We start from the raw sequence: 72,089 nt of genomic DNA, 5'->3' as shown, positions 1-72,089 counted from the left end.
ATTCATATAATAGTTTGAGAGCAGTGGACTGTTGCTGACTCATTTTACATGAATAACAAAGCTAAAAAACATAAAGGTGGGATTGAACAGAAGTTTGTGTGTCTTTCCAAGTTTGCTCCCCCATTTTAAAACATAACCAGGCGCCCATGATGAGGAGCATAGATCTTTCTTATCCTATGTTTTGAAGAAAAATATGTGTGATATCTGGAGTGTAGGCTATATCAAAAATGCTACCCAATAAACACAAATTAGCAAAAAGTAAAAGTGTTGGTTCATAAGGCCAGAGAGAGGTTGAGTGGGTCAATTGACCACAAATAATGCATTTTCCCCCCCAGAAATTTTTTTTAACTTAAGCCACAAGGTACCCTTCTGTTGCTCGAGCAGTTTTGTATTTCTTCTTTCATAAATTGGCCTCATCTGTATTTCTCAAACATTCCTATTTGAAATGTGGTTTTCATCAAGTGTCACGGTAGTTGTTGTCTTCACAGGTTAGCCGGAGACATTTGCTTTTGAAAGATAAACTGATGTGAGATTATAAACACAAATAAGGTATCAAATGTTTTTAGCAATGCTAGTGGCATGGCTCTAGGGAAGACAATGTTAAGACAAGATAGAATAAGATATACTTTATTGTCCCTGAGGCAGCATATAGAGAAATACCCAAAACACAAAACACAGTAGTTACACAATATCCATGTGTACAGACACATACAAAATACACTATTGTACCCATAGTACATAGAGTTTACACTATTCCTAAAATAACAGAACAGAATGACCAGTGGTCATTAAAGTGGCAGAGCATATTTAAAAGGTAAAAGATAAAAACACGTAAATTATGAATTAGATTAAATTAAATCTTAAAATAAATCAAACATGTCAAATAGTATTGTACTCACTAGATAGATTAAAAATCACACAGGTTCTTTGTTCTGCAGTCTTATGCAGGTAGGGACAAAAGAAAGTTTGAGATGGTTGATTTGCATTTAGTCTGCAAAACCGACTGTCCTGGCTCTCCCTCTCTCTCTTCTGCCAGGACACAGACCTCTATTTCTCTGGCTGAGCCTGGTCCTCCTCCAGTCCATCCTATCTCTGTTATAATTAACAAAAGACCACCAAAACACATCAAACACTGTCAGATCGCTCTTAATACAAACAATGTGACTCAGATCTCCATCAAGAGTTCACTCTCAGTCAAGGCTTTCACTCCAGCAGTGTTTGTGTTGTGTAACATAAGCTCTCGATTAAAGACTTTTATTCTTAACAATCTAATTTTATCTCACAATCTGGATTTCTTACTTTTAACTGCGACCTGGCTTAAACCTGGAGACTGCTGCCCTCTGATAGAGCTCTGTCCTCCCAATTACCAGACTCCAAATCTCCCTAGGCTCACAGGTCATGGTGGGGGTATTGCAGTCATTTTTAAGAATAATTGTAATCAGATTACATGGGGTACCTCCAATACCTGTGAATCACTTTCCTTTAAAATTGATTGTGAAATTCCAGTATGTTGCTTGATTGTCTACTGACCACCCAAAACTTAATGCTTTTTTATATGAACTCTCTCAATTGTTTTCTTTGATGGTTCTCAAATATGAACAATGACAAACTCTCAAATTCTCTTGCAACCAACTTGTAAATATTACCAGCTCTTTCAACGTTGTTCAACATGTGTCTGGATCTATGCATGACCATGGTCACACTCTTGCCCTGCCTTTGAACTCTTTCTACATTTGATTTTGTCTTTGATCACAAAGGCATTGTCTTTGACACTATGCCTCAGTCTTCTGCTCAACTGCAGAGGTGTTGCAGTACACTCTCGCCTGCTCAATGCCCACTCTGCAGCTACTTTTTCATCCTGTTTTTCTGATTCTTGTACCCCCCGCCCCCCAGAGTTAACGTTTTCTTCAGCTAACTCTTCACCCTAGATTAATGACAACATTTGTCATCTGAAAAGGAAAGTGAGATGGAGTGTAGTTGGAAGAAATCCAAACTAAAGGTCAATTTCCTCTGTCTGAAGGAATTGCTGTCCATGCTCAACCAAAACACCAAAAAGGCCAGAGCTGCCTACTTTGCAGGCCTAATTAGTGACAACAAACACAATCCTAGGTTCCTGTTTAAAACCGTTGACCAGCTTGTAAATCCTGCCTATCCCACTGTATCTCTCTCCTCCCCGGTAGACCGTGAAAATGTTTTGTCTTTTGTTGACAAAATCAATAACATTCGATCTAATTTTAACAATGCTACTGTTTCCTCTGATTCATCAGTTTACTGTCCTACTCTCGTCTGATTTCTCCCCTATATCTCTGCACAAACTCACTGACAATGTATCTCATAAGCGCCTGTCCTCTTGCCCCTTATGTGTAATCCCCCCAAAATGCTTAAAGAGGTCCTGCCCACCCTGGGTCCTTGCCTACTCTCCATTATTATTCTCTCTCTCACCTCTGGCTGTGTTCCTGATGGTTTTAAGATGGCGAGCGTCCAACTTATTTTAAAAAAACTTGCCCTTGATCCAACCCAACCAAATAATTACAGACCCATTTCAAATTCATCTCCAAAATTCTTGAAAAAATTGTTGCACAGCAACTCCTTGAGGCCATTGAAGGACAATATTTTCAATAAATTCCAGCTAAGAGTGACAAATGACTTCCTCATGCAGGCTGACAATGGCAAACGTTCTATCCTTGTCCTGCTTAACAGCTGCTTTTGATACTCACTCACTCCATCTCATTGAATATCTAAATAAGTGGGTGGGTATCTCAGGCTCTGCTCTCAATTGGCTCTCATCCTATCTGTCAAACAGGGAGTTTTAGGTTGTCATAGACAACTTTGTGTTTTCAACTGCCTCTATACTCTGTCTCGCAGGGTTAATCCTTGGTCCCATCCTTTTCTTACTTTACGTTACCACTAGGCAATCTGGCTAGCCAGTTCAATTGCATCTCTCACCAATGCTACGCTGATGACACACGGCTATATTTTTCAGTTAAGCCAAATGATATGGGTAATATTGGTTCCCTCCATGACTTCCTATTAAGGAATGGATGTCACTCAATTTCCTTCAGCTTAATTCAGACAAAACCGAGGTTCTTCTTATTGGTCCTAATAAGTTTGTCTCTGAAGTGAAACCCTGTATTTGCCCTCGGGCCTCCGATCTTAAACCCTCCTCAAGAAATCAACAAACCAACTGTATATCCCACATCACATCAATCCTCATCCCTTCATTGGCTCCCTGTAAAGTATAGAATAGATTTCAAGATACTGCTTATCACTTACCAGGCCCTACATGGTCTTGCCCTTTCATAGATTCCTGAACTTTTACATCCTTACTCCACCTCTAGGCCACTCAGATCATCCAACCAAGGTCTCTTACTTATAACCTCCTCCCTCCATACATCCAAGGGTGATTGTGCTTTTGCCTTTAGGGCCCCATCCCTCTGGAATAGTCTTCCCTCCTCTGATAGATCAGCTGAGTCTGTAAATGGCTTTAAAAATTTCTCAAAACTCTACCGACTTGCCTTTCCTGCAAAGGGGCTGTAATTTATTTTTCTGTATATAACTGAGTATGTATATTGTTTGTTTTTGTATCCATATCCTGTAAAGCACTATGTAATGTTGTTTTTAAAATGTGCTATATGAATAAAATCTTTCTTCCTTGCTTACTTACTTACTTACTATACACAGTGTGCACCATTCAGTGGACCTACCACTGAAGTTAAATTCCATATTTGGACATGTGCAAATAACAGCATTGTAATGAATAATAAATCTCTCTATCTAGTCATCATCATTAGATGTTTTTTCTCCATTTTAATAAAGCAATTACTTTATGTCAGCACAATTACTATACTAATATAATTCTCATGGCTTGCTTGGCAAACGTCCTATTTAATTTGCAGTTTTAGACTCTGAGGAGAGAGCAGGAAAATGAGCATTCAGCAAGTGGGAATGAATTCATCCAGTTTTAAAGAAAAAGCTGTCCTGCTTACTCTAAATTTGTCATGCACATGTAATGATTAGATCTGAGTAGCAGATCTCTGCATGTGATATTGATTAGTTTTGTATTTGAATGCTATTTGCTTAGAAAGCTAGCAGTAAGACTAGACTTTATTACATGCACAAGAATATCAGCTACTAATGTATTTGCCTCTAGGTGGTCATTTTAGTCACTAGTTTATTGCTGATTTTCTAACTTCCTCAGAGTGGCACAAGCACCCAGGCGCTGAAAATTCCTCTGACCTTTTAAACTCAATGCACAGTCATGTTGCAGTAATGATAAACTGGATCCTGCTCAGTGATACTGAAGTGAACTCTTTTGAGAAATACTTATGGAAAGTTGTAATGGTCTCCAAGGCCGTTGTGCTCTAAGGTCAGTAGGACAACCCTGGACCTCTATTAAAAAGCTAAATGACCTTGAATTATACATAACAGCCAGTTAATTACCATAAATATTTCTGAAAGTAATTATCTCCGGACAGCTCAAGATGGAATTTTGGTTTTTAAAATGGTCTTCTGTCAAATGCCCTGTTCGTTATTTCTCAATTTGAAAATTACTAGAGTGTAAACATGAAATGAAAATTGACAACATCCGTCATCCAGCCATTATGAAATAACTCGTGACATCTATCTTCATGATTCAAACATCACACACAGGCTCTGATGTGTGTCTCCCATGTGAAAGCATGTTAGAGGAAAGGGAGACAAATGAAAACAGCTATATGGAGTTAAAAATTGAGAACAATATGATGTATGCATATACTGTATACCCTACAAATGGCACTGACTAGCTGAGCATAACACATAAATCAGTGTGATAGCACCTCAGTTTCCTTTAATTTGCAGGAAAGTTCAAGTGTTTATTTTTATACTGTCTCTTTCATTTCATTCACCACAAACAAAACTAGCATGTGTAAGCTATGTAGCCTCACCTACAATAAGAAAAGAGTAAAGAGTAATTTTGTAAAGATAAGGTTGACCAAATGATAGTTAAGGCCCCTTTACACTGTGCGATTTTGGGCTGTCTGAGAAAAAGGTTGAGGTTTTCGATTTAAACATTTTTTAGCACTGACGACTATGCCGTTGTTAAACTATCGAGTCTTGATTTGTAAAGATCAACAGCTTATACCACTTATCCTGTAGAGGGTCACGGGGGACCTGGAGCCTATTCTAACAGGCAAAATTCCAACAGTGTCAGAAAAAACACAGATTGTGACTTTTTATTGGTGTATCACACAATGTGACATGCAATAAACTTACACAATTGTGATCATTGTCACACAGTCTAAAGGCGCCTTTCAAGAAGTCGGAGTGAGGAAATTATTATCTTAGCTTAGCATAAAGACTGGAAGCAGGGGGAAGTAGGATATCACTGCTCCCGGCTAAGAAATAGTCCAGAAATGCTAGCTAAGATAACCATCTCCTGGCTCTAGCTTTATGTTTAGCCTGCAGACATGTGTGTGGTATTGATCTTCTCATCTAACTCTCAGCAAGAAAGGCAATTCATAAGTGTATTTCACAAATTGTCAAACTATTCCTTAAAAGGTTTAAAGCCTTAATTTAAAGACATCAGTGGAAGCTTCCTCTCTGATGGCTGTTAAAAAGAAAGTGAGCAGGACAGAAGCATGAAAGTTGGCCAGGGTTTTGGCATTACAGCAATGCACAAACACATTAGCACAAGAGACATAAACCAACTACTGTATATCAAAACTAGTTGTTATTGAGGCAGTTTGCCACAGGTAATTGTAGCAGAGGGTAGCATTCCTGCTGAGGTGAGCTTTATTCAAATCAAGGACGTCTACAGCTGGAAGTGAGGATGAAACAAAACAAGGCCTGGAGGGCATTCAAGGTCGAATTTTATATGTTTCATGTTTAGGTTGATATGGGTTTTGAGTAAAGTCAAATGTTTCTATCTTATATTCATACTCATATTTTGGGATTGACCAAAATATTCACTTTTGAATATATTACAGCAGAGCAGAGTGTAATGAGTGCTGTTTGTACACACAGGTAAACAAAATAATTTACCTATGCCAATTTCATAGCAATGACTAACACCTGTTAGCAAAGCAATGTTTAATGCAGACCAAAGATGGCATCTGTCTTCCTGTACTTTTATTCGTTTTTTTCATTTTAATTTGTGATTGTGTGACATTTATTTCATGGTTTACATTCCTCTTCAGATTCCACAATAACACTGAATCACTATGGAGCCAAAGCAAAACTGTATCATCGCCTTGGTTTATTTATTGCTTTTCTCCTAAATCGTGCTGCCGAATTGGCAGAGATAGAGAGAAACTTTCTAAACCTGCATATTCTAAGACGTAGCTTGCACCATCTATTGTCAGATAAATAAAATTAATGCATTTGATTCACTGTGACAGAATGAAATGCGCACCAGGAGGAGGGATTAAGCTGATCCCCACCAACAACAAAATGTAATGATCACAGGCATGGAAATCAAATACAGAGCAGAAATCCCTTTTTTCCCAGAGGCGAATCACACATACACACACACACACACACACACACACACACACACACACACACACACACACACACACACACACACACACACACACACACCACAAAGTACTGGCTTATTGGTTATAACTATTATGGACCACAATACACCTGAAGCTAGATTTGCTGTACTCAAAAGAGGCCATTTTGCTGCTGCCTGCTGGTCGTCTTTGCCGTTACAGCTCATCCTCCCCCAGTCGCAGTAGCCTTAATAACCTCTTACATGCTATATAACGGCTCCTCCCCTGAGAGATGGCTGCCAGTTCGATTCATGTGTGGGGGAGAGGGGAAAGGCCACAGAACGTGTTCAGGGCAGAGATGCACATATGAGCACAGCACATCTTTTTTACAGGGGATATTGTAGTTATTGTCACTATCTATGCACCCATGTATCTATCTCTCTTTTGCACTCATGTAACCAATTCAATGTAACACACATACAGCAATCTAATTACTAAATGATTGTTATTGTAAGCCACTCTCATTTTTAGATACAGTGACTTGAACGTAATGATATAGAGATGCGATACTCAAACTAATGCATGTACTTCACCACTACTTCACCACTACTTCTGACTTCAAAGAGAGCAGCTTCACACCCCCCTGCAACCTCTCAATAATGGACCAGGGCCCCTTAAGTGATCTCTAATGGAAGCTCTTAGGGGAGGAGGCACTCATTCATTTTCCATATTTCATCCTGCCATACCACCGCTGCTGCAAATGGGTCAAAGAAAATGCCACGGCACACAGGCTTTTGACTCTCCAGGGAATTGCCATGGCCAGAGAGGATGAGGCCGCTGATAATCCAGATTATATTGGGATTTTTTTTTTTTTACCCCCCTCTTCTTAATCTGTATTAATCCAAAACAAGCAGTGTGTGGCGTAAGAACATGCCAGGGCATATGTGATAGTGTTGACAAATATAGTTTACGCATCATGCCCAGACAGGCTGAGAAAATCTGAATACTTTGACATTTGGAAATATGTTTCAATCATACCTCATGTTCATTCATGGCCAGTCACACTGCCAACTTGAATCCATTCATCTGGGTGACTCAAAAAGCGCTCTACAATTTGTGTATTATGCAAATGCTTTCCTTGCAACCACTGCTGTAATTTCTGATGAAATTAATCAACACTGTTAGGGTGTAGTTAAAAGGAACTCATTGAGAATTATGACACACTGGAATGAGGGATGGAGGGGAGAAAAAAAAAAAAAAAAGAGCAAGCCTCGCTAATTAGCCACCTGCAAACAGGCTCACTGATCATCGCGCTATCGTTCGCACAATGTTGTGACTTGTTTTCGCCATTAAGCGGTGAGGAGAACATGCCTCAAACCTAATGCTTCATAATAGACAAAACCGCAGTGGCTGTTAGGCCAACATGAATGCCGTCGCCAATGTCACTGGAATACAAAATATCAGAAAGTGAGACAGAAAGCGCATCAAATATTGATGTGCTTTACAACAACATCTGCTGTGTGCCGTTTATGAAATATTCAAGGATACACACAGAGAGAGAGGGAGATACATGGTGGTTTGTCATGGTCTGGGTGCTCCATATTTTACAGTATATGTGCTGAGCTGTGGAACAGAGCATGAACACAGAGCTACTGGAGTAGGAGAAGAGGAGGAAGTGGGTAAGGTGGGGGGGAGGGGGGGGACGACATGGAAAATCCTCTTATGACACACTTAACGCCTGGTGTAAGTGTAGAGCAGCAACAGAAACATTAACAGTAAACTCTCAAAGGTAATTTAGCCTGAAAGTGTTGGCATTTCATCTTGCATGTTTATGTGGAGTTTGCTAATGACAGCACTATGGAAAAAAACACTATTGTGCTACAGCCTGCCAATTCTTCTATCTATCTATCTATCTATCTATCTATCTATCTATCTATCTATCTATCTATCTATCATCCATCCGTCTATCCATCCATCCATCCATCCAGCTATCTAGCTATCTAGCTAGCTATCCTCCACTCCCTCCCCACCTCTCTCATTCTGTCTTCTCTCTCCTCCCTTCCCCTCCTCCTGAGCGTGTTCTGGGACCCGGTAATTCAAAGACCAAGCGGCACCTCATATCTGCGATCAGTCGGGTTTAACCAAACTCCCTTAGCCTGTCGACACATCCCAAGTTCAAAGAAGACAAAAGGAAGAGTGACTGTGGGAAGAGTCAGCCCCCCCCTCCCCTTCTGCTCCCATAAATCTTTTAATCATGACACTGAAACAGAAACTATTTTTTCCTTTCTATCTCCCTTGATATGCCGGTATTTTCTGTTCTCCTTCTCTTTCTTCTCTTGTATTAAACATCCCCCCTGCTCTCTCTGCTTCCCTCTCCTCACGGCCGTCTTACCAAATAGCCGATCCTTCTTCTTCTCTCCCTCTCCATTTGACAGCACTCTTCCCTTCCCATCTCTTCCCCTCCCCCCTCGTTGTCTGCCTACTGTAGAGCCTTAATGAGTACACTGGCAAGGCCTGTAAATTATTCAATAACTGGGAGAAGAATCTCAGATTCCCCCCCCCCCCCCGCCCTCCCACCCTCCCCTGTTGTTCTGAAAATAGACTTTCTTATGTTGGGAGTGAATCATTCACAGCTATTAGAAATTGAGATGCTCATTGTTCCATCCTGATGGAGTGCTGAGTGCCGGATTTGACACTATATTGTGAAATATTGGCACAATTATGATCCTATTACTTTGCATTCGCCGACATCACTACGCAGTATATTGTGATTGTGAAAATGTGTTTTGGCATTAGGTATACTTTATATTACTATGATATATTATAAGCAAAGAGTATTCCCCAAAATTTATAATCAGTGGAGAATGAATTGATCATACAGTGACATAGTAAAATTGGGATTACACTATACCCAGTTTGAGCCTCTCATGCATTACATTTGAGTCACAGAGCTAAGCATCCAATTTTCCAAAAAAATATATGTCTGCTCATCTTTGAAAAAAACATACTGCTGTTCTGAAGGTATTTCTAGAAACCTCAATGACTCTTCTGACAATCTGGATGAAAAAATGTTACACAATAAAAAAAAAAGATTTTTAACCCGTTTCTCTAGTTGTGCTTCTTTTTCGAATCCAAACAAAGATGGTAGCCAGATATGACATATGTCCTTGCTCAGTTTGTAAAACATTTTATTATGTTGGTATATAATGGTGTTACATGTTATAGCATTGATATTTTGCTTGTATTTTATAAAGAATAGCAAGGACATACACTGGAAAATTACTTTCAGCTACCTGGATAGGAAATATGGTTGCAACTTATAAAATCTTTTTCTTTTAATTGTGCAAAACAACTGGAATATTTTTTTCATCCAGATGGTTTGAAGAGTCTTTGAGGATTCTGTAAATACCTTCAGAACAGCAGTAAGTAAACAGCCTTCTGCACTTTTCAAAAGATTGCCAAGTATATATTTTTTTTTCTGAAAATGAGATGCTTAACTCTGTGACTTGAATGTAATGGTAATACATGAGAGGCACAAACTGGGGCAAGGATTACACTATCATCATCATCATCGTCACTGTGGTGAAAAAAAAATCTCAATGAAAACCATGAAATGAAGACATGCTGCTAACTGGCTGGTTCACAAAAATCCAATTTTGGTTTAAGTTCAGCACAAGCATGCAATTCTAGGTGACAGTGGTGATGCCTCACTATGTTTTTATCCTCACATGAACACCAATAACAGCAACAGGAAGAAACAAAACTGTCTTAATGATTAAAATAAGTGTTTATAAATGAAAATGACCCCTTTTCAGATATCTTTGCAACGTTAAAAACAGTTTTTTGAGAAAAAATGTGAGACAGAAGCTCCGTTAAAAGGTCTGTAAAATAAGATGGGCTAAAGCTATTGATTGCTTTAAAAGTAATCGATAAAGTCCTCTAAACTCTAAAAGCCAGTGTAAGGCAGTGAAAGTGGGAGATATATGATCCCATCATTTAGTTATAAATAAAAGCCTATTGGAGCTGCTGCAAAGGCTGTGAAGAGCTTCATGGTAAAAGAATATGGTATGGATGCAGTAAACATATGAATGGCCTTTTCCAAGTCAAAAAAATCACCTCTGTAATTATATATAAAGAAAATAATGTTTTAATCAAGGTGCAATTGAAGAACACGTACTATAGTTAGCACTGTCCTGTAATAAACATGTGGAATTGATTTATGCCTCATTGCTACCTGTCAATCACCATATCTCTCATTTTAAAAGCTTGATTAAGGAGTCCATTAGACACTGTATAGGACTGTAGTGTACACACGAGCTATAACACGAGTTAATTTTTTAAAAGCATTAATACTCTGCTTCTAGCTCAATTTATGCAATTTTAAGGTTTTCAGACAAATTTGTCATATACAGTAAAACACAGTTCTGGACTTCTTCTGCATATGTAAATATTAATATTCATACCTTTTACTGCTTAAAGGACTACTACAGTCAAAACTGATCATTTTTACATAATTTACTTAGCCCAGCCTAAAATAGCTGATGCAAAAGATCCCAATGGAGAATGGAGACCCCAAAAGATGCTTCTTATACAATGAAACATCTGTAAAAATATAAAAAAGAATTGATTACAACTACACATTTAAGCTTTTCTGGAGGAGGAAAAATAACAGTGGCTTACATTTGGTTTTAAGGATGTTTGCTTAAAAATAGCAGCGTACAGTACTTGAAAAAACATTTATTATAACAAGCCACAGTGGAGGCCTTTGACTCTCTTATCAGTGAACTTGACTCCGTTGTGTCCTACACACTGGCAGTTTTTGGCAAATACAATCGTATTTAACAAACATAGTGAATTACATTTACATGTAAACTCTTCCACTGTGCAGCACATGTACACCAGTCAGGGTCTAAATGCACCTGCAGTTTGGGCACAGGTAATTGGCCTCTTTGGAGCTGCCCTGTCTCATTTGGCTCTCAAAATAACACAAAATTCTAATTTTCAGACCTCTTTTGTGGCTGCCCAATTTTGCTAATTGGGATTTAGCCCACAGTCACATGATCTCCCCATTGTAGCAGGCAGCTTGTCTAAAGTATATTTATCTATCACACTGCTCTAGACCTGCAAGCCTGTTACCTTCTCATTTCTCTGCAGTTTGATGGACAAAAGAACTTGCAATTAATAGTAAAATGGAAATTGTCTGTTGTCTTTCTTGATGAGTTTAAACTCATTACTAGTGATTCTGGAGGCAGACTCAATAAAACTGGCAGTAATCTGTTTTTCTTAGTCAAGATCTATATATGCTAGGCCCCTAGATCATGTGTTTATCTACTTGATGACTGTATTTTAAACCACATTTAATGAAGGTTAAGATTTCAGTCCTGGCGTCCGTTTCACAAAAGCAATTTGCTCGCACCGTTCACAAAAGTGGTGGCAAGGACGTTTAAAAAATGATTTTCACACACAAATTGCAGAGACATTTCTGAGGCCTACAGGGTTTTTTTGAGGGGTTGCATTTGGTAAGTTTAATGTGTCAAAATCAATAGGAGAGGACATTATCTCATGTTGGAAATCGCAGCTTGCGTGTTGTAACTTCGGTGAAACAGGCCGCTGGTTAATTATTAAGGTGGGCTCCAACAGGAAGTCAATTCCCATAGACCCCCATGTTAAGATGCTCAACTTTACAGCAGAAATAGACATGTTTACAGCCTGGTACACAAAACGGCTTTGGTCTCTATAGCTAATTTCCCTGTTCATGACAACTGTACATGAATTTTTATATAACTCACCCATTTAAATTTTATTAAGGCTTAAAGTTATCCATAATTAAGGGCATGGCTGCTTCGAGTGCTGCCATAGCGACAACATTGGTTAGGTAACATAACCATGGCATAACTCCAGATTCACAGAGTATAGGCTAAAAGAGTCTTTCTCAGTGTTTGGTTGTACTAAAAGACCCTCTGAGGAGTCGGATGTTCAGTCTTTTTCTGGCATTCGCATTATTAAAGTTAACCATAGACTGTAAATGCACTGTGCTAACCAAGATAGCAGCTAGCAGCTAGGCAGCTAGCTAGTGTTAGGGTCAGCTCCACCCTCTTGTCTAAATATGGTCACTTCTGGCTCCAAAAATCCAAGATGGCAACGGTCAAAATGCAAATTCGAGGCTTAAAAACGGGAGTCCACAAACAAATGGGTGATGTCATGGTAGCTACATCCATTATTTTTTACAATCTATGGTAACAGCAAGTGCGCATGTAATACTACACGTCTCAGCAAGCACTCTTCAAGCAGCGACCTTTTCAGAACAGAAGTGCAGCTGGTGTATCTGGTAAAAGTGCAGCCTGACAACCTGACTGTTTTAATATAGAAGACAGTCAGTAATTGGCCTTTTTCCATCAAGCTGTGAACAAAGTGTGATTTCATGCTGCAACCAGCAAGACACCGTGGTAGTCAAAAAATGCTGAAAATGACTGTTGTCTTGTTTTGTAGAAGCTTTTCTGATGAACAGCCATGGTCCGTGACAAATACATTGTGTTTCCTGTGACAGCTTGACAATAAAAAGCCACCCCCTGCTTCTTCAGTTGAATGCTTTTAATGTGAAGCAGGGGCAGTAGGAAATTCAGAGGTTCAGTTTGCATTTGAGTGAGACTGAAATCAATGAGGTAGAATGAAAAATAGTAATGCTGCGTTACATACATGCGTGTGAAGGCAGTTTGAATTCAGCGTGGGAATGGCGGACCCCACCACTAACAATGAAAACTACTATATAGAAAGGAAATACTGAATATAAATACACTGAATGGCTATCGCAGAAAAATACAACCATAAATAGCTTAAAAAATTAGGTTTGATTTCACAAAGTAATTTGACTTCAAGTTCAACTTTAACTTGACTGAGTTTTACTTTTTGTGCGGTGAAAGACACTGTCATCTTCTAATGGAAGTCTGGTGAAAAACTCCAGTTATATAAAGCAAATTGTCACACTGCTATGAAAAAGAAATGCCTCCCAGAAATCACAATACTAACGATCCCCAAGGGACTTGACATTTGTATGGGCTCAGCATTATCATCTGAACCATCCTCTAGTCATTGTGCATACACACACACACACTAACACACACACACACACACACACACACACAAACCTCCCCCGGAACCAAACACTCCATCATATGAGGTGTCAGAAGACGATCAAGAGATGATGAAACAGCTTCATGTGTTGTATAAGACACTGTGCTTTTGATCAGATCCCCAACCCCCACCTCACCTCCTCTTTCTCTCCTCCTGCTTCTCTCCTATTTCCCAGCTGATGTGGGGAGGAAATGTGCCTCCCTGAAAATGAAACAGAACAAACAAATGAGATTGGGTGTGTTGACCTCACTTTGTAATCCCCCCATGAAATATGACTTCTGATGCAGGCATGGTGTTAAAGTGGATACTCTCCGTGCACACTGAATAGTCTGTCTCCCGGCGGCGTTTGGTGTGTGAAAAAGAACATATTTGGTTGCACGAGAGGAAAGACAGATAATTCATTATTCATGATTCTGGGATAAAATGTATGACCTGATTAATTAGTGAATACCATGAGAGCGCAGAGGGGAGAAGATGAAGACGGAGAAGTCGTGGGAGGGAGCAGTGTGTGATAACAAAGACGATGGATGATCCTTGGATGTTTGCAGATGGAGGAAGGTGGCAATATGTTTTTTTCACTTTCTGTTTCATTTTAGATGCATATTTGTGAGCTGACATGAGCATCACCAGTACAGTGCATCAACACATGCTGAGGAAACGTTACCCACACCCATATACTGTAAGCACCATGATATGTATGTCTATTTTTCTACCTTCTTTAAATTATTCTCCATATTCATCGCTGGAAACCAAAGGAGCCAATAGTCTGCTTTGACTCATCTGGACCATCGTGTGTCATGGTGGATGACGTGTTTGAGTTCTCAAATAAGATGCAGAGAGGTTAGTCATTGTTAATACGGCAAACATAGCTCCTTTCTGAGAAAAGATCAAGTCATTCTTTTTTAATTTATAACAAATCAGTTTACTGGGTAATCAGCCACAATTAGGTTTCATCGCAGTTGCATTGATCTGGAATAGTTACTGTCTCAACCGGGGTTATGCTGGGCAGGTATTGCTCATGATTAAGCTATGGAGAAAGTTTAAGGTTAGATATGTATGTAGTTTAAAGTGTCAGTTCACCCAAATTACAAAAAAAAAACATTCCTCAGTAAATTAGCACAAATAAAAGACAAGCCTCCCCTTTTTTCCAACACCTGTTTTCAGAAAAACACCCGGAGATACCAAAGAGAACATATTCCTCATCCTTGAAACTTTCTCTCTCATTAAAGTGAAACATAGTTCAATTAAAGGGTAAATCCCACATTTGTCCAAGTTTCCAAGTACAGGAATTTTCCATATCTGTTTATTACACACTCACACAGCCTCCTGGAGCAGTCAGCATAATATTCTGATGGGTAACATTTTGCAGACTGTCTTTGAGCTCCTCATCATGACGTTCTGTTGCACTGGTAATTCTTGGCTGCTTGATATATAATTCAATCCCTGATAGATCATTTGGTCCCTGATTTGTGTCTGCAGGAGAACCATTAAGAAACATTTTGAAGCTGTTTTCACTTCTTATAAATGTATTTCCTCAGTGACAGCAAAAACACAAATCATCAGAAAAAATCCCACAGGTTATCCTAAACTAACTTCAAAGGACAAACTATAAATGGACATGATGAAATTTTCTAGCTTAGCGACATTGAGGCTATAACAACCCATAATGCAATTTTCTCTTTCTCATTCAAAGATTATTCAAAGAACATCTCGTCATCTTATATTCAGTCAATTTGGTAGTTCCAGAGAAAACTGTTCACAATGAGGTCTGTGGATTAGCTACAGTAATGACAGCAGTGCTTCTGGACAGACATGTTGCTATAGATGTTTTTTTAACATTGTGAGCGCCACACATAAAATTCCACTCACCTCTGCTATTTGGGAGGAGGTAGAAATGTCTCTATGTTACAAATTTATGATATCAGGATAAACCCTTTGAAATGTATCATCTTGTTTTCAAGAGGTTATCTCAAAACCTGGGCGATTAAAACTAAAACTGTCTGAATGGTGAGATACTGCTAGAGGTACAGAAAGTGAGAAAATATGTTTTACTGTAATTTTGGGTCAGACCCTTTAAAGGGCTTGAAAACTGTGTGTGTCAACCAGCGTCTTACTATGAGTGATGGGATCCCAGATCAAAGTTGAGAGTTGTGGGCTCATTAGCTCATATTTCCACTGTCAATCAAATCCAATCAAACCACACCCACATAGTCCTGATGAAGTAGATAAGTTCAGTTTTTGACTATTTATGAATTATTCCTAATAAATAATACCAAAGGATGTTTTTTTAAAAAAAAGAAAACTTTGACTCTAGTTTTTGCATATTTTGTCATGAATTTTTAATGTGTTGGGAAAAAGTTTAAAACAAGTTCAGGAGCTTTAATAAATAATACCTAGTGTGGGTTTTTTTTTAATTGTGATTGTTGCTTTTTAAGTTATGAATATTAACTGTTATACAGAAATATTTAATATCTGAAGCCAAGTTTTCAGGGTTTCTTTAAGGTTAGGCAACATGGGGAATTAATGTAATCAGTGGAGGGTTCTTACAAAGATAAAAGTATCTGCTTCATAAGATTCACAATCTAATTCAATGGTGCTTTGCTGCATCCACCCACTTTGATCAGCTTCACTCTCCCCACTGCAACAAATCTGACGTTTACCACTTTTCTGCCTTTGATTGATATGACTGTAAAACTGAGTGCATCCACAGCTTTACTCTGCTCTGAGCCACAGTCCCCCAGATGAGAAGACAATCAGTATAACCGGCCATATTCAGGACTCTGTGTAAAGAGACAGACACGTCCCATTTCCGGAGAGAAAACATGACCTTGTCTCACCATCATTCTCTGTTTGTCAGCTGCTTTGTGTATATATCATGCTGCTCCAGGTCCCTGGCTCAGAAATCCATACCCTGATGCCTCAGCTGACAGCAATATGACTCCACTGAGAGTAAAAGACTGGTGAGGTTTGATTTCTGTCATTCTGAACATTTGCCAGTTTGTTGTAGAATCTCAAAACATTTTTTGTTTTTTCAGTAAGCAGGGCAAAGATAGTTGGAAAATGAAACTCTAAACTTGTATTTGCATCTGCTGCTGCTTCAAAATTTGAACAATCGCCCCATACTATCATGTGAGAAATCTCATAATAAATGGGCAATTTAGATTATCCACAGCTCTTTGTTACGAATTTGCATACTGGAGCAAAGCTGGCGTCTATTAATGGGGAGATGAAATGTGGATTCCAGGATTTCTGTGTTGCTGATAAAAGAGGACGAAATGAAAGGAAATGAGAGAAAGAGCGGAAATTATGATTGTTCTACTTTGCATAAGCCTGAATGTAGCAAAAAAAAATAAATGTCTTTTGTGCTCATTCTGATTTTTTAGCCTTTGAATGGTTCTCAAAAGACAAAACAGATGCTACAAGAATAATGCATGAATAACTGTGGAGTCAACAAAGTCACTGAGTTTGAAACTTTTTAAACAGTTTCCACTGTTTTGCAGGTATATCGGATGTGGTCTGATGTGATCTATGGAAGAAACCTGATTCGATTAAATGCAGTCGCTGCTTTATAACACTTTTTTGTGAATGCTCAAAGTATATTGCCATTGGTTTAAAGCCTGATCTAGATGAGGCCATAAAAAGGTGCTGCCAATTTCCCGTCTGGGGTCGTTGGAGGTTTCAGTGGAGGCCTTGGCTCCAAGCTATGCAGTACATTAATACGCTTCATTCTTTGAGATGAAGACCAGTTTCTGGCCCCAGTTCCCTACAGTGCACAAGAAAAGGGCAAATTCAGATCACTGATTGCAGGTGTTGGATTGAAAATGGGAATTTTTTAAACAAACACAGAGCTATAAAATATAGCAAATAACACTCATGGTTTGGTGCTCATGAAACCCATCACTCTTCTACAATTAAATTTGTGCACTATAGTAGTCATGGAGAGTGGGAACTAATCGAAAAGCAGCCAATAGTACATCCCGTCAGCTCATTTCCTGCGTGAGTCCTCTGGGGGTTGTCTCAGTTTTCACACATCAGTCTACAGCTCTTCACGCTCTTTAATGCTTCTCTTTCTGTCCAGTGTTACCGTGGAGCTGAGTTGTGGTTAATACTGAGAAAAACAGCTGCCAGGCACATTGCAAAGAATTTTGAAAATAAAGTCTTTCTCCAAAATAATATTAAATGTAAAATTGGATGCATCTGTAAAGCTGAGTCCTTCAATAATGTGTTCTACTAGAAATATTAATGTATTCATTTCCACTCAGTATTGCAGAGGACAAAAATTTATTCTGCAGATGAATGCAAAGGAAAATCTACAACCAAAAACAGGATGCAAATACTGTCTGTCCGTTCAATGCACAGAAGCCAAATTCATATGAACCCTTCATCAAACAACCAGTGATTTGTTGTTTTGGATGTAACAAGTTGGTATCCATCGTTTTTTACCCATAATATACAAAACCTGATCTACCTTCTACCAAATGCCTACATCCAGACGAGCACCCTATTCAAAGACAGAAGAGGCCTTCCAGCCTGAATTGCAGGGGTGGACTTTACCATGAGGCAAGGTACCCCCCACCCCCCCACCCCCACACACAGTACAGATTAATGGACTATTCCATCACTAGAGGCAAGTATACCCAGTATATTCAGCTGCAGCCACTACATGACACACCCACTTGGTTAGACTTAGGCATGAGGAGGGGGATGAGTTAGGGGTTTGGGGGTGGTAGTTGTGTAACATGCTGTTAGGGTGACAACATGGTGGGGGGGTGGGGGGGTCGTCATGCAGGGTTAGGGGTCTTCGTGTAGAGTTAAGGGTAAGTCTGCGAGACTGCAGATAGACCCTTCTCAGAGGAGGAGCCGCTACCGCTGCGCACCTCTTGACTAATTGCTAAGGACACAGAAACTCCTCAAGGTAATGTGCAGTTCAACACAAAATCAAACAGTGAAACAGAGTTATCACAGTATGCATTTCAAATGAAAAAATAAATATGAAAAATAAAGCAATCATTGCAAAACTCCATAACATAATCTGCTTTTCAGTTGCTCCCCCTGAAACAACTAGAAGGACCACAAGTACTAACGTTTTCCTGTCGCATCGGCTCATTTGTGTTAAATGATAGTAGCACCAACCCTCTTATCCCTCCCCCCCCAAACCCTCATGAAAACAGGCAAAGAGAATGATGATAATGTAAGAAAAAATTCAATTCAAGGAAGAGGGAGAGTCAGATATTCAAGTACAAGTAACCAACCTCTCTTGAGTAAATGAATTTAGTATTTTTTCACTGGCTGCTTCAGTGAGTAGTTCATGTCAGAGAAGCAGAGGAAAAACCTGATAAATGACTGGAGTTACTGAAATCATCAACCTCCCTAATACCATATGGTGAAAAGTAACCAAGTATATTTACTCAGGTATTATTCTTGCAGTTATGAAGTAACTGTACTTTACTTTAATATTTCCATTTTATGCATATGTATACTTCTACTCCACTTTTACTGGGAGGAATTCCTTCTGTTTCAGAAGGAAACACTGTAATTGTCTTCTACTACATTTATCTGACAGTTTGTTACTGGTTACTTTATAGATTAAGATTTTACACACAAAGTATATGATCAACAAATAAAATATGATGCATTATTATAGATTAAAACTATCCAGCAGTATATAAAGCAGCTAAAATCAGCTCAACCTTGAACAGACGTTAAATAAATTAAGGCACATTGTGCTAATAATACTTTTTCATTTTTACCTAAGTATATTTTTGAATGCAGGACTGTTAACATTCTGTATTTAGAGTTTGTACTGCATCTACCACCCCCAATACCAAAATTCTCTATTAGAGAAAGGGTGAAAATAAGGCCTGAAGGAGGCCCCATGACTGAGTTTGCCCCCAAATTACTAAATCCTCCCCTGCTGAATAGCTGTTATCACCATGTGCCTTGTAGTAAGATGTCAAGTCACATGGGTGATATGACATAGGACAGTTCATAGAGGCCTGTTGTTAGTCATCATTTTGCCAATACACTCAGCATGAACGTTAAAGAGGATGTAGCATGCTTTTGATTTTTGATTTTTCTGTTATTTATATGCTGTTATGATGTTGGTAAACATCATATGTTTGTGTTGGTAAACATCATATGTTTGTGTTGGTAAACATGGTCAAAGTTCCAAAACTCAAGGTGAATGTATGTAAAATGCTCCCTGCGAGTCAAAAGCTCAGGTTTCACCCTCTGAATGCTTTGTTTGCAATGTTACCTGTACTCCCTCCTCGTGATGATATCAGATTGTTCATGCAAGCCCACAAACAGTCATTCATCTGTAGCCTTTGTCGCTAAGGTTGTTGCTAAGGTTGTTTCATGGTTTGTTCACGTTGTCCACTTACATATTTCAGATCGGATTCCGGTTCGAACATCTATGGATGTATTTCTACTGGATGGTCTGCCAAGGGGCAGAAGCTGGCCAATCAGAACAGAGCAGGCTCATCAGGAGGGGGCCTTACAGAGACAGGAGCTCAAACGGCCTGTTTCAGACAGAGGCTGAACTGAGGTGCAGCAATAAAGGGCCAGTATCAGATAAATAAGGAGTATTTTGAACTGTAAATTATGCAAAGATATTCCAATTTAGCCCCAGTTTATAAATATAGACCTGAAAATGTGCATGATATGTCCCATTTAAGCAACTTTGCAAGTATGTTCATTAAATGTTTCCTCATTGTGTCGATAAAAAATATGATGTAGGCAGTATTACGTTTCTCTCAAAACATACTTGCTATTGCAAATTCAAAGTATATAAGGGTTATTTCTTGGAGAGAGATTAAAACAGTAGAATGGAGCAATCAAAACATTTCTGCTCTTTTTTTAACATAATGTCAGATAGCCCTGAAGAAGTTGGTGGCTTTGATTGCTTTGTTTCAGCAAACATTGTTGTTTTAAAACTGGAATCCCCGCCAGGACAAAGAGGTTTCAACCTTGAGCTTGAAAATGTGATATTTTCAGAAAAAAAATAATTGATTCCTAGTGCTACCCATCTAATTAAAAGCAACCTACCACCCTGTCGCCATCCTTTCCCTCCTTATACAGAGAGGTCGGCAGCAGTGGCAGCTCTCAGCCTTGGGAGCAGTGGGGGGTGTCCCTAACTTTCCTTAATTAAATATGGATGCACAAACTGTGAGGGAGTGTGGTACAGGAAGTTAAAAGGCGACACACTTTTATTCTCATTTTATGGTGAATGGAACAAAAACTTTAGTGTATTTTGTTTTTTTTTGCCTATAAGGTTTCTGTAACTACAGGAAGAAATGTCACTGTCTTGTTAACATATTATGTGGATGAAATTGAAGACCTATTATGATGGAGTGTTTGTATGGCTGGTGGCATCTGCGTCACTTCATTCCATAGAGAACATAAGCAATCAGATGGCGAGGGAGCTGGAAATCCTCCCCTTATAATCTCAAGCCAAGAACCACAAGCTGAAATCATTTCAGACCAATGGGACATTTGGGATTAACTAAACACAAAGGACTGTTTGTCTTCTCCTGTCTTCCAGCCATATTTGGTTTGTGTGTGCCAGCCATTGAGGGGCTTTATGCCAGATCAGTCTGCATAGGCCGACGGAGGCACAACTCAGCATTTCGCCCCAGTGAATATTGCGGCAAGACAAGCCCCCCCTGGTGTTTTCTGGGAGTTCTGCCTTACAAAAGAGAAGTCCCACCGGGTCACAGAGGGTGACGTTCATAGTCCCCCAGCAGCAATAAAGACATGATCTGTCTTTTACAGTTGGCTGCCTTCACAGTTAAGTCACACATTTGGATCCACTGACACTTGCTATAATTTCTTTTCCCATTTTAACAACTGACATACATGTGAATCATATTTTATCTTGAGCTACTCAGCTTAATTTATCCACTTTTCTGTGGTATATAAGTAGTATGTGATGTCTGTCAGTTCTGAGTGTTTATAGAGTCAAGTTTAATTTATAGAGCAGTTTTTTATAGAAATAGTCTTTCCCTTTCATTTGGCTGCTTTCTGTTAAAGCTAGGCTAGTGAACCTAAGTGCAGAAAACAGAGACAGGAAGCAATGAGAAAAGTTCAAAGTCAGTTTATTGCAGGGCTGGTAGTTGGGAAACTGGGGCGAGGGCTTGAACAGGTAACTGGAATCCTGTGGCTGAGGCTTGGGCATAAAGTTGGACCAAGCAGGGCAGGGGGAATGCTGAGGCTAGCCATGCAGAGAGGTTTCCAGAGAGCCAGGAGCTGAGCTGAACCGATGGGGGGAGACAGACCAGGCAGGAGGTCTGGAGAAAGAGGCTGGAGTCAGGCTGAGGTAAACTGCAGGCACAGGGAAACAGGTATTAGGGAGAGGCTGCATACCGACAGAGCAACAGCAAGAATCAAAAAAGGCTGGAAGCGTGACTGACTGCATGAATAGTATCTAGGATCTGGTGCTGTGGTGGGATCTGAACCAGGTATTTAGGCAGAGCTAATCACGATGAGTGGCAGCTGGTTGCCAATGGAATTAGACACACACACACACACACACACACACACACACACACACACATACACATACAGACACACAAGGAGGGGGAGAAAGAGAGAGAGAGTGGCTGCAAACTAGGCGGAGGGGGATGCAGAAGTGGAGGGCGTGACACTTTCATCGTTATCACCACTGGACAGCAAGGAAATGACTGTTAAACTGTGCTCAATCATTCAGGAGATTAATTAAAGGCAAAGCCTCATCTCTCTGGGAGAGTACCTCACGACCAGCACACAAAGCTTTGTCGTGTATCACACACTCAAATGCTGCAGAGAGTCCATCCATTTGTTGTCAGACATACAGTGAATTATGAAGCCTGTCAGTCTATTTGTTCAAAATGTTGTTAAAATATGTATAAGGTTGAACCTCAAAAGAGAAAATAGTTCAAGAAAAGAACAAAGATTCATGATGCTGTGCAGAAACAGATAAGTACGCAAGTTTGTTTGTGACAATGACCATTTTTGCAAGAAATACAGCTTTGATCCATGTTGGCAAACCTATTATAACAAGGTGACTTTGTCATCACAAAATGTATGATCATTGGATTTTCCAGTTTTCATTCTAATGAATTGTGACCGTTGCCGTCCATCTCAAACTCCACCCTGCCATTTTCTTCGGTTGTCAAAAGAATTGCACAGAAATAGAAAATCTGCTTCCTCCTGTCATCATCTGACTCTGCATCAGTTACAGATGACATGGGCCAATTGCAGATCTAAGAAGTACCTTGCTAACTGTTCAATAGTCTTTTGTTTCACTGAGCTACAACAAAGTAAAAGTATAGTCAACAAACATTCTGTCTGTAAACCTCAGTCTCAATCTAAAGCTTATTAAGTAAGATCACCTCGATTAAGTTTCTGTATAGGCACACATTTTATCTTAAATTGTTTAGCCTATAATGTCAGAGTCTAGGCCAACCAAGAGCAAAAAAGAGCTTGTCGCTGTCCCTCATTGTTTCTTATGTCAACTTAAAACTGATTTGGGAGCAGCAGGTTGCATTTGGTCAACATGACATGTGAAGATACACTCTGAAAGGATAATGAAGTATTTACTCTGGCAAAACCGCCTCAGGGAAGATAACAAAGTTGTTTTTCTCGGAGATGGTAGATTGCATCAGTTCCTGGGTCATTAAAGAAAGAGGAATAATGGGACACACCTTGAGCAAACAAATGATATTTTGATTAGTATTTTTATATATTATTTAGTATTTTTCACTTTATCTGATGTATTTACTGGAGAAATATTAATTGGGGTAGAACATAATGCAGGTAGGAATACTTTAAGCGTAAATCAGTGGGCTGTATAGAGAAACACAATTTCATTTTGAAGGGTGGGGAAATGTCCCAGATGTACATCTTGAGGCAACAAAGAAAGATCCACAGTTTCAGGAATAAATATAATTGTATTTCTTTGACAGTTATTGCTACATGGGTGCTCGATATAACATGGAAAACAAATTCCATTGTGAGTCTATAGTAGTAATCAATATTTCTTGTGGGAAGTATAAACTTCCCACAAGAAATATATATATATATATATATACACACTGTATATACATATATCTGCAGCTTGCAGATGATCTACAAGTATGTCTGATGTAATGTTATTAGCCCTTGCTGTGATGTGTGCTGACTTCCACTCCCACAGTTTGATTGTGTTATGAAACAGATCCACACTTAGAAAAGTCACAGTAATGCTAAATACTTGAGCTTTTTTAGTATAAGTATAGTATAAACTTCCCACAAGAAATATATATATATATATATATACACACACACACACACTGTATATACGTATATCTGCAGCTTGCAGATGATCTACAAGACTTTCCCACCCTAAACTTATGCGAGTGGATCCATCTTCCTGTCAGTCCAAATACAGTTTGCTGTTGCAGCCATGGCTGTTGTACTTTCCATTCACAAATGAAAAACATCAGAGTAGGAGCTTGCATCTGAATGGAGTTTTACTTCAAGGGCAAAGTAAAGAGCTGAAATTTACATGCATTTACATTACTACATTACCGTCTACATGACAGATCTCAGTTGTGCCACCACAAGTCCTCCTCTCTTCATCGAGAAGCCAAAACCATGTAAAATCTACATATATTTGTAATAATGTGGATTAAATTTACACCTGTTCTATACCAGGATGAAATGAAAGCCTTTCCTATGCAAGTTTATTTGATGAGCTTTCACAAAATTCTCAGTGCACTTTACTGTAGCTGGCAGAGTACTCTCCACAGCCCCAGGGCTAATGAAGCCCATGCCTTCCCACGTTTTGCACATCTTTCAATTTGGGAGGCTGATCATTCCAACTGGTCGGATATCTCTAGCCAACCTTAATTTAATTTTCCTCTTATTTGTATGCATTATGCACCTTTTGTCTTCTTCCTCCTGCTTTGTAGCTTTTCTTTAATGAACAGAGCCTTAACAAATCTAAATGGATCCTCATAGAGCACGTGTACAAGTAAGTACTAAGGTTAAATCTTGAGATGCCCACAACTACAGCTGAAAATGAGGATATGTCACTAACCAAAGGAGGACAAAGTTATGTTACAGAAGTGAAACACCATCTCCTATTAAGAGAACACTTACAGCCTTAATTGAAACAGCCTTTATTCTACTATGTGTACAGAAACCAAATTGATTAGGTGATGCTGAGGAAATTAGATCAATACCAGCCTAACATTAATAACACACTTTACATTAGTAAATATGTTTTGGTACAAAAAAATCCAAATAAGTATTTAACACTTATTGCATTTCTATTAATGCCAAAGGGATGATTGAGTGATACTTCTAGCCAGAGCCTTGGGGCTCGCTCAGCATTCAGAGATAATACTGAACTTAATGAAATAGAAATTACATTTGATATATATTTTCTGGAGCATGGCCTTAATAGTCTGGTCACACACTAGAGAACTGAGAGTACTGAGCATTTTCTGCAATGTGCTGCTCCCCTTTATTACAAAAACCTCCGTGTACAATAAGGACCTTTCAAAGGGACCCATGTGCAGCAGTACAGCGGAGAGTTTCAGCAAGATTGAAAGGATGAGCCATGGTGTGAGGTATGTCAATACATAAATCAACTGTTCATCGAGCACGGCCCAATCTGGTGCTACACCCGTCAAGCTGTCCGTTCTCACACGGCTTATGTGTAGTTAATAATGATAACGTGGCAGATTTACCACTCAAGAGTCTTATTAATTTCTAAAACAATCGGTTCTTAGTTTCAGCCTATGTGGTAGACAAAAGCAGGCTTCTCTTTTCAAGCCAGCGGCCATCGATTTTGCCAGCTGAAATGAATGTCACCAGCAGAATTTGTCTAGCTAATGAGGCTGTTAGCTCCATAATTTGGTTGAAAATTATGTTGAGATTACATACTCGTTTGTATTTTCGAACATTATGTTTTCACTTCTGAAGTTACAAGAGAAAAGGATTTTAGGATGATGAACATCCAATGTGTTTGGCTAACTCGGGTAATGTGTGTGTGTGTAAAGAGCAGGACAAAGCTGCAAAGATTATCCTAAACCCCAACAGCATTATGGAGCTTCCACACAGTAATAGTGGATGTGCTAGTTGTTAACAGGACACCCTCCAAACTCTTTACTTGCCAAGTATCTCATGCCCCATGCACACCAATTTGACATGTGAAGAAATCCAAAGCTTGACAGACCCTGCCAAACCTAGTTATGGTTGATATGCTATCATTGCAAAACCACTGGAACCGTTTCTTGGAGAAAACTTCGGAAAACTTGGTTCGAAAAGACTTTGGACATCCTAAAGCAACCATTTGATTATAGTCTTTTTAGTTTTTAGTTTCGGCTAAAACAAATGGATATGTCAGATTAGGAGGAGCAGTTCTGCCAAGAGTTTTTGAGTTTGATGGAGGCATCCGCACGGAGGAAATCAAATTGGATGCTGTGACACCGGAGGGTTAAGGGAGGCTGTCGGCAAGTCAAGGCTGCAGTTGTGGATGAAATGCATGAGGCTAAATAGAGTGCAAAGCAAAGCTAGAAAGGAGTTAAAGACCTGCACAGACAGCTCTTGATACATTAACTGCATATAAATCTGTGGTACGACAGGGTCAGATGCAAATGTAAAAATTCAAATCTGCCTAGTCACTGGAGGCTGGTAGTACAGGTATCATGGCCTAATTTCTGAAGCTGTAAAAAGAAAAAGCCGTGAAGTGAAGAGAAAGGGTAACGGAAGATAAAAAGATAACTCTTGAAGTGAGACCTTTGTAAATTCTGTGTAAGAAATTGTTTTCCTAAACCAAGTGTCCTTTAGATTATACAATTGGAGTGCTTTTACAGTACTTTTATTCCACTCTAATAAGCTATTCGGTTACTATAAATCATAAAGGCGGATGTCCTTTAAAGGGCAACAGGTCACCTTATTAGCTGCCTGGGAATTGTACTGCTGAATTAGAATGAGGGATACCATGGCTGGCCTGTCACAGAGGCCACTGAGGGGCATTGGGAGTGGTGGTGTGGTGGCGGAACAGGGGATAAAGATGTAGATGGAGAAAAATGCGCAAAGATGTGAGAGAAAGAAAGACTGGGTGTGTGGTGGTAATATGTGTGGGAAAAGTGCATGCGAAAGGGAGGGTGAGAGAACAGGTGAGAGAGTCAATGAAAAAGTGAGAGACAGTGAGTGGGATGGAGAGAGAGAGAGAGAGAGAGAGAGAGAGAGAGAGGGAGAGAGAGAGAGGGAGGGAGCCATCCCAGAGTGAACGATTGGAGCTCTGCTCCCCTGTTGTATGCACCAGATGGTGTTCATTGATTATTCATTGCATGCGATGGATGTCACTGTCACCGCATACGGCTCTGCTCCATTCTGCTCTCTGGCTCAGTGCACCTGGGGGCAGAGATGGGGGTGGGGAGGGCTGTGTCGGGCCACGTTAGGCAGTGTGTGGATGTTGTGGGGTTGGGTTTTGAAATCGCATCATAGTACCTCTAAATGCAACACACATACGCGCATAAATCCGCATGTGCACGTCCCAATTTATGCATGTGCATCTGTACAAATGTATGTACAGAGATCAGAGGGATTTGGACTGGAATGTTACAGCAGTTTGGGATTAATGATGGGTCAGAGCTGATTGATGTTCAGGCACCAGTAGATACTGTAGAAGTATAAACCTGCACTGCTCTGAATTTCTAATTTCAAGTTCATTTACAGTGCATCATGCATCGTAATCTTAGAATAAGGATTGATATTTATCCTGATTTTAAGTGCAGTCTGAGATTTATACACCGAGTTTATAGAAATTTGTAGATGACACCCATCACCAAGAGTGCACACAGAATGACATACAGCCACAGATACCAAAGAGTTCAATCACTAACACTCGGTTGACTCTCTCTCATAGATCTTGGCCAAGCCGTTTCACTCTATCTCTCTGTGATGGAATTCACGATTACTCTGTCACTTCCAATTTGCATTCTTGACGACTGAGGAGAGACAGCAAGAGTTAGAATGTGGTGTGGAGTCAGTGACGGAGACAAGTAACACGATTACGATTCTCCGAGAGATGAGAAAGAGCAACATGTGGTGTTTATGTGCATGATGTAACCTTTACAGCACAGGTCAGAGACTGTAGAGACTGAGCACATAATTATGCATTGATGTTGTAAAGGGGGCAAATTGCCTGGAGGTATTGATCCGGTTACATCTAATGCTGTTTGCATGGCTACTGCTGAGACTTGAGGTGTCAGGTGAAACAGAGTAATCAGGCTACGCTGACAGAACTCCTGCAGAACAGCAGCCAAGTAAAATGGATCGACACGGCAGTGAATTCGTATCCAATTTGAGCATCTTTGACAATAGCTAGGCATGCTATGTGAGCAGGTCCTCACGGTATTAAAGTAATTGTGATATTGACACCTTATGGCGGAGTCGCCAGACAGGCACAAATCAGGGAAGACACAAAAAACTGCACTGCTCTAATGAGCCTCTCCACAGGTGAGGAATCTGTGTGAGCCTGTTTGAAGTCCCTTATCAGAGGCAGGTGGTGATTTTAAAAATCTGTGAGTCTCCGTGACAGGTTCTGCAACAGGTGAGGATTGGAGATTGCTCTTTGTCACCGCCACTCTTTAATTTCAATCACCCGCATCAGTTTGATTTCGTCCCTTGGTTTCATTCCAGGTGAACAGCCGATACTGAATAATTCATTGTTCTGTCACAGTCTGGCCTCATATCATCTGAAAGTTGGGATTAGAAATGCCTGTACTGAATCAGAACCATGAGCCACCATCACTCACAGGTTACATCTAGTCATAGTCAAGATCATACCTCACAGAAGACCAATTTAAAGTAATTGAAGAGCCTAATCTCAAATTTTAGTCACTGCTCTGTTACAAAAGATGCATCTGAATGACAAACATTATCTGCTTACACAAGATGTCGATACACTTTTCTTGCCTCAGATGCCAAGAAAAAAGAGAAACTACATTTTCTAAGATGAAAAATTGTCTTTTATTTAGCTGATAGAACATTTTTCAGGCAAGACAAATCAATATTTCCAACAGACTTTTTAAAAATCTAACATGAACACGCATTAAGGACAAACAACAATTTTTCCCCCATGTGGAGACCATCTATTATTGAAAATCGGTGTGGTGAACATGTGACTGGCTAACAGGCTGGAGCTTGTTGCTCTTTGCTTCCCTGTGATGATTGGCCAGCGTCCCCCCGATGAGAATACTGGCACAACTCACACATGAACAAGAGTGTGAAATCTCCTGTGTGCACAGATGGCACACATTTTGTCACCACAGCTTGTTAGTAATACATACCCACACACAAATACACACGCATGTGCAAGTACACACAAACTCCCACACACACATAAGGCTTGACCCTTGGCAAAAGACACATCCATATTGTCAAGGCAAAGTGCTGTACGCGGCACAACTGTCATCGCTACATGTGGCCACTTAAGTGTGAAAGCCAGTGTACTGTATGCTTGATGGAGCACAGTTATGTTAAGTTACACACCGAAGTATGTGACAATAAGACAACTTTTGCATATATACACAAAACATGCACCCATAAACACACAAACACACACACACACACACACACACACATTGCCCAAAGCCTTTTGACTGAGATATAGAAATAGTGGGTAATATTTTCCTCATTAGTCCTCTGTAAGCCCAAAGGCAGTCGGAGGTTTAAAGGTTCAAAGCAGACTCAGTCTTTTCTAGGTCTGGAAAAATTAGATACAAAAAACATGATGCACACAGTAGTTTCTTTTCATGTGATCAAGTGTAAACATTGCTATTGCTATTGCCCAAGTAATGATCCCCGCCTCCTAAAGATTCTGTATATGCAACTAATTACAGTAGCATTAGCAAACAGGTTTTGTAAGAGACCAGGGCTGCAACTAATTATTACTTTAATTATCGAGTACTCTGTTGATTATTTTCTCAATTAAATGATTAGTTGTTTTGTCTATAAAATGTCAGAAAAAAGGTGAAAAATGTTTCCCGAAGTCCATGGTGCAATCTCAAATGTCTTGTTTTGTTCTGACCAACAGCCCATAACCCAAAGATATTCATTGTACGATCATAGAAGACTAAAGAGAGAAAATGTTAACCTTTAAGAAGCAGGAACCAAAGAGTATTTGTATTTTTTTTAATCAATTATCAAAATAGGTGGTGATTAATTTTCTGCCGGTCAACTAATTGATTGCAGCTCTATAAGAAACAATGCTGAACAGATTACATTTTTTATCAACATAACAAGAAAATATTCATATTGAACATATTTGGAAAATGCCCACTGTCAACGTATTTCTCAACTTATTTCCCTACAAACAGATCCTGGCAGCATGATTATCCCTCCAGGCCTACGTAAAGGCAACTCAGAGCTCTTGGTTAAGTAAGGGAAGGTTGAGTTCTGGTTAAAGCTGCTATAATCTCCATTTTTATATTAACAATGGATCAAATAACTTGTATGTGAAAGGGTAATTTGTAGTAATAAACCCACAAATTATCACCTGAATCTGCAGTTCTCCTCAGCTCTACACAGTGTTTTAGTGTCTTTTAGCTCTTTGTTTTGGTTTTCTGTAACTTAACTGTTTTGGTTCACTCCCACTGCTCTCATCAGCATTGTTTTCTTATGCAGCAGGCGGCTTTTCAGCAATAAAGCTCTAAAAACCCACTGTACACTACCTGCCGTTACCTGCCAGGACCAAACAGCTGACAGATAAAGTTAGCAACTAGCTAACGTTGAAGCATTTAGCGGCTGAGGAGCCAGACATTTCCCTCAGGATTTGGTGGAGACCAAGAGCTAAAAGGAGAGTGAATATTGAACTTACATCTGGCACGTGGCTAGAAACAAGACTCAGACCAAATGACTATTGATGTTGGACTGTATCTGCTGGATTTGTAAATAAGAAACTGTTTGCTAACAAGTTCAAGGTATCAACTTAAAAGGTGATACACAGTGTTTTGTGTACAGCTTGTTTCTACAAAAAAGTCAGTTTATACAGGTTTAAATACCGAGACAGTCAACACTGACTTCAACCATAAGAACCTGTTACCTTTTTCAATATTTAACTAAAACTCTAATATTTTCCTTCAGGCTTCTGTAGTCTAAACCTAATGTGTTGGACTAAAACTTTGGTCTCTGATGTCAAAGTCTCCCTGTGTCTGCCTCCCTATGACTTCTGTGCAGTATAAGAAATGTCAAGCTTCCTGGATTAGAAAAAAACATGAGAACGTAATCCAGGCAGCATTTACATTTCCTCCAACATGTTTTAGCAAAACAAATCAGTAAATATATATTTTTTAGGAAGCAGGATTGTGATATAGTACACACACCTGTGTATGCACCCTTGTGACAACAGCGCATTAAAGAAAATGCTAATTAAGGAGACATTTTGTCACAGACAGCAGGTGTTTGAATTGCTGACAAGGACACAACTGTAAACAAAACCAGTGCACAGAGAATCGCAAAGGGGACGTCTGAGTTCGTTTTACTTTGCCTTTTTATTGCACCATAATTAAAATGAAATGTCTTTATTGCTGTTGTTTCTCTCTCTCAGACCTATTCTTTATGGTTCTATTGATTTATTATTGGCTGTTATTCCAACCCACAATGGGCTTGTAATAGTTTTGGTTCGGAGATTGCTCCCAGCTACAATGAAAACGTGAACCCCGACTTTATTTCTGTTTTGTTCCCCTGTCAGTGTGATGAATCTGAATAGAAAATTTTTTGCAATGGAACAGTAAAAAAAATGGGATATGTTTGAGAAACTGTCTGTATGTGTCATCTTGCATTAAATTTGATAGGGCTCACAGTAATTGCTTGAGTGCAGGGCAGGTCCTGGGCCATAGAAATGTTATTACTGCTTTGACTCTCTTGACAGTTAGGGATTAATCAGGTTTTTATATCTTGAAAAAACTTTAACTGTTTGATGGGTTACAGAACTTTAAGGGATAAACCAGATCAAGTGTGTATGCGAATGCTGGTTAGAAATGAAATGAAACTGCAGTTTGTATTGAAATAATCAAAAATACAGGCCTGGATTATTTTTAATTCTGCAGTAGTATCATCGCTATCCTGCAAATTGTGGACCTGGTCTGACCTTTCCTTTTCAAGTCAAGTTCTTGGCACTAAGTAGACCCAGCATCTAAATGCAGGAGGTGATCTGTGGTGATTACAACAGCTGCATATCTGAACAGTCCATTTATGTTGTAGACACCTGGTTCATAGTTTGAATTTTCATGAATTGAAACTCAACCTAATCTGGCCTGGTAAAACACACTTGTGTGTTTACACAAGAAGCAACCAGGCTTATAATGTTGAGTATTTTTTAAGAGGTTAGAGGTATTGATTCTTTTGGCCAACAGTTTAGCCAGAGACACATAGTGTGTAGTTTTAGTGGGAAAAGCTGTGTTCTGTGTGGGAGATCTCAAAGAATCAAGCAACAACGAGGATTCTGCTGGGAAAACTAAACCTTCCCAGCATACATTTGATTTTCGTCAACAATAACAAAAGCTTCAGAGGGAGGAGGTTGGGTGGTGTCAGCAGAGTATTTCAGGGAAGTGTGAGTTTATATTCATACAGGTTGAACACCTAATGAATATGATATATATGGATGTAACAATTTTGCTGAAAGACAGGTTGCTGATTATTGGGCCATGTTTCACGGTGAAACATGAATGAAGCAGCTGATGCCCATCAGTCAGAAAATGCAGGTACGACTATCCACCATATAATGTGTCAGGCAAATATCCTGTGTACTTAAATGTACTTATGATCACTGTTCCTCTTGCTGTTTAGCCATGCTAGTGGCATAGCTCTATAATGTAATGTCAGTCTGTCTGTCCACCACTTTGGTCCAGACTTAAATATCTAAACAACTATTGGATAGATTGCCATGACATTTGGTACAGATATTCCTGGTGCCCAATGCGTAAACCCTAATGACTTTTCCTGTGGCAGCACCATCAGGTCAAAGTTTTCACTCATCCAGTGGAGAATCTCAAAATCCGGATGGATTGTTACAAAATCTGATACAGACATTCGTGGTCCCCAGATATTGTTTCCTAACACCTTGGTGATCCTCTGACCTTTCCTGTAGTGCCGCCAGGAGGTTGACATTTATGATTTTGAGTAAAATGTCTAGACAACCTTTGGATGGATTTCCATGAAATTTTGTACAGATATCCATGTCTTCAGGATGAACTGTACTAAAGTGTAGTGATCCTGTAACCTTTCTTCTAGTAGCATCAAAATTTTGATTTGTCCAATACCTTGGTTTCTGACCAAATACTCACAAAACTAATGACATTCCCATCTGCCTCAGCTTTAGTTTGTGATTACTGCTAACACACCAAACTAATATACTGCATGTTTGCATTTAGCTCAAAGCACCCCTGTGCTTCAGTGCAACTTCAAGGAGTCACCAGCATGGTTTAGACTCTTCTTGTTGACATTATGTTGTCATGATTTTTGAGGTTCCCTCTTGCCCCATTGCATAACTTTGCAGTGTCTTCACTTTTCATGTGGAAAGGCAGCAACACAAATGAGTCATGTTAAGTTGAATACCAATTAGTGGTATGTGTCAGCTTTAATAACAGTCTGACAGTCACCGTTTCAAAGTTTTGAACTCAACCTTTGAATAAGTAAAGAGGCCATAGAGATGTTGCCTGAGGAAAGGAAATTTATGTAATGAGGTGTTGGGTGAAGTCTACAATTGTGACATGTCATTGAATTTTTTACAGCAATATAAAGTCACTGCAGTGCTATGCAACATTTTTGCAAGCCTTTTGTTGGCACGTACGCACTGGCTTTCTATCACTGATAAGTGGTTTTGTCCTTGGGGGAATGATGCACCTTACAGCTGGCCCAAGCAAGGTCAAACCTCTCACTGCGCCCGTCCTTTACTCCCAAAAGTGCTGCTGCAGTAGTTGTGGCATTTAGAGGGCAAGGTAAGCAAAATATAATTAGCCTACTGCACCTACAGTATTTAACTGCGAAATAAATACAATATGACAGACACTGATGCAGAAATAAAATGTGCAAAATGATGAAATGAAATGCAACTGTCAGGTTCACAGGCGATGCGCGCGTGTTGATGTTGGGGGTGGGGTAAGTGGGACTAGAGGGAGTACTGCTGTGTCTCTTGATGCGCCAATCACAGCTTAAATATGCAAATATATTCAGCTCCTGACTGACAGCTCGTCGTGTCATACGCTGTGAGACCTTCCACCAAACATGTTTCTCTGTCTGTCTCTTTCCCTGTTTTTTCTGTCTCTCTGTCTCCCAAATCCTATCTCTAACTCTTCCTGGGGAGCAAAGCAGCATGTGTTGGCCAAGTACTGGGAATGAAAATAGAAGCAATCATTTATTCATCGATTGAAACATCAGAGGACTAAGAGGCAGTGAGTGAGTAGGAGCAACAAAGAGCGGGAAAGATAGACTGGCTGAAGGATGAGGGATAAAAAGAAGGGTGGGGGCTAAGTGAAATTGAGTGGAGATCAAAGAAGGAGAGAGGAACGTTGAGTGAACAAAAAGTGGACCATTTTGTGGTGATAACAAGTCATCAGAACATACAAATAAGAGACATGACAAGTGATGGAAAAGAAACACAAATAGGGATTATTCCAGGTGGTAACACTGTTAGATTGTGACAAACAAAATCCTTGAAAAATAAAACTAATAAAACTTTGTGATCATGTTGAAAATGTTGCCTCAAGGTGAAACTGAAAATTGTATATCCTATATCTGTACAAGATCAGACATTTTATCTGTTTTTAAAACCTTAAAGCGAGCATATGTCACATACACTGAACAGCAGACACTGCGGCACAAGTGGAAACCTAGCTAAGGATGCTAACATTAGCCACCAGCTACTGGTCGCACTACACCAAGTAAGGCTGTAGCAGCACAACCCCTGAGTGAACTGAATTGAAGAAGGAGGTGATGTAAAAGTGATCTCCATATGATCAGCCATACACTAAATGTGCTGTCACATGGCAGCTTGTAGCTTTTTACAAGGCAACAACCCGAGCGTCAGATTTCTCTGTTTTATTGACACGAATCATTAACTATCTCATCTCAGATACAACACATGTCCAGCAAAGCGCAAAAAGAGTGAAAAGCTTTTGTCCTCTGCAAGGGTATACATTTAAACAGCATTATCCTTCACTAACAGTGGGGGGATACATGACATGAGACGGGATTATCCTCTAAAAAAAAAAAAAAAAAACCTCTCCCAACTACAGGCGAATAATGTGAATTGAAGATAGGAGGACCCGATTCCCAGGATACAATACTTGATACATTCTGTTTTTTGTTTTTTCTTCAGAGATGTGATCTAGATAGATTCCTCCCACGCAGTCCAAATAAACAAATACAGAGAGGCAAAACCGGTGCCAACATTACAGTGATACAAGAACATTTGAAAAATAAAATGATCGCAAAGAAATAGAAATAAACAAAACAAGAACTAAATAGAAAGAAGCAGGAAAAAAAAGTAAATATTTTGCAAATCCTCAAATCCCAAAGTTATTCTGTGTTGTCCCCCCCTCCCATCTATCATCCCTACCTCCTTTTTTTTTATAGTATCATACAGCAAAAGACATTCAGAAGAGCAGACCAGAGTGATAGAAAACACTCATGCAAAGAAAGCCTTTTTCACATATAGTCACTAACACAGGAAAATCATCTCAAACAACAGTGCTGTCAACAGTCAGTGCCTTCAGGTCTTTTAGTGGATGTTATTGTTGTTGCTGTTCTCTACAGACTTTTGATTTGCTACTGTACTTGATAAAAACGATATGACAGACTGCACCCATTAGGCTATCAAGTCTTCTGACTAGACTGACCTCCCACTTTTCTGTCTGTCCATGGGACCTGGGGATCCAACAGTTTATTACCCAACAGTCTTCGCTTCAGGACCCCCATTGACCAAAAGAAAAGTTCAGCTGGGAGGGTTTCTGCAGAAGAACCGGAGCCTCAGGAATGAGCTTAGGATGGTACTCCATTATATAAAAAAAAGGCGTGATGTTTTTCTTTTTTTGGCATCTGTTCTTATTCTTTTAAATCTGATATATAGTCTACTTTTACAATCATTTTCTATGCGGCAAACAATTAAAGAGTTTCATTCCAAACTCAAATACCTTTAACAAAATGATGGCAGCTATTAAAATAAAGTCTACTATGGGTAACTATTAAAGTTAGAAGTCATGTTCAGACCTTTATTTACAAAAACAGTTCATTTTTTCTAACAGTATCTGTGATTTTGTGATATTAACTGATAAAACTTCTTTTTGTTATATAACAAATATATCACATTTTGGAATGAAACCCTTCAATTTTTTATTTTTTTTTTCAGTGTCATGTATATGCACATTCAATCCACTTTGCATTCACTGTTGATGCAGTCTCTCAGTAAAAGTTATTTGATATTATAAATAAAATGGTCTTGCCATAGAGTCTTTTTCTTTCACAGATATATTTTTGTATATAGGGAGATCTCTACACAGACAATATGTATTTACGTATGTAATCCATTTTCCGTGGTTACAGTTCTTCTGAACGGATCACATGGAACAGCGTGACATTGTAGAGGACCTGGTGGCCATTATTCCAGGCATAGAGGGCACGGTCACGCGGGTTGTAGTCCAGCATGGAGATATGCGAGTACTTATTCTGGAAGGCAATGTCGATGTACTCGTACGTAGAGGAGTTGGTGGAGTAGGCGTAGTAGACCTTGGTGCCTCCTGAATATCCGTTGGTGACATAGAGCGTGCCGCAGATCATAAAAGACTCGCCGGCACTCCTTTTGGGGTGGTTGGTGGTCCAGCTCTTGATGATCTGCAGTGTGTTGGGGTTCAGCTTGCTGATGACAATATTGCCTGCATTCTGGTTGGTGGCGTAGACAGCCCACAGGCCTCCTTCGTCCACCATCAGGTCAATGTCGGAATGGCCGCCCCAGGCGTAGTGATACGCGTTATTGAAGCCGGCATAGTCGAGCTGCCGGGACTTGCTAATGGAGGAGGTACGGAAGTCGAACTTGATGATGACGTGGCTCTGGAATTTGTTGAAGTAGATGGAGCCGTTGTAGACCACCTGACCTGTCCCTGACCATGGATGGGGCAGCCGGTGGGACGTAAAGTTGTCTGACGTCATGAAGTCCTGCATCGACTTGTACTCCCTCACGAAGCGGTTGTTGTGGTAACCATCCATGTACCAGACCTAAACATCATGACAGGAGGGAGAAAGAAGAATTGGGATCAAACGCGGTGATACTTCAGAGATAAAAACCCCTACCGTCACCATTCATCAGCGTGCCTTTGTGAATATCTGAATCTTGTAGGCAGATCACACACAGAATAAATCAAATCACACCGTCAAAAAGGATCCCAATTAAGTTAGCACTGAGACTTCCTCAAGGAGCAGACGAAGCTTAGATACGGCAGCTTCTGAATACAAACAGTCAGGATGACAGCCGCGGGGTGGCATGAGCCGGGCCCCGCAGGGATAATGCCCATCATTCCAGATAAAAGGCTTGTCTCAGCTGCTTCGACCCAGCTTCCTGCAGGCCCCTGCAGTGGTGGGCAGAGAGCTCTCATGCCGGAGCCGCTAGAGGCTCAAACACTTCCACAGTCTCAGTGGGACTGAGACACCTGAAGCCCTTCCCCTATCTGCTTCCATGTGCTGCTGTGATTGACTTAAAAAATGATTCACATCAAGGAAGCGGGTCTCCACGGGCACGGCAAAAAACCAAGGTAAGGAAACCAAGACATAAAAAAGAACAGAAGCAGGCCTGTCTGCTCCCATCAATTACTCTCATTCTTCCTCTTTCTGCCCTTTGATAACACAGCACATCTTTCATTTTTCCTGTTCAAAGTGTATTAGTTTCTAAAAAAAGTTGCCTTTACAGTATGCTAAATATAATCTTAGTCAGCAGTAAGACTTTTTTAATATACATATTATGCAGCCTGTGTTGTCACAACAAATTACACAGCTACTGTACTGTCTGCTCTTTATCCTTTTCCCTCCTTTGTGACATTGAGAGCTCTGTCTTTTATTAACGTGTCCCATAAAGTGTGTGCACGAAGAGCTAGCTCATGTTTAGCAGCCAAATAAACTTTCTTTATTTCCAGCGCCCACCCTTCCTTGTCTGCTAGGCTGCCTCCCGTTAAAAACCATATAGATTTATCCCCCGCATTTTCATTTTAATGTGTTTTAGTAATGAAAGCAGAACCATTTACTGAGCCAACAGAAGCCCTGCTCCACAAAGCGAAATCAGATGCAATCAGCTGATAAGAGGAACCGTGACAAATGAACACAGACTGTTATTAAATTTCACAGCGAGAGTTGACCTTCATCTACAATCAAGGTCAACTCTAAAAAAAAGAGAGGAAAAAAGGTAAGGGGTGTATCAGCACTGGTTTACAGCAGAGTGGTTGTATCATTTTCAGAAGTTAAGTAACTAAGTATTTATAATTTACACAAAAAAATGCTATACATAGTCAAATTATTATATAAGTATCATTGTGATTTAACACCTTAAAACAATAGTTGGAAATTTTGGGAAATATTCCATTTTTTGCCATGAGTTAGATACAGAGATTTATTCCACATCTGTCCATTAAATATGAAGCTGTAGCCAGTTAGCTTGGCTTAGCATAAAGACTAGCAAGGGGGAAACAACTAGCTTGGATCTCTCCAAAAGTTACAAACCTGCCTACCAGCACTTCCGACAGATATTGTTATCTTCAAACAGAGCCAGGCTATCTGTTTCCCCCTGCTAGTCTTTATGCTAAGCCAAGCTAACCGTCTACTGGGTATAGCTTCATTCAGCATGCAATCATGAGTGGTATCGATCTTGTCATCTAACTCTCAGCAAGAAAGTGAATAAGCACATTTCCCAAGTTGTCAAACTCCTGTTTTAACTTTCCAAAAATAGTGCTGATACAATGCCTGACCTTTGGTGCTTTGAGAAAATGAGCATATTTCTCTGCAAAACCCCTTTTTTTCCATGGCTAAAGAAGCCAAATCTGAAATGTTAAATGTTTAAACACAAGCAGCCACACAACAGCTTTGCCTCAATTAAGTAAAAGACTAACATTTGCAAAATTAGGATTAATTAAATCAAAGAAAGAACAAGAAGAGTAGGGAAATTAATACAATTTCATATCTGGGAGAGATGATTCACCTCTGTGTTGTGTGACCATGTGCAGCGGTACATACCCGTGTATCTCCTTCAGGTGCCAGAGGGTCAGTCATCCAGGAGCCAAACCTGGATCCGGATGTCTTGATGGTGATGGGATCACTGATGCCCGTCAGTTTGCCGCATGCTGCAAGGAAAGAAGTGAGATGGGAACATCTAGAGCAAAGCCCATTTTGGTATTTAGACTAATTCAAAATTTATTACAAGGGATTCATTTTCATTTACTTTAAATCCAAATTAGCTTGCCTGGAGGATGAGGGAGTTGACGTCCAGCTTGTTGCTATGTCTTTAATGCCTTTCTCTTTGCATGATGTAATGTACAAAGACGCTTATTATTCCATTCACACCTGCTAATGCCTGTTTTACTCCCCCTGTGTGGATGTGTGAGAAAGTGAGAGGGAATAGGAAAGAGAGAGCCTCTGTGTATTCTGCTCCTGTGTATTCTGCTTGTAAGCTGCTGTAGTGTTAATTAGTGCTGATTGAGGTGTTAATGTGAATTTGACAACACAAACACTGGGCTCTGTGTCCCTTTGTGACTGAGAGATGGTCAGACTAATGTGCCCAAATAACAATACTTCTCACCTCCGCTGCAGTATATCCATTCGTTCAGACGCTTACCGTTTTTCAGGGGGTATTTCAGGAAGACAAAGGTTAATTAGATGGTTTTGATGAGTTATTTTTACCCCCTGAATATAATGAGTCGTTCTGATATGCTAATTTAACGAGTGGGACTGTGACAATGGCTCATTTTTGGTTTTCATTAGCATCTTTCTCTGTGAAGTGTTACATCCATTAACCCCTTATTATAACACTCTTCTTCCCTCTGTCTTTATAACCCCTATAATCTCTCCTGCCATTAAGTGTTGTGAAATGAGATTTTACCTTGTAGGCATGACATCCAGATTTCATTTTTGTTTCCTCTGCTTATCAGTCTCACTCCATCTTCTCATCTTGCCAGATTTCCTTCACTTACATAATGAAACTTGTGGGTTTGCATATGTGTTTGTGTGTCTCTTTGTGCAACATATGTTGGATATGTGTGGGCATCACACCTCAGCGGCTGCTGAGAGACAAACACATGGTCACATGAGCAGCATCTACTATGCCTAGCCGGGGTTGAGTCCCTTACATAACCCTCAGTGGGATTAAGAGACTGCAGTAATACACTGTCCATTGATTTATTTATTTCTTTTCTCTAATCATGGCTCTATCTTTAGATGACAACTACTGTTGCAGGCTGCTGGGGAGCCAGCTGATGGATCTGAATTCTGGAGACAACCACAGGGTCTAATCCCCTTTTGGCCTGAATTTTCTGGCGACGGAGCAGAGGGCAGAGCAAATAAAAAAACCTAATGGGAACTGGCGCTGGTATAACAAAAACAATATAAACTTTTACCCTGGATTCAGATATAGGCTACTGTTGAATAAACACTCAGTTCCTAGGAAAGAGAAATATTGATAATTTTGTTTATTTTAACATGGGTCTTATTTTTGTAGTTTTGACCATCAATTCTATCCGTAATGATGATGTTATACAAACCAAAGTAATCGCTGAGACCTGGAAACACCACCAGTGCTTAAACAATCAGACAGCTTGTAAACATGATTATCTAATCCACCTTAATTGGAAGTAACCAGCTTCTTACTATGAGTGATGGGGTCCAACATGAACACATTATTTTCTGCTAAAATTAGATCTGTTTTGGTTGTTTCTGTTTTCTTTTCACAGGTTTGAAGGGGGCTTGGCTCAATTGGAAAAAATTGGATGTCACATATTTCTTTGCACCAATGAGGAGGTCATTAGTGGGTTGTTTGGTCACTGTTGCCAACTGACTTCTTGTTAGCAATGTCTTCCCAGATCTCAGCAGTTAATCAACAGGAACGATACCCAAAAATAACATCCAACTTGTAATAAACCAAATTATTCTGCAACAGAGACAATAGAGAGGCAAAATTAACCTGCTGTTTATATATTCTGACCCTTCACTGTATCTCCTCATAGATAAGTCTTTATACTAAACTTCTGATCACAAATCTATTTTTCATTCATAAACACTTTATCAGTCATTAAGAAATGGGTGATTAATCCTTAATGACGCTTTCAGAGAGAAGGGAGAGAGTATTCTTTAAGTTTTACACTATTTGTTTACGGAGAAAAAGCATTCACAATCATACTATATTATGACCCAATGTTACATAAAACAGGAAAACATAACAGCCATCATGATTTCAATGATTGTTGTTGAATGTGAAGAATGCAACAAATTTTTTCAACGGTGATTTTGGCATTTTTGAATAAATACGGGTCAAATTTAATCCGAAACACTCTTTATGTATCGGCTGCACAATAATCAAAAGAAATATTTCATTTTTGTATATTGTGGATCACTTTAGGACTTAAGAGTTTTAATATTTCAGGCTAAAAGAACGATGTTTAGGGTGTTGTTACTGCTCTCAAATGTAAACATTTGTCAAATTTGACCTGAAGAATGTGTAAGGGTTAAGACCAAGAGAGAGAGTGAGGTTGTTTAGAAAAAAGAGAAAGACTGATTCACTGACATGTGAACCTCACTATACAGTAATATTATGTAATTTTATTCTCTGCAGAGGAAGGGGATAACGATGGTAGCAGAGCAGAGTATCAGGGCGATGTGTGCTGGTATGACCTTCCTGCTCCATTCATCAGTATTTCGGTGTGAAGGCTCTGGGTTTGCCTGAAGCTCTCTGTGCCTCCACATTGCTGGGACACAGCACAGGGTGATTTATTTATTTGATTATTGCCCAGCAAGCTGGCATGTCCCCTTGATCGATGGCCATTGTGTCCCAGCAGCCGCTGGGCTGTTAGTCTCTCCAACACAAAACAGCTTGAAGGACAGCTCTGCAGGGACCCTAGTTACTCTCTTTCACTTTTTCTGCTCTCCCTCACTCTATCACCCTCTCTCTTATTTCCCTCACCACCTTCTATCAATTTCTCCTGTTGCTCTATCTATTATTCAGCACTCAAATTTCTCCTGCCCTCTCTATATTTCCTTTTTTTTCCACCCTGTTGTTTGCTGCTGATGCAAATTTGACTAGTGACCTTCCCAAGTTTAAGCTTAATAACAGGAGTGTGCTGGAGTGTGTTTGTGTGCACTATGCATGAGTGCCCCTGCAATCGTGTGAAGATGAAAGGAATAGCTACCCTCTGTTCTGTCTGAGCCAGTCCCTTGCTGGGTGACCTCGCCTTTATCTGGTCTGATCTCGTACACATACACACACAAACACACACACACACACTGGAGTAACTCCCCGCAGTTCCCTGCTCTCCTATCTTTGGCAGTCTGACCACCAGATGTGAGGAGCAGCTTGTGCACTGAACTGAGAGTGAAAACATGGATAAGGCTCCTGCTCCAGTCAGGTAGGTAGTGAGAGCAGAGGTGGCCAGTTAAAAAAAAAAAAAAAAAAAGAACTGTGTGTGCATGGATAAAGAGAAAGAATGACAGTAGAAGCCACTGGGGAGCTGAGATTAGGTGTGTGCTTTGCGTATTCTATATATATTCAATTTAAATACAATCAGTGTCTCCGCTAGCATTCAAAAAAAAAGAACAGTCGGCATTGTAACCGAAAGCTTTTCCTAATTTCCCTCAGTCGTCTTGCACAGTGAATAATTTGAAATAGGGACACAATATACCCGTGATGTGCAACATGTAAGTGTCTTTGCGCTTGCATTATATCTGAGTCACTATAGTGTGGGTATGCATCTATTAGCACTGTGGGCTGTGACAGAGGTGTGAAGAGACTGAGACAGGGGCTAAAAGCTAAGATAAGACTATGATGGGAGCTTGTAAGCTGAAGGATGCAATAGCTCTCTTGCTCCGTTTGCTCACCACATTGTGTGTGTGTGTGTGTGCGTGTGTAACCATCTAAAACACCTCATGTGTTATTTAAATATCCCATTTATTCTGTGACAGCAAGTCAGTTCTGTGAGAAGATATCATTGACTCATTTTACCATTACCATGGAATTTTAATGGAATTTGTCTCAGTGTCAAAACACATAAAGCTTAAACTTAAAAGTTAAAGGTTGTGCCTTCTGGGGCTCCGACTAATGCTTATTTTCATTACAGACTATTCTTTTGATTAACGATGTAGTTTGTAAAATGTGAAAGTGAAAAAAACCTGTCACAATTTTCCAAAGCTCAAGGTGGCATCTCCTAATTGTTTGTTTTACCCAGTACCCAAAAATATTTAGTTTACACTCATATAAAACAGAGAAAAGCAGAAAATCCTCAAATTTGAGGATCTGGAACCCACAAAATATTTTTTATCGATTAAAAAAAATGGTGTTGATTGATTTTCTGCCAATGGACTAATGGTTTCAGCACTAGTGCCTTGTTTCTCTCTCTCAGGGAGAATTTACAGAAGATATGGATGTTACCTGAATGTAACTATAGTTCTACCTGCACAGCCCTCTAACAGACTTCATTATTTGTTAATCCTAACAAGGTAAGGGTAAACAAACGGTCCATTAGAGGGTTAGCATGTACAACATAGAATCAAGTATAAATGGCAAGTGTGTTATAAGACTGTGTTTTTTGTGTGGTTGAGCATCGCAGCCACACAGAATGTTCCTGTGATGTTCTGTATCATGTGAATATGCCTGAGAATCTCTTTCTGGCCAGTCACAAAACAAAACTGTATGTCAGTGGGAGTGTTTGTGCATGCACATGTTTGAAACATGGTGTGTGCCAACAACTTTCTGTGCCTACCTAATTTTTGCATGCATGCTCGGAGTCTCTCCTCAAGATTTGACACTCTGTTGTGGAGCTCCTCGTAGTCATAGGCCCCCATCTCCTCCTGAAGTTCGCTTAGAACTGACGTCAGATTCTGGACCTCCTCCTTAAACTGCAATACCAATTTGGCATCGGCTTTGTACTCCTCCAACACTGGTATCAACGGTCTAAGCTCCTCCATTTTCGCTTTTATGGCCTGAAAGGATTAGAATAAGCTCGGTTGAGTGTCATGCGCGAGAAAAGGAAGACCCGCTGTCCATAAAAGAAAAGAAAAGAAGAAAAAAAAAAAAAAACATCTGTCTGAACCTGGCTACTCTAACTCTATCCTGCCTCTTTACTGACAAGTGTGTCCATGTTTCAGTGTGTGTTTGTGTGTGAACACAGCTGTGTTTGGTCTGTGCATGTGTGTGTGTCTGAGCAAACAAACCCGGAAAATATTCTCCGCCCGCTGGACGAGCAGAGCAGGTGGCTCCGTCCTGGCAGTGACCAGCCGTTAAAAAGCAAGCCCTCGGTACACCGACAACAATTGGGAAAGCTCTTTATTGGTCATCATCGTTTAAAATGCAACATCGTATTAAGGGTTACATGCTTTTACATGTCACACACAACAAAGTGTCTCGAATTTTACGTCTATAGTTTTACGTATAGATTTGTTGAGTAACCAAATATGCATAGACAAAAGCCAAAGGAAAATAAAATGAATAACAGCAATTAATAATAATAATAGTAATAATAATAATGATAATAATAATAAATGTATTTACGTTTGAAAAAAGCTTTTAGATGGAAAACTTTGACAGCAGTAACATGCAGGAAGAGATCAGTGGTGGGTTGGTTTGGGAGAAGGGTGGGGTTTCTTAGTCTTAATGGTGCTAAAGGTAAATTAACTGTTTGACGCCCAAATGCTCTCAGTACTGTGGCCCAGTTCAGGGGAATCTGGAATTGACCTGCCTCTTCTTCCCTGTGGCTCTCTTTACATGTCTTAAAGTTAGCCCTGCAAGCAAGAAAATGACAAACTGTTGACAGGGGCTGGAGCTTGCTAACCTCTCTAACAGACACACAAACAAACAAACAAACGCACACACACTTAGTATACGCACTTAAAGACACGTTACAGAAAATAGCACGCATGCACTGAATGTGGCGTTTGGTTAGCGTGAGGTTTTTGGAGCATGCAGGTGACAGGATCACACAGATGTATCAGTGCAGGTAAGATGATGCGAACACTGAAGCTGCTTTTGAATCAAAGTGCCGCTATTAGATCTCAGTGTCTACGCAAAGATAAAGGTAATCTACGCTGAAATGATGCGTTTAGAGCTGCAATGATTAATCAACTGAATATTCGATCAAGCAACTTTTTTACGCAAAAATGCCAAACATTAGTTGGTTTCAGCTTCTCAGAGTGTTGGCCAAATAAAACAAGACATATAAGGATGTCATCTTGGACTTTTTCACTGTTTTCTGACATTTTTAAGATAAAATGACTAATCGATTAGTTGAGAAAATAATCACCAGATTAATCTTAATCCTATCGACTGGGGTACCTGTAGACCCCAGAGATATACTTCATGTCATATCTCACAGGTGCTTTATTCTATCATTCAAATTTTTCATGACTTTGTCAATCAATTTGTTCCTAATGACTTCATGTCATTGTTTTCTGTCTTAATTAGTGCTTTTTTAAAAATACTCATGTATTGGTGTCCTGGGGGACCCTAATCAAAAGCACCCAATTCCATCTCTGCAGTTTTAATAGATAGAACAATTTAATGAGTTTATGTTTGTCATGGGTCCTGATTTAAAGTATCACATCCTATCACACTGTCACTTTGAAGGCTTGAGTAAAATCGATATTTTTAGGTTTTGGATCGTTCATGTGATAGTGCATGTTTTACACTATTCCCTGACATTTTACAGGCCAATTAATCAATTGAGATAATATAATTAAAATGATTGTTATTGTCCTTGTTAAATGAAGAAACCAAAGTATTATCTGAACCTAAATAGAGACATTATATCAGCAATATTTTAAAAAATGATACCCTGCCCTATATGCAAAAGATTTATTCAAAATAACTTTATTTTAATTTAACAGTAAACCCTCTAAGAAAAACTCACAGATGATTTAGTGCCCACTAGATACTGGAAGTGCAGAAATATTTGTATTCACTCTTCAAGCTAACACTCTGAGTGTGTACAACATTTCACAATTACATAGTCATTATGATAAACACGAGATGTCTTATTTAATCTCCTTATTTCCATGTTGATGTATGATGCCATCACACGGCTTTATAACGTAAGTTTGTAACTGGTGAGAAATAAGGATATGAATTACCACAGCTGAGTCAAAGCATCCAATTATGTAACCTCTTTGATTATGCATGCATCATGAATTTATTGGTATGTGTGGTGGTTCAGGCAGTTCTGAACCATCATCACAGTGGGAACACACAAACAAAAAAATGGGTAAGCTAGTGTGTGATGGGCTGCAGAACAGCGATGACAGAATGGCGGTTGAGTTGATGGCATGACGACTGGCTCTTAGATCAGGGGCTCCGTACCTTGTATTGCTTGGCGATGTTCTGCTTGTGGTTCTCCTCCACCTGCCTGAACTTGGACTCCAGACCGCGGAGCTGGACCTCCATCTTCTCCACGTACTGCAGGTCCCTCTGGGTCCGCTGGTCCAGCACCTGGATGGACTGGGTCATGTTCTGGACCTGAGGTGCCATATGAACACATTGGCTTGAGTAATGAAACAAATCTCTTATCTCTCGTGGTGTAATTACAGCAATGAGATGTAGAGAAAGCGCAACAGACTTTCAATATGTTGTTTTGGCTCGGCTTTCTTCTTGCAATGATTCACAAACTCTGACATCGGGCCAACTAGTCAGGGGCCTCACACACACGGTGCAAGTGTAGAATGCATACTGTTAAGACATTTGTTTTTTTCCCAAAACTGTTTTGGTCCAGAAACTCCGAAGACTTGGCACATTTTCTATTTATTCAGTAGAGATCTGTTGATGCCTGTATTTTTTGGCATCTTATGTGAATCAGCTGGCTATTCTACATTTAGGATTATCTCCATCCTTGGATAAAGGGTATTTTTCCATAAATTTGCTTAAATGTTCCTTTTGTGTAAATGAGGTACTCTTAGCTTCTAGTCTATGGGTATTGAGCTCTGTTGCATCATTAGATGTGTTGCGTTGGATGTGTGCAGTACAAGAGAAACTCGCACAGAGTAAATGTACTGCTGCCTCCCATGATGCCTGTTGGGTTTCCAGGGAGCTCATTAGAGTATGATTCCTACTCTTGTCCCACAGGCAGAGAGGTGATTGGGAAACCACAAACCTGGGTAATCCTGTGCGTGTGCCTGACATCTATGATATATATAAGATATCATGATATCTTTGTGTGTGAAGTAGGTAGAGAGGGAGTAAAGGTGGTTGCTCTTGCAAATGTATGACTTTGATTGCTAGGGGCCACGTGTTGCACAGGAGTTAAGTGGTAATTACCTTCTCTAACAGCTGCCTCAGTTGTTTGGTGCGGGCATCCCTTGAGCACATGGACTGCTGGGGTGCCACCACGGTGCAGACACACCTTCCCTCACTATCCTGGGCTGAACTGTACACCTGCCACGCATCGTCTGGGTTTGCCGGCAACACCTGAGGACAAAGATAAAGATAAATAGAGAGGAAAAAGGGCAGTTGAAAAGTGATTCTGGAGGAGAGAGGAGCAAAGCATGAGAGGAGGAGAAGAAAAACAGCTCAGAGAAAAACAGAAAAAGACAGAAGACTGACACTTTAGCATAAAAATACATCACTGTAGGTGGTCGGGTCAATAAGAGCAAAGAGGATGCTTTGCAGCTATTTGCACTTTTGGTGTACTGTGCCCATATGATGCTAAATCTGTGTTGCATTTGCATCACCATCTGGACACCATCAACCACCAGGCTCCACCCCTTTTGCACCATCATACTGTATAATTTTAAAGCCACACAGAGGGAAGATGTAGCCAATCGAGTCAGCTGAAGCAACTTCTATTACTCAGTGGGTTGGGTGTGTGGAAGTTCTAAGTGTTAAGTGTGACGTGTCAGGAAGATTTTTCTTTTTTTTTTTTTTAGAGAGGGAGAGAGAAAGAGAACTCCAGTTTCTAACCTGCTGATCAGATAAGACTGACACTTTGAAACAGATAAGTCATCACTGCATCAGCGATAAAAATCACTGCACAGACCTGCTGATGGATTCAATTATAGTGTGAAGGAGTGAGTTTACAAAATCCAAAAGGAGCATGCAGACTGTCAGTCAGCTGCACAGTTTTCTACCAAAGGACGTGCTGACAAGACAAAGAACAATGGTGTAACTTCATCACTCAGCTACTCAGCCAGACACGGACAACCGCATGCCAAAAACCACTGTCACTGCACCTGTCTTGATATCTCAGAGATATCTCAGGTCCTACTGATGTAAAACTACCTAACTGACAAAAAAGAAGAAATAAACCTAGAACATTCAGGATAGCTGGGTAAATATCAGCTCACTGAATCTACTGATTTCACCATTTATTTTTAATCCAACTGCCTAAAAATCCACTTGACAGAGCGCTCACAGTGTATCTTTGCTGACACAGAGACGGTTATGACAGCAGCCCTGAATCTGCCAGGAGCATGAAACAAAGAAACGCTTCATCCTGACTCTGTAACAGCACCTTGGCTTTGTGCGCCTCTCTCATTTACGCACACCCTCCCGCTGTTTCTGGCGGTAAAAAAAAAGACTGCCTTCAAATTTGTCGTGTCAATCTCCCAATTTTTCCACCTTATTTATATCGGTGCCAGCGAAGAGAACCAGCTGATAACTTTCCACTTAGTGCAGGCTACTCATGTCGACCGAGACAGCAGCTCAGTGGCAGCTGGAGCAACATCAAACCCAGGAGGAAGATATATGATGCCTCTCCAGGACTTTTTTACTTTTGCGCCTTTACGCGCAACACTCGTTGAAAGAAATTCTCCTCATAATTAAGAAGCAAAAACTCAAAAGAGCGCATATGTTGCGCAGCTTAACTCTGAATTGTAATTTAATTGCAACAGTCGTCATTCATTCAGAAAAAAAAATACAACCAGCCTCAGGAAATATGCGAAACTTGCGCACTTACTCCTGTGCTCCGATCTGGGTACCCTCCCTGTGCCGCCGTGAGCTTGGTGGTATTGAGCCCCACCAGAGAGGGGAGGGTCTGCGACATCCAGTTGGTAATCATCGCCATGGTGCTGAGCACGACGCCGATCTTCAGCAAAGGCACCGACATCTTTGCGCGCTGCTTGGACTTTATTCAAGCCGTCTTCATTCTACAGACTCCGGGGAGAAACAAGGAAGGCGAGTCATGTTGCCCAGAGTAGCTTGTTGTTTCACCCGGGACTCCGGCTCGGCTGGTCTTTTTTTGGACATCTCCAACGAAGCACTGGCTGCGAACGAGTCGGACTCGATAGTGTCGACCGAAACGGGAATTTCGGGATAGAACTGCAACACTTGATCCAGTGGAAGATGGAAAAAGGGAAGGGAGATAAACCCGAGAGTTGGAAGCGTCCTCTGGATAGCTCCTCTGTCTGCGTTGTCCCGCACGCTGGTGCCTCTCCGGTGCCCCGTTACTATTTCGTTCACGCCCGACGGTCCGCCTCCTGCCTTGGTGAGCTCTGTGATTAAGTGCAACTGACTACACACACAGGCTGCTCCAAATGGATGAGAGGAGGAAGGAGGAGGTACTACGGATCTATCTATATCGCCAGACGCAATGATGTCAGCCAGGTTGAGGTTCGTTCATGGTAATATCTGGGATTGCGCCTGATTCGCCCAAAAGCTGCCCGACACTGACTGTCCCCAGAGGGAATGACATGAGCAGTGCGGCTGAGGTCGGTCGACACTGATGCTGAAGGATTATTTATAGCGGACAGTGACATTTCTTTCTCCACTGCTCCAAAAGGAGAGGTGGGCTCGCTGACATAGAAGCGAACCTCCTCGGATCTCTCATGGTAAATCAGGCTTTCATAGGCTATAAATTAAGACAACCTTTGAAAGTGATCTGCACAGCACATGTGTCTAATTAAACCTGCGCAAAATGTCGCATTTCAATGACAGTGCGCTGATAGGGTTCAGAATATGTGTAATTGATGGGTTATTGGATGCCTTCAGCTCAGAGCGCGAGCGTTTAATCCGCGTGACTCTGGCGCCATCGTGTAGCTGATTTTGGCGTTGCTGGAATAAAAATGTAAGGGCTATTAAAATGCAAGGGAGAGCACATAATATTATAAAAAATATATATATTTACAAAATAGTTTTTTAAAAAAGCTCACCATTAAAAAGAATTACTTCACATTATACACATGAAATGTTATTGCACTAAATCAGGACTTAAAAATTGTGGGTGCATTAGCAAGTGCAGTTTTTGGTGCATGTTTTTGTTAAGAATAGCACGTTATAAAATAGGATTTCTTTTTAAATGTTCCCGAAATGACAAATTATTCATCTGTCTGTCCACATCAACAGGCCTACAGGCAAAACTGCAGTACTGCATGATACATGAGGTCCCCAGAATAGCAAGAGTGCCACGGTGTCCACAGCTATTTCTGTCAGCACCATAATGCATTTTTCTGGTAAACTGAAAAATGGAAGGAAGAAGTTTGCGCTCACTGCTCCTTCACATTTCGCTCTCCCCCCCTCTCTCTCTCTCTCTGTCTCTCTCTCTGTCTCTCTTATCTCTCCAAATTCTTTCTGACCTTTGAGGTGAGGGCTCACAGTAGTGATGGCTCCACAGATTACTGTGAAGTATCAGCAGGGGTCACCTCTGTCCGGTCCAGTCTAGTGTTCTGTAATAGTGTGAAGTTCAGTGCAGCACAGCGGTCTCTGATGACACAGCTTTCGAATGGATACGATGAGTTTTCTAAGCGATCCCAATCGGTTTCAATATAGGTGACACAAGTAATCAAAAGTTTAGGTCCCAACTCTAATATAAAGTGCTCAGTATATAACAGAGTGATATAAGGAACACAGGTGCACTGACAATCAACAAGTCAGTTACCAGCCAGTCAATCAGAGTTAAAACCACAATCTTTCATTGGAAATGCACTTCAGTACTTATACTGTGGAAGGCTCAAAGGAGTGAGGCTTTATAATTGTCTACATGATCTCAAATGTTTTTTTATAAAGAGTGTATGCATAATGAAAGCAGCACTTGCACACTTATCAGTTATGCAGTCTAATATAATAGCCCTGCTCCCTGCATGAATAAAACTGTGTCAGAGAGGTGTTAATCAAATTGAGAATGTGGCTTGTGGTGTTGTGCTCTACCTGCTGTTTACTTTTCATTTTACAATATAAGACGCAAATGTAGATGTAATTTGTAGATGTACCTGGATGGATGAACAAGCAGGCACTTAAGAATGTAAGACAAGCATCTTACAATCTAATAAAAAGAATCTCAACAAACTGCAGTGTCGGAAATGATGATTAACTGAGGATTAAAGATTCATAAAAAGCAATATTTTTAGCTGTGCTATTGGACTGTATTGCATTATAGTGAACAGGTGGTTAGATTGTATGTATACAGTAGGATAACAACACTGACACGCTCAGTACACAAAGTAGAAAGTGTTCATAAAGTGGAAAAAAAAAAAATCACATTTCCAGCCCGCAAGTGCACTACAAAATGCACCATATCTCCACCTACTCCTCTTCTGCTCGCTTTCTCTCTCCACCCCCCCTTTGCCTCGTCGCTCAACCAACCATACTGAATAATAAATAGCTTCAACCCCAGCTGCCAATCACACCACACATATTGCAATTCAGCTCAACTCCGTCTCAGCTTCTCCCGTAAAACCAAATTGATTTTTTTGGTTTCATGCATTAAAACCTTTAAATGTTTCAAAATGTTCCCATGTTGGATCCTTATTTTAAACTTGAGCAGCGTAGAAGCGGACAGTCCTTCAAATTCAGTTGTTTCATGTCAATTAGAAGCTATTTTTTTAAACTGTGAGAATCCACACATCGATTTAAAACATACATTATTAATTGTGTGTGCATACGTGTGTGTGTGTGTGTGTGTGCTGGTGCTTAACAGTAATTCTTTGTATTGATGGCTGTTTGTAGCATTAGTTATGGTATGTAGGTTGCATGGTGTCAAAGGGGCTGCTATAGCAGTGCCATCTGTTTTGTCAGGTGTCAGTGAGATGCTGTAGGATGTGGGCCTGCAGCCATGGGGGAGCCACTAGGTGAGGAACAGATGCCGCTCTGGCTGCTTACTATTCTTCTCTGTGTGAACACCAGACAGTAGCCAAATCCTTCAGCGGAGGATAAAGGTGAAGGAATGCAGGCAGAATTACAGAGGAGAGTGTGCTACTAATCAGGCGTCTCCCCACTCTTTTGGCCAGATGTTAGGAAAAGAGCCGCGGCCCCCACACTGTCTGAAACCGTGTAAGACTTTTGCAGCAAGGTGGTTAATCTGGTCATTAAAAAGGGCATCATTGTTCGACATCAAAGGTCGAAGCTGGCTGCCTGGATGGCTTTTTCTCTTTATGAGTGATCTGGTAATAAAAGGCTTTATATCTTCATATCTCTGGATACACCTCTCACTTTTTGTCTTCAAACAGAGATGAGATGTGAAGAGTCCTGGCCTTCCTACGTTGAAATATAGTGTAGGTTTCTATAGCAGAGGGTTGTATTAATAGAGCCTGTCAGTGTATCTTGTGTTTCTGTTCTCCTGGAAGTAAGCGGACAGGCAGGCTGAGGACTAATATCGACTTACCTTCAAGCAGAGGACACACACTCTCTCAGGCCATCAGAGACAGAGACTCTGCCACTGTAACGTGGGCCCTGACCTGCACCGAGCAGGACCAGAACCGACTGTCACGAAACCCGAAGTGAAACACGCTACTCTCTCTTCCTCTGCTCCCCCCCTCACCCCCCCTTCTGACTGATGGCTTCCATCAATCAGTGCAAATAGCCCCATTGTTCGATTGTGTCAGCGTTTTTGTGCACTCTGCCGCTCTACTGTATGCCCATTTCACATTTAGAACTTGCTGCATCAATGTAGAGAGATGAAGTCGTTGCCAGTGATAGCTGTGTTGTAAGGTTACAGCATTGATCGAATTACAAATCACATTTCACATGAATGTCAAAAAGCAAGCTGTTGCTCCGTGAATATTAAAAAAAAAAAAAAAAAAATGCTCCACTCACAGCACACTGACATTTCTCATAAATTTGCAGAAATCAATTGGCTGACATATATCTGTCAAGGCGATATTACATCAATATTGTTCTAACATGTCAGTTATCAGGGCCAACTGGATTTGTAGCAACCTACTTCCAGCACATTTTATTAAGTTTGTCACTTGGACTAGAGTATATCATGGACACACTGGGACCACAGATTAATTTATTGATAGTACCTCGGTGGCACATTTTCTTTTCTTTTTTTTTTTTTTTTGTCTCCAATTACCAACCACAATTGGATTCACACAACAGTGAAGCTCATGAAATATGACTCTCTTCAAGCAAGGGCAATTAAATCATCAAATTCTTCCAACCAGTGGTGGCAGGGCCTGGCAATAAATAAGTACACTCACTCTTTCTCTCTCCGCTTGTGAGAATTTATAAAGGCAACAGTTTAATGCAACAGTAACTATTATGTGTTTTGCTGCAAATGGCCTTTTTAGATAGCAGGAAGTAATTACTAATCCCAATAAAGAATCACAGAGATGCATTTTATTGACCAGTAATTTTGTCCTACTACTAAACTGGGTGGCTTTATATTACTGGACTAAATGTTCTCTTCCCCTCACAACAGTAAGTCACATTGTGGTCATTGAGCATGCTCAAAACAGCTTCTAAGAGAGACTGCATTTGATTGTGGAGCTCTGATTTTAAAACACCAAAGAGCAGCAGCAGCAGCCCATAATTGAACAATGGACCTTTTTTTTTTAGAGGAAGCTAGCACATTTTATCCAAAATATCCCTGAACTTGTTAATCAGACCATTTGCTGACGAGGAAATTGACAAATCATGCAAATATTCTCCCTATATCTGGCTCGTTTGTCAGCCCCGGAGGTAAAGATACTGAATAGAGCTCTGCTGGATCTATCCGCGCCCGTCAAGCACAATGTATTCACATCATGTAATCCCACCCGTTAATCTGTTTAAGCGGGGTAGAGGGCTAATTCACCGGGGCTCTTTATATGAGGTAACCGAGTAATCTCACGGTGGATCTGGAGCCAATTAACCGCGGGTTCTAGCTTTTAATACAATAGGTGGAAAATGGCGTTTAAAAAAAAAAAAAAAAAAAAAACCTACTTGGGTGAGTTCTGTGCCCATGAAGATGAGGAGAATCAGAGTCAGGAGCTTGTTCGCAGGCTGCATCTCTTGCCTCCGGTGTGTGTGGACCAGCGGTCTCACATGCAGATCGAGTCCCTTTGCGTCCCCCCGCACAGCAGTCCTTTCCTCCCGGGTCTCTGTTTTTTTTTTTTTTTTTGCGCTGCAAGTCGCTCGATTCTTTATGTTTTGTTTTGTTGTGTTTTAAAAAAAAATCCCTCAGCAACCCAGTAGCAGAAAGCGACCGATCTGTTTCACGGAATCGTCTCTGTGCATATTCATTTCATATCGGGGAGCCTATCTCCAGAGCCTCTCCCTTCGGTCTTCCGTGCCCGTACTTATTTATCGCTGCGACGGACTGTGGTGAACATTGGGCTCAAGACGCGCAAACCCTGTCTTATAGCTACACGGCTATAAACCTTCACTCTGATATTGCCAAAAGTTTACCTCCCCGCCTCAAGCTGCCGTATAAGCTCCCGATGAAAAAATGAGAGTGACGGCGCTGTTCATGGTGCTGAAAACGGAAGTTGCATCGCAGAGAGAGGGAGATTTAAATTGGCAAGAATACAGAGAAGGAAATGCTTCTCCAAAATGATACGCTGTCAGTTCAGGTCATCGTAGAGAAAAAAATCTATATAGGTTTGGATTTGTTTTTCATGTACAGCAATTTAAGTCCACTATTGATTCGATTACATTATTTCATGATGGAAAAAATAGTATTTTACAGTCTTTGCTGGATGAAATTACAGGATAAATCAGTAATATATAGGCCGATTCTAAATCTATTTAAGTCCATAATGGCTCATGCATTACTGTAAGTGGAAAAATGTTGCCATATAGTATTATCTACTTTCTTTTCACTTTAGTTTGTCAAATTATTCTACTGTACATGTTCTACATTAGTTGCCTATAAAGGCTTAAATTTTAGGGACAATTAATAACCACTGACCTCCCAAAAGGAGATAATATTTAAAAAAATAAATAAATAAATAAATAATAAAAAACCCAGCATATAGACCCTTTTCACGGGATTTTGACTTGTTAAAGCAGGAAAATCACAGGTTAAATTAATAACATTAATCATTCTGTAAAAAGGGACTAATAGGGTTAAAGGCCCTGCTCAGCTAAACCCACACAGTGAGGTCATTTTATTAATTTTGCCTGATTAGACCTGTGATGTCTACAGACTGCGCTTGATTGATGTTTCTCTGACTCTCCTCTTAACTTGGTTGCAGGACAAATTGCATCTTTATCAATGGGCTTTGCTCCATTTGCCGATGCAGGTGTGCCACTTGTTACACAGCAGCAGGGAGGTGGAAACTGCTGCAGGCAGGTCATTAGGCGACTGGTATGAGCTAATCAAACAGCAGCAGGTAGTGGTGCTTTTTAAGTGTTGGCCGTGCAGTGCTTTCTCTATTTTTGAATCAGCCTCTACAAGCCATATAAGTGTTTATCAGCGTGTATTGTTTACTATGCTGTTGCTATACGTGGTGGCCCTGTTGTGCCCATGCACCCTCAGAAAATGGAGTCCGGTGACCTCATGTAATTCCCATCAAAGCTCCAACAACCTTCTGATCTCATCAGCTAGAATAATTGAAGACACCTGTGGAGGTTAGCAGGGCCTTTAAGTTTTGGTTTTGGGGTTAAACGGTACCTTTTTGGTCCTCTAAAAGATAGAGCTACCGTTGGGTGTGTGTGAACCAGGTATTATCCATGTTGTGGGACATAAATCTGTTTACACAGTCACATTGTTGGGCCTGCCTCCCTTTTGGGTACAAAAAGCATGTTGCCATACCGTAAATCATTAATTTCACGGTGTCTCCAGGAAATGAATGTAAGTCAATGTGTCAGGTTAGCAGTATCCTTTGCCAGCCTAGAGCTATGTAGAATACTGCTTTGATACTTAGTAAGCACTCTGTTTCTGTGTGGGCAGTACAGTACTTATTCCATTGTGAATGTCAACAATAGGCTCCTAATTGGATGGCCATGTGGTTCTGAAACTGAGCCACACTATACACTAATAGCTCAGTGGCCTGTAGATAGACTCTCAGCTGAAATGAATTCTGTTCTGGTGGCAGTAGGATGCATAAATCACCTTGGTAATGGCATCGGGACAAGTTCATATCTGTATTCTCTAATGTGCGCTCCCATTTGTCTGTTTTCGACCGGTCTTTGCACCTGAAAGAAGTAACAGAAGGTCAGCCTGAGAAAAGGTTTAAGTCAGAAGCCAGATCAGATTCACATTGTAACAGCAGGATAATGTAAGGTAATGAGTTAAAGTGCACAACACTTGCCTCTTGTGCCTCTGATTGCATTTGTGAGTCTCCATGATGCTTTCAATTAGTTTTCTAAAGTTGAGTGTGCGCGGGCACGTGCGTGCAGGCATGAATGCATGTCTTTTTATGTGCTGCTAGCAGTACCAGTAACTGAGTTTCGGCTCACTCAATGAGGATTTGATTACGGGGCAGGGGAATGAGATCTGTGACTAATGAAAGTGGAATGCTCCAGACATAAAGAGGAACATTTGTTTGTCGGCAGGAGCCCTTCCCTGCGCGGTGGTACACAGCCCACACACTGGACAGCAGGAGAGACATCTCAGTGGCACTTAGACCAATATTAAACTTTGTCTTGAAAGTATGAAGACACAGTGGATGCCACTAAGCACAGAAGTCCCTTTAATCATATCTGATGAAATGTTCTGTTATTAAGAAGCACAGTTTCAAAGGGGAACAGGAGACACACTGTGCATGTGTGTTTGTTTGTCTTTGGATGTTTAGGGCTTGTGTATGAGAGAAGACACGCAGCTCCAATTAGTTTAATTAACACACAGCAGTTCCTGACATATTTTTACCTTGCAGTTTTTACAGCAATAAGAATCAAATTACGGTGACGGGTTTGATAATTCCGTGCACACCAGGTGTGAAGTGAGGACAGCAGAACGTGTCTCCTCACTTCCTCGTATGCTCATCCAAGTAGAAATAGTACTGTGGTGAACAAGCGATGAATAGAAAAACAATCAAAGATACTGAATGTCAACACCAGAAACAGGAGATGATGGAGCAACCTTGTGATTGGGAAGAATTCGATGAAAAAACTGTTCAAACAGAGCCGAGCCTAACAGGGACGTTGATTTAATGTGGCTGCTCATATGGATGTTCCTCCTCTAGATTTATTTCCTGGCCATTGAGCTCGAAATGCAAATTGCCGGATTGTCTTGTTTGCATGCAGATGTATGTAAAACGTCTTCATAGCAGGTGCATCAGCGGGGAGTGAAATGCATGTGCTGCGTTAACGCTCTGTGAAGTTGCATTGAATTTGTGAAGTGACTAAGACTGATTGTGCACCCACCCAACACTCTATTCCTCTCACTCTCTTTACTTCTTTTTGTGCTCGCAGAATTAATGAAAAAGCAGAGATTTGGCGTACTTATCCGAGTTTCACAGAAAAATGTACTAACCTTCCAAAATTTGTCCTCATTTGAGAAAGGCCTAGTTCTTTCATCAGTTGAGTTCTTTTCTTCTTTGCAGTTAGGTTTCGCAAGTGTGTATGTGTGTGTGAAAGAGAGAACGAGGGAGGGGGGGAGTGGGGGAGAGGGCACAGGACAGAGAGAAACGGAGTAAAAGAGCTCCAGTTTAAATTTAGGTCCTAATAGAATTTGTGTCTTTCCTCTCAGGCACGCTGCCATTACTTCCCCCTTTCATCACTTTCTCTCCCTGTGCTCTCTCCAGGGTTGATGCTACAGATAGCTATTAAAGATATGGCTCACACTTCTATTATGTCTCAGTAATGCTCTGTTCATTTAGTGTGCTGCAGACCCAGTCTGGATGGGTCCAGGCCTTGATCAGTTCTGCATTAACAGGGAGATTACCATAAATGTATGACTTAGCAGCACCCTGTGTGTTGATCTTGAGTCCGTATTAATACATTGGATAATCAGTCTATCAGCGTTAGGCTTCTGACCTTGGGAGGATAAAAGAGGAGAAGTGCCCGAGTGCTGTACAGAGAATAAGAAATAAATGAGGAGAAGGAGAGGAAGGAGAAGTGAGAAAGGAAATAAAAGAAAGACAAGACAGTGTGAGAGAATAGAGGTAAAGCGGACTGAGATGACAAGATGTAAAAGTGGATAATAACTCATCTATCTATAAAATTGAAATGACAAGTGTTTGTCAGTTTTAGAAGAGATCTGACAATCATCACCTTAAAAAAATACCTTTGAAAAGAAACAACACTTCTGTGAAACAATAAATTGCACTTTTAAATTGCAGTTTTATATACAGTTGGCATTTATTGCACAGTGGCCATTCAGAAACTGCTGGTATCTAAGGCATTTGCACAAAGATGAATAATCTGGAGAAAGGAGAGAAAAAAAATTGGATTTCTGCAGTGGAAAAAAAGTGTGGTCTGCTGAGTTATTTTCACTTATTTATCTCTATCTGGACAGATTTATATTTCGAGGAATAAACAAATAAGGGCCTTTGTACTCTGAGTTAGTCGCCAGATGTTAAACATGGTTAAGCATGGAGCGACACAGACAGCCATCTACTGCGAGCCATTAGGTGTGATCATTGCTCTACCTTCTGAGGGATATTAGATCGTGTTTACAGCGTCAGGTGCACCCAGTGAGGCAAATACCTCTCCCACATACTGCAGGATGGTAATGTCGCCAGATACTGTGCTGGAGCAATTCAGGAGCAGTTTTATTGATGTCATGATGAAGTCAAACACATTATACAGCCTCTCCAATCACCACATCCAAAAATCATTAAAGGTTTATGGGAAGTTCAGAATCACAAAGTATGAATTACATTAGATTAACATCTAACCTCCCTGACCTAACCTCATTCATCAAAGAATTGGGGGCTTTTCTGCTCAAATGATGGAATAATATCTCAGCAAACACTGAGGAAGACTGAAACATTTTAGACATTTTTTGAAACCCCTCCCCTGAACAGTATTTGTCCAATTATAGCTTACATTTCTTCACATATCAAAGCAGTGTGCATGGCGCTCTATAAAACTGATACTCTTTATCCAAAGAGTTTAGAGGATGGTGTTTTTTTTTTGGCCTTTCCGAAACCAAAAACATGTCAGAATGGATTAAACAGTGTGTTATGTCTGCTCTAACTTAAGCTGCAAATGGTAGTTTGCCCAGCTAACTAGCTTCAGTGTTGCCAACTATTTTCAGTTCAAAGTAGCTAAAAGCCTGCTCAAAAAGTCACCAGATGTTGCCAGATGATGTCCCATGCCAATATGCATATCTGTGACGTATGATATCACATACAGTATATACAACATTTTAAAATATGAAAGTAAAGAAAATGAAATCAAACTGGAAAAAAACACTGGAATAAACTTAAGACCTTAAAAATCAAGTTAAATTATTTAGAATAAAAACAAAGGAGAAGGTCTTCCCTGGACAAGCAATGCAGATTTGTGATTAGTCATAGGTATACACATTAACAGCTCATTCACCTCTCTGTCCTGCTGATGATTGAACACAGTCCAGAAAGCCACAGCCAGAATAGTGCAACATTCACTGAGAAATATTGGCCACTCACTCCAAGGAGAGAAAGTCACAATGTGTCAGTGGGCAGCTTTTTCTTAAAAGTCACCAAATCTAGTGATGGAATTGCTAAATTGGCAACATTGACCAGTTTACGACCTACAGCAGTAATGCTAACATAGGGCTGCATCCAAAACCGTTAAGCTGATCATCAGCTAACTGCGATATTATGTGGAGTTACAGATTACCGATTCAGGACTGGGACATCCACTGTGTTCTATTTAGCCACTGCATGAAGCTATTTCTACCATACCACAGTAGGCTATACACTATATGTGTATCAGAGTTCAGTGTAAAATTAGAGACTCTGTCCTGATTTGGGGAGTTGACACTGTTGCAGTCTCACATCGGTTAATCCTCATCTCCAAAACCTTTTGTCTTATAACGTCCAGTGAAACATACAACCAATAAAGCAAAAATAAATAAACAGCATTATGTCAGAATGAAATAACTGTCTCATCTTAATTTTTTCCATATCATACCAGGAATAACTAGCTTTAACTTGCAGTACAAAAACAATGCTGTTCCTTTGATTTCCATGTCTAGCATGGATCCTTAGCTGGTGAGGACGCTGTCTTTCGGGGAATGTTACACTTTAACAACAGTCTCTTTTATGTCTCTAGCTATCAAGAGCATATTCAAGACCTCTTCACAGGTTTCCTATTTCAAAACCAATCAACTGCACACAGATAGGCTAAAACTGGACACTATAATTAGCTAGCGAGCTATATGATCATCTCAGCCAGCAAAATCAACGGTTGCTAGCTAGAATTGAGAAGCTGGCTTTTGTTTATCTCTGTGTGAAATCAAGAATCCTTTGTTTCATAAATTACTAAGAATATGGAGTGGTAAATCTGCCACCTTTATAGTTGTAAACTGCATATATATGTCATGTGTGTGAGCAGAATGCTTGACACACATAGCAACAGTAACTAAGGGTGGCGGGACTTAGCAAACCGTCAGTTTCCTCCACCGCCTGTCCCAGAATCTATCTTTTTTACAGATGCAGGTTTTGAGGCAGGTGACGGAGGTGTTTAAATGCACTCTGATTGTTCTGTAAGTGGTGTAGCCTGCTGTGAATGTGCCTGAATCTCACACAGTTTGTTACGGTAAATACAGGAAGCTCCGGGCCTTGGGGTGGAGAAGCCTACAGGCCAGCCCCCGGGCCCTGCTTTTGATTCACTGACTAAGCACTGTGATTTGACTAATGCAGAAATTTACAGCAACAGCACAAAATCCTAAATTGACAATATTTCAATATTATGCATTCCACATGTGCACCTTCTGCCGTAAACGCACCCATTCCAAAAAGATCCAGACACAGTCGCCGAGGGACACACTTACCATAGATGCTCTTTTATTTAGTGCTTCCAGTCTGATACACTGATGGTATGCACCGCTCACAACCACACTGTCAAACATCTTTACAGTTGAGTGACTGTATGGGTTTAGAAGGGTTGAATGTGTCTATATTAACCTATTTGTTTCTCAGCGTTTCCATTCAGTTTGCTGTCTAACCTACCCTTCTCCCTTCATGTCTTAATTATCTGTTCCATTTATTTCTTTATTCACCACATCCAGTATCTGTGCAGAGATATTATTGTCCCCGCTCAGACTGTGCAGCCTTTCTCCATGTTTCTGTGCCCCTGAATAGGCTGCAGTGCTGTTTGTGTGTGTTGTTGTTGCTGGGGGGGCTTATGTCAGCAAACGACTGTTATGGCCCTGATTTATGCGCGTGTGTGTGAGTGTGTGTGTGTGTGTGTGTGTGTGTGTGTGCGTGCATGTGTGTGAGTGACATGGCACTGTACACAGGCCCTGGAGGGACCTCTCTGCCATACACGTCCATGCAATATACAAAATTGATGACCAGAGGTTATGTAGGTCAAGCCAGAATGATGCAGCAGACATACACAGAGGGACGTTAACAGACAATGGGAAACAGAGAAAGGCCGAAGGACATCGTGGATAAACAGAAAACCAAAAGAAATATCTGGGAGAAATGCAGCAGGAGACAGACTGACGGACAAGCAAAACAAGACAGCGGAGAGAATAGAGCAGGGTAGAACGAAGGGGAGAGAGTAGATCTTGATGTTAGTATTTCTGTCATACGGTACCATCCTTTGTTTGCTCATCACACACAACGTCTCCGTGTGGTTCTTGTATTCATGTCAAAGCTAATTACAGGACGATGCCGCCAGTTGCCAGATCAGTAGTTAGAGGATGGAGCTACATCTCAGCAATGAGCTTTCCACCCTACTGGGTTGCCAGATTTGTGAATGTCTTAATTACGCTGTATTAGCTCGCAGCAATGCCTCACCTTCTGCATGTCCTCAAATAATGGCATCGCTAGGCTACACATCTCTTCACTAGTTTGCTTGAAGGTCAGTACAGTGTATTTTCGCATTCATATAAATCTTTTTTTCTTACTGTAGCTGTGTTGGATGTAGCCGTTGAAATGTGTGCGGTTTTGTTGCACTATTTGCCAAATGAAAATTGTGGATTTAAAGTGAAGAGAAATATCAAACTTCTTTTCTGTCATTGATTTTTCTTTACATTTTGATGAGGGGTAATAGATTGCTAACTATCAATCATTCATGGCTACCAGCATGTGTGTCTCTTTGCTGGAATCTCTATCGCAGGGATACTCAAATATCTCAAAGTCTTAGAGGTTAACTTAATACAGTTCCACAGCATCAAAGGTCCTTTAAGGGTGCAAAACGTGATGGTATTTCAGTACAAAAGCTCCAGAACTCAGAACATGAAGAACATTTCTTTATTAAAGGGAAATGTGACACTTTCATTGTGTGACCAAGTCCTTAAACTTTAGTATAAAAAGGTGCGATGGCCGGGCGGAGACACTGGTGGAAGTTTTCATTACTGCTTATTGTTGAAAATGTTTGATTCCTACAATTTTTCTGCTGGAGTCTTGATATCAAGACTTCAACTGCTTCAGTTTTGTAGTTTGTGGGATAGTTTTGTTCAAAACAGATTGGTCTCGTACTTCACTTTGGGCATAATGAATGAATGCATGTATATTTCTCAGCTCAGCCATCCATTAATGCACGTTTTTCACTGTTTTTTCTATTGGCTAGTTTTGAACAAGTCATTTTACTTTATCAGCAAAAGCTCCTATATTCCACAACCTGGCCAACTGTAGCAATTAACAGGTGGCTGAATGACAACAGCTGAAGTGATGTGATAGCAGTGTGTCACACAAAAGCCGTCCGAGTTAGGTTGTGCTTAAATTTTGTTCCTGGTCCGGATCAAATTGTTATTCTGTCTGGATATGGACCAGAGTCCACCTATCAAGTATGCATGCTCTATCTTATACGCACATACACATGATTTAGTTGATCTCTCTCTCTGCGAATTATATCTCGCTAGTTATTATTGTCTGAAAATTGGATTTGCAAGTCTGACACTTTGTAACTTTTCATACATAAATTGTTCAATTATACATTACAAGTGAAATTGGTTGAACAGCACCCGCACACAAGAAAATGAACGTCAGGATGAGTAAACAAGAAAAAAAGTGACTTAGTATTCAAAGTTGGTCTAGGGAAACTTTGCCAAGCTGCTTGCGGTGATTTATGAGGGTGAATATGTGTGATTTGTTCTTGAGAGCAAAAACTGCCCTCTCAGTTTAACAGTGATTTGAATGCTGCTCAGGATTCCTACACGAACATTATGCGCTAGCACTGTAGAGTTCGGTTAAACACTATTTCAAAGCCCATCAAAGGGAGCATTCGGATTACAGTGATGTATTTGCTACTCTGAGACATCACAGTATGACTGTCACAACTTCAAAGTGGTGACTGCAACTTCCATCGGCTTGAACACTGGGGTGCCACAGAAACCAGATGAAGAAGAAATCCCTCTGTGTTGAAATAAAGACAGCCCATCTCCAGACAGCATTGAACATCCTCAGTGTGTTGTGTGAGGATAATCTTTCTTACATCCAAAAGAGGCCTGGTTTTTATCTGCATACTCAGGTTCCTATTTACTGGCTGTTCTTGACAGATGATGTCAGTGTACCTGCAGGCGATGGTTACAAACTCATGAACACCTGTACAATCTCAATGCAACAGTGCCTTTGAGAAGCTTATAATGTCACATTTTTTTGAGGCATTTGATGAATGAATTTAATGAACTGAGCATTGTATTATTAGGTGCACTAAATATTTTTCCCATCTTTCATCAAGCTCAGACACTGCACAAACCCTGGAATTTCCTTTTTGTATCAATGTCTCCCTCTCTCTCTCTCTCTCTCTCTCTCTCTCTCTCTTTCTCTTTCTGTGACATAGTTTTCATCTTTTTGTGCTGTATCTGGAGGGTGCCCAGGCAGGGGAATTCATCATCCTAATACACCGTGTATAAGCACTTGTTAAAAACCTCACACTGCATTTTTTCGATATTCATTATGGTTGTAATATTTCTCCTTTGTGCGCCTAAGGCAACTTCTGCAGCCGGTCAAAGAGCATCATTGAAAAGCATGAAATCAAGGAGTGTCTGGTGGAACTCACAGATATGAAAGAGATGTCTGTTCAGGAATACTGTTTTGGCTGAAGGAGAGGTCCAGCACACACACGGTGTGCCTAACAGGAACTACTGACTGTATGAGGATTTTTTTTTTTTTTAAGCATTTTGCAGCATTTAAAAAATTAATGCATGCATATTACAACAAAAATCAATCTGCAGTAAAATGGCAAATGCATTAGCATGGGCATGTATCCACTCACTCTCAGAAAACACATAATCTCAGTGTAAACAAATAATTTCTTCAGGGCAATATATCTTGTGAATTGTGCACATGCATTCAAATGTTCATGTTTCATGTCTGCATGCCAGTTAATTACCTCACCATTAATTTTGTACTACACCACATACATGTTCATTTCTTACAGTCAGGGCACATATTCACACAAATTCAAAAGCATGTTACATTACACAGAAAGTTACACGGAAAGAGCGCAGTTTGCCTGTCTAAAAGCAATTTACTTTGACTTATTTATCGCCTTCATGCCACACACAGAAACGCACATACATGCATTAAAAATGAAATGAGTTTGCCTGCTCTGTGGATGATAATGATGCTGTTTAACTGTTTGCTTTGTCGATGCCCCAGGCAATGCAGTAATCTGGGTTTGCGCAAGTGCCATTAAAGCCAAGTAAATGTCATCCAGGGGGACAAAACACCCTTGGTTCCAAATAGCTACCTAACATTGTATTTGATGTTTTATAAATGCAATAAAAATATAATCATGAAACTGATGTTAAGACATGCAAGGCTTCATATTTTCAATCCTTAGGCGTGACCTCATTTTCCTATATATTGTCTGCAGTGTGTATTATTTTGTTGCAACATTAGATAAATAAAAATACTATAGTATTTTCTGGACATGTATAGTGTGCCTGTCAAGTAATGCTTAGCTGAGTGCCTTTCCCCAGCATGCTGTTATTTTGAATGTGAGATGGTATAAGTGCGGAGCCACCACACAGTCAGCAGTCAGATAGCAGAAAGTGACATTTTAAATTAGTGGCACTGTAATGAATTCTGCATCTAATGTAATCCCTGCCAAGGCCTTCTTTCGATAAGTCACCCCAGACAAAATTCTCTTCTTTCATTATAATTCAGACTAAAATTAGATTTCTGACACAAAAACACTTAATGATCCCAAGCCCTATTCTGTCCCCATTTAGTGTCGCATCTTAGTTCTTCAGCTCTGACTTGTAAATACGTTGCTGCACTAGTGTAGCAAAATGTCAACGTGCAATTTAATCGATTTCACATGAGCAGCGGAGCAGCTTAACTGCAGTTAACGTCTCACTTAGGGTTGTACCTGCATTGAGTGAAGAGCTGTTGAAAGGAATAGCTGAACGCCTGCTAGCCAGTCCATCATGCAGAACCACAGATAAATGTTAATCGCATGTGTCCGAAGACTCATGATCAGTTTGAGGGTAAAATCAATAGGAGCCAACCTCTCCTTCCTTAAATATTGGGCCCTGCAGGGGAAGAGATCAATGGCCACACCAGAATCAGGTGCATGATCCAATTATACCTGTGTAGCAGCAAGCATCCATCTTGCTAGTTGGCATGCACATAGGAGCATTAACCCCCCTCACAAAATCAAACACGGTGATGGAGACCCAAGTGTTACAGTACACCTGAGACACCATCGGTCTAATCCACCCCAAACCAACCATAGAGGCAACTACAGTTAGGCAACTGTCTTCTCATTTACAAAGAGTTACTAAACTGGCAGCATTGTTGTATTAACCTCTTTATTTATTAGCACCAGTGTGCTTGTAACTAATTTATTTTTCACCAACAAATGTCATTGGTATTATTTCTGTATTGTGCAGGCAATTATGTGCAATTTTCAGTTATTGATTAAATGTTAACAAAGGAGGAAAAGAAAGTTAGATATTTACTGAGCATTCATTGATTTGTTGGCACATTTTTATGCTTTTTGTGCAGGTCCTTCTAATATCATACGTATGGTTTTCACCAGGCACACTGTAATTATCTGAATCAGTTCATTGCACTACTTTTTCTCAACCTTCCATAGACTAGCATGGATTGTTAAACCTTTGTATAAAAAAAAAAATACAGGGATCTTAATTCAGCATTAATACAACATGCCAGAAGATATACTATCATCTAGCTTGAGGTGTCAGTTACGATTACTCTATAAAGTCACTGCCTCTCATTATTATTTCAGGAGGCTGCACAGTGAATAGAGTAAATCAACGTAACCCTGCAGAGCTGCTTTCTGACAAAACATATTTTTTCATTTTACAGGCGGAAGTGGTGGGTCTCTTTCTGACATCTTAATATAACAGCGCTGTCTGCGAACAGAGTGCCTGCCTGAGTCAGATTTGTGTTGACAGATCCACATCATGTAAGAGCGCGCTGATGTGCAGCTGGCAGGGAACAGATAGATGTTTTTAATATCTATTGCTTCAAGTGGACATCGAGTAAATGCTTTTTCATGTGGTCATAAATTTGATGTTTACGAGAACAAGACGATTCAAAATTGATTTTGATTGTGCGTTTTTGATGTGCGTGTACAATCTAACTTGTTGCCCAAAGCATGTAATATTAAACCCGACCAACAGTTCTCTGAATGAATCTGACACCGTACACTCAGCTTCTACAGCTCCTTCAAACTGGCAGGGGGAGGTAAATTGTCAGTGTGATGATGAGCAGGCCCCGCACTGTAGGCTGCTCATTTGGAAATAGAATTTCAAATGTTATTTGAACAACCATCTGCAGGCTTCAATTGGATTCCTTTCTGTGTTTGATTTAGTTACAATTGTATAAGAAAAGATATTGTGTTTGCAAATGAATTTGAGCCCTAATGCAGAACAGAGATTCCATCCAAACATCATTAGGTCTTAGTTTTCCCCCATCTATTCTACAGAAAGCCAGCCAGGCTATGAATGAGTAATTTGCATCACATTGAGCATCATTAGTAGCCCTTACGAATCTTTAGACAGTGAAAATGTTGTTCCTTTTTTTTTGAGACAAAAAGTGTCTTTCCTTCAAACTCTGCGAGCAAGAGAAGATGCAATAACTTCTACGACGATTAAGATGGCTTTTCTTCTCTACTAAGGTCTAATTTCAGTCTGTGAATAATTCATTATAGTAAATACAATGCATACCAATGTAAAAGTGACAGTCATGTAATTGACCCTTCGCTAAGCCTTCTTGGTTACTTTTGCTAAGCCTGACAAGATTTACACAGTTTACAATAATGGGGGCAGATTTACCACCAGAATTCAGAGTAATTTTTGAAACAGTGGGTCCCTAATTTCATACTGAGGTTGATAAAAAACAGGCCTCTCATTACTTACTCTGGTAACCTTCCATTTTGATGGCTAACAATTACAACTATCAGGAGCAGATTTAGCCAGCAAGCTAATGTTCCATGAGTCAGATGAAAACTGAGCGTCTGGCTGACTCGTCTTAAAACAAATTCCTTCTAAAATGGTAATAAATATGCATGTAATGGCTACATGAATGATATAATTCTAAAAAATGTTCCAGGCAAAATGTCAACAACCTCAAAAACTATAGCTGTAGCCAGTTAGCCCTCATAATACAATTGTGAATCATAAAGAAAAATGTAAGATCAAACTGTTATTTTGCACCAACATAACCTCGTTTGGATTCTAAAAACTTTGATGAGCATCACAGAGGTTGAATTTATACTTTATTGTTCCTATTTTATAAAGGTATGTTTTACATTTACGATTAACCGCTGTGTTGGCTAACAAGTGTAGCTGCTATGACTCTGATAGCATCAATGAGCAATCCAGTTGGGGATACCATATTACACAGTGGATATGCCAGCGCTGAACGGGGCTTAGTTGTCCTAACATAACATGTAACCACCCAAGTTAGCTCATGAAATGCTTCTTGGCGTTGGAAGTAATACTGCTGTGCGTAGCAAGTTAGCCAGGCATGCTGATGTTTGCAGGTTATGTTAGAGCAGACAGACATCCTGTTTAATTCATTCCTTACAAATGTGTAAGTGTATCTTTGGTTTTGGAAAATGTAAAACGAATGACGCCAGCTTCCAAACTCTTTAGATGCTGATACTTACAAGTGCCTCATCAATGCTTTTCCTAAGACAGACAATGGGGCGTGCGGTGAGGAGAGGCGAGACAGGACGAAGATTTGTCTGGAGTGAAAGTGGACAGGCTCCTCACTGCCTCGGGGTAACTTCTTATTTCCTATTTACTGTGCTGTAAATGATGTAGCTTGACCCCAAGTAGTCTGGGAAGCTGTTTCCCCATAAGGAGGATACATACGCTGCCTTCATTAAGCTCCTTGATGACTTAAAAGCTCCATCGACAGCAAAAATTATAAATAAATAAATAAATGATGATTTGTCTAGCTTAGTTTTGGGGGTTGGATGGGGTGATAGCCAGGATGGGAAAAGAGCTAAACAGTGATAATGCAAAAATACCAATTCAGGTTTATTGGATACAGGCCTCCACCTCTTTGCCAATCGCATTGCTACCTTTTGAAATATCTGATCTTTGTTTCCTGTTACTGTCCATAAGTTGTAAAAGTCTCTGGGAATGCTTTAACTGCAAAGCATGCTGAGCCAATTAGAGATCACTCACTTCATAGCTCTCTAAAACTTTTATAACTCTTGACGCTGGGCGTCAGCTAGGGTTTTTAGAGGGATTTGTCGTTTGTTCACAAGTGAATATGCTTCAGTTTGTCTTGTACAGAGAGAGGACACATGCTCAAAATGAGAGCGAGAGATGCTGAAGTAACACCCCAAAAAGCCTTCACTAGGCCATCTACTATCCCCAGTTTATTCTCTGGGCTCAGCAAAGTAGCTTCACAACATCAGCAGCTTGGGCAAGTTAACTCACAAGAAACTCACAGAAAAGCTCCTTTTTGAAATGTGGCTGCCATGCTTTTCCAGGTCACAAAAATTTAGTTTATTGTAACTCAGCTTGTTTTTCTTCTTATTTAGAACATTCACAATCTGTCCACTGTTTTTAATGTGGCAATTTGCATCCTAATTAGTTAAAGGTCCAGTGTGTAAGATTTAGTTGCATCTAATGGAACAGACTTGGCAGAAATGGAATATAATATTCATAAGTATGTTTTCATTAGTGCATAATCACTGGAAAATAAGGATCATCGTGTTTTCGCTACCTTAGAGAGAGCCCTTTATATCTACCTAAGAAGCGGGTCCCCTTCCACGGAGGCCGCCATGTTGCACCACCATGTTTCTACAGTAGCCCAGAATGGACAAACCAAACACTAGCTCTAGAGAGGGCCTTTCGCATTTTTTGCGAGTTCTCCTACACGTTTGGAGGGTGAGGGTGAGGGGAGGTGTATTTATTTGGTTGCAATCTGCTACCTCACCGCTAGATGCCACTAAATCCTACACTCTGGTCCTTTATATATCTCAAAAGTTCACATAAGGTGAAAACCAGATAATATAATGTATTTCTTTCTCCTCCATTTCCTTTACTATATCCTTATAAGGTAAGGACTTATTAAACCATCGTTAACATCTCAGCCTCCTGAGACATAAAAATAACTGCTTTGGCTCACTTTCCAATATAAAAGGAGAGGAAAGAACAACAATGACGTCCAAACAGAGAAGGAATGGGAGGCAATGCAAAATCACAGCATATAAAAGAGCAACGAGAGAAAATTAGTGGTTGGTGTAAAAAACTACAGATAGGTAAAGTAAACAAGGAGTCAGAGGGGAGAGCAGAGTATGCAGTGCAAGAGAAGAGAGGTAGGATTTAAATTCAGCAGAGCAATAAATGTTCACTGAAAGACAAAATAGGGGATCCAGACAAAGTGGAGGAGAGGTGGGGTGGAGGGGGATAGAGTGCCTGCAGAAAGATAATGGGGAGGAGAGGTGTGTGACAGGAGTAGATGGTGTCACCGGGAGCATCTTTCTACCTTTACCCAGCTCTCTCAAAAAGTGACAGACATGCACACACATACACAAATGAAGCCACCTTCATGCCAAAGTCTATACAGACACAGTGGTGAAATCAAGAGGGAAATGGTGATGGTAAGAATAAAAACAGCCCTCTCCTCATTACCAGGTTTATACAATAGTAATAAAGTTGACAGATAAAGGTTTTCTGCCTGCATTTCTCACTGTCTCAACAAATTAGTTTTTCTTTCTCTGTCTCATTTTCATCTTTCCCCACAATGCCAGCAACTAAAAGGACCAGTGGTTTTGCTTTTTATAGCATATTGACTAAATCAACATCATATTCCAGGCAACAATTGTTTTCTGTTTAGTCAACTAAGAAAATCAGCTTGCAGAGAAGTGAAACTGAGATATTCCATCACTATGGACATCATGCTTATTTTTGTGTTTATTTTCATGGGGTAATACAGGAATACATGGTTATTTCTTTAAGGAAGTTCAGAGATTCAAACTTTTAGATTCAGGTACTATACTGCCAAATGTTCAAAAGAATGTCGATGTTGGAAGATTCTGCAAAAAACCCTGATTATGATCAAGTTTGTTTTTTGGTTGTTGTTGGGTTTTTTTTATACCTTTTGCTCTCTGCAGTATCTTTGCATGGAAACTATGGTTTGGTTAAAGTTAGGGAAAGATCAAGTTTATGGCAACAAAATGGGATAATGAACGGTACAGGTTAGGCAACTAGAATCCTTTGGTTAAGAGCCAAACCATAATTGCATGGTTATGACAGGAGGTCTGCACACAGAATCATCTGATAGGATACAGTATGATAACTGGGCTGAATATTCAAACTAAGAAAACAAACAATGAAGGATGAATTATTGAATTACTATATTATATTTTGCTGATTTCCTATTTTAAAGCTGCATTCACTGATTCTTTTGTCACTGTGGAACATTGGGACAAGCTGAAAACAAATACAGTGTTTTCAGATTATATAGTATTATCACCCTATGAAGGTGTTATGGTAATGATGTAGCGGTAGCAAATATTTGCTTATTTACACATCCAGCAGATATAGAACAGCATTAATTTGGAGTTGTGTTTTATGGCTGTCTGATGAAAGTATTAATTTTCTTTATAGCTCTGTTTTAATCTCAACCAACTCCTGCTATGTCCACCACCTAGTCACTAACTCTGTCTGTTTCTTTCTTTGTTTGTTTTTCTGGTGCTTTGTTGCTGGGTTTACCAGCTTTTTGGTCCTGCTACAATAAGAGTGGGGTTTGCATGCCAGAAAACCAAAAGAATGTGCAAATAGAAGCTAAGAATTTGTAAAGCTGCAGAGTTTGGTGATAAATCTCTGTGGGTTCGTCACTAAGCAACACCTTGACCCTGGTCAAATGATTTACTGATATTAAAAAATATAATTGTATGCAGCTTTAAAAGATCATTTTTTGGTAAATGTTTGCAAATCTTGATTGTCAGAGTGACCATGAATGCTTTTCCAAACAGTCCTGACTGATAACATACAGCACATTTTTAACAAAAAAAGATTAACATCACTGTGATGGATTACCTATTACGAGCAATTTCTAATTTTCTCTCTAAGTTAATGAAGTTTCTTGGAGTACTGAAATGAAACCAATAGCTGGAAACAAATGGCTGCCTGGAAGGAATGAAATCAACCTAAAAACTTCTTGTATGCTTTGGAAAATGGTCAGTAGTAATGTAAAGTGTGTGATGTGTAATTAATAGACTTAGACACACAAATCCACCAGTATGGTCCTTTAATTGACTAGTTCATACAATAAACAAATCTAGTGGGTGTCTGGCACTCTCTTTTCATATTTCCTTGTTTTGTTGTTTTTCCTTGGTCTAAGTCAGCATCTCTAATTAGGAAAGGGATTAGATGGCGAGGATAATGTGTTATCACCAGCTTCTGTCTGCCCATGCTTTTATTAGCTCTGCTCATCATCTTGGATCATGGAAGAGTGGGGAGACAGATGTAAGTATTGATGGATTAACGCTGCCCCTGAGAAACTAGGGAGCTTAAGCGGGGTACAGCTAATACCAGAGCACAAATTTGGGCATGATATGAAAGCCATGATGATCCTAAACATACAGTAACCAGTTCTGGGACA

At 40.1% G+C, this 72,089-nt stretch overlaps 1 protein-coding gene and 1 long non-coding RNA gene across 3 annotated transcripts; one reads left to right on the top strand and one right to left on the bottom strand.

Moving 5' to 3' along the window:
- Positions 1–34,667: 34,667 nt before the first annotated feature.
- Positions 34,668–54,501, bottom strand: olfm1b (olfactomedin 1b). Of its 2 annotated transcripts, none has more exons than XM_044334382.1 (6): positions 53,941–54,501; positions 47,122–47,271; positions 46,171–46,326; positions 43,583–43,802; positions 38,856–38,962; positions 34,668–36,854 (listed from the first exon to the last, which is right to left on the bottom strand). In XM_044334382.1, exons 1-6 carry the CDS (start codon positions 54,004–54,006, stop codon positions 36,180–36,182), a joined length of 1,374 nt encoding a protein of 457 aa, XP_044190317.1. In that variant the 5' UTR covers positions 54,007–54,501; the 3' UTR covers positions 34,668–36,179. The 2 variants fall into 2 exon arrangements, with proteins under 2 accessions (XP_044190317.1, XP_044190316.1); XM_044334381.1 differs by lacking the exon at positions 53,941–54,501 and adding an exon at positions 48,758–49,913.
- Positions 43,401–69,431, top strand: LOC122968873. Its single transcript, XR_006398905.1, has 3 exons — positions 43,401–43,412; positions 55,636–55,647; positions 69,348–69,431. It is a non-coding gene; the product is annotated as an uncharacterized LOC122968873 (long non-coding RNA).
- Positions 69,432–72,089: the final 2,658 nt, after the last annotated feature.

The sequence above is a fragment of the Thunnus albacares genome, chromosome 18 (genome assembly GCF_914725855.1).
Source record: "Thunnus albacares chromosome 18, fThuAlb1.1, whole genome shotgun sequence".
NCBI lineage: Eukaryota > Metazoa > Chordata > Actinopteri > Scombriformes > Scombridae > Thunnus > Thunnus albacares.
This window is presented reverse-complemented; position numbering and strand designations above follow the sequence as displayed.

Excerpts from the sequence above, each read along its gene's own strand:
- olfm1b (XM_044334381.1), bottom strand. The coding sequence starts at position 48,907 with ATGTCGGTGCCTTTGCTGAAGATCGGCGTCGTGCTCAGCACCATGGCG. Across the intron at positions 43,803-46,170 it reads ACATCGCCAAGCAATACAAG|GCCATAAAAGCGAAAATGGA; the intron begins GTACGGAGCCCC and ends TAATCCTTTCAG. Across the intron at positions 38,963-43,582 it reads AGCATGCATGCAAAAATTAG|CATGCGGCAAACTGACGGGC; the intron begins GTAGGCACAGAA and ends CTTTCCTTGCAG.